Source organism: Monodelphis domestica, chromosome 8, assembly GCF_027887165.1.
Source record: "Monodelphis domestica isolate mMonDom1 chromosome 8, mMonDom1.pri, whole genome shotgun sequence".
Lineage (NCBI taxonomy): Eukaryota > Metazoa > Chordata > Mammalia > Didelphimorphia > Didelphidae > Monodelphis > Monodelphis domestica.
In genome coordinates, this window is record NC_077234.1 from 49,406,236 (window position 1) to 49,478,324 (window position 72,089).

Here is a 72,089-nt window from a genome sequence, read left to right on the forward strand (position 1 = left end):
ACTGCATTGCCACTAATGGAGAAGTCTATTTCATTCGATTGTATGTGGTACTCCCTTTGAGGCTATCACTCCAATTCTCTTTCATAGGTTAGGTGAGAAGTGGGGGCACAAAAATCACAGGTTCAAATGTACTCTGTGGACTCATAATCCTAAAACTCCCACCATTATATTTACTTAATTAAAAAAATTAAATCCTTACCTTTCAGTTTAGAATCAATATTTTTATATTGATTATATATTGATATATATATAATGGAAAAATTAAAATATTGTTCTAAGGCAGAAGAGCAGTAAGGGCTAGGCAATGGGGGTGAAGGGACTTGCCCTAGTTGGGTTACTCAACTAGGAAGTATCTGAGGTCATATTTGAACACAGGACCTCCTTTTCAATCTACTGAGCCACCTAGCTGCTTCTTGTACTTACTTTTATAGCCAATAGCTGGAATGACTTTAAAGTGGGGAAAAGGAAGAGAATGACTATTTTTTAACTACCTTCCTTGTGTGAGTCATTTTACAACTATCCCTTTTTATCCTTACAACAAAACTGTGAATTATGTACTATTATTTTCTCTATTTCACATATGAGGACACTGAGGCAGGCATAAATTAGACAACTTGCCTAGGATCCTACAGCTAGTACTTGAGGCAGAATTTGAACTCATTTCTAGCTGACTCCAGGCTTTGCTTGCCATCCATTGCACCATCTATCTGCTTCTAAAAACCAAAACCAATATGTTCTCTCTACAAACCTGGGTCACACTTTGCCACAATGATATCTAGCATCAGTGGGAAAAGTGGGCACACTCTCAGGACAGTTGTGAGGCCAAAGTAGTTCATACCTTTTCCTTCTCACGTTGTTCTCATGCAATTCCCTTTGGGCAGATTATGACCTCCTTAGACCCATTTCTCTCCACAGCTTATCTATAGCTAGCCAGGGAGAGCCCTTTTCTGGGCTCATTGAGGTTACAGTCCTCAGTGCTATCTCCAGCTTCAACTCCCAGACTTGTTCTGTGCTATATGTGCAAAGTCTCTTGCTGGGGGAAAAGCTCTACTGCAAGACAATATGATCAATGGAAGAGGAAGAGAAACTAATATTCCCCATCCCCCAGGCAAAAAAATTGATTCTCCTTCAAGAGCTGAATTTCTTCCTCTGGGTGCCTTTCTTTGCTCCTGGATAGCACAATCCTCAGTGCTCTTGCCTCAATTTACTCCCTAGAAAAAGTGTCTTCCTTCTTAATGGCCCTGGAAATATGGCTGATTCTTGGTCAACCAACTGCCTAAGGCTCTCTATTTATATCAGTTTTGCTAGGAGAATTTCTTCACGTCTGGTAAAGTATTGACACAATTTGGTATTCCATTTAAGACTAGAGTATCTCATTGTGTATGTTATCTGCCCTTCATCTTCTGTGAGCTCATCATCCAGACTGAGAGGAGATCAACTGATCAGGGATGCCCCCTCAAACTACCGCCCTCTCCATTACATTTCGGTGGTTCTATAGTATTTTGGAGTTTAAAGCAATCCGCACAAAATTTTACAGAAATAGGAGTTTCTGTATGATTTTGCCACATAAAGGAAATTCCTCTTTTATTTGGTCTCTATAGGATATTTTCTATGATGGGGACCAATAGCTTTGGAGAACAACTAGCTCCTTGACTTAAAAAAATAAAAACAAAACAAAAACTTTTTTTTTTTTTGCTATTGTAAGTCAGAGGATCAATTAGTACAACTCTTTTGGAAAGCAATTAGGAATTATGCAAAAATACTTTGATTCAGACACTCCATTATTGGATTGATGCCCTATGGCAGCCATGGACAAGAAGAAAACTTCCACATGCATCATATCTACCCATCTAATACAGCTATATATCTATAGATCTACAGCAGCACTTTCTACAAGAGCAAAGAATTGGAAACCAAGTAGATGTCAATCTATGGGGGAATAATTAAAATGTGGTGCATGAATGTCATGGAATGTTACTGTGTTGGAAGAAATCACGTGTAGAATAAATACAGAGAAGAATGGGAAGATGGACATGAACTGATGCAGAGTGAAATGAGTAGAACCAAGAAAATCCCAAATGCACCGTGTCTCCAACAATGTAAATGGAAAGAACAATCACAAACCACACATACACACACACACACATCAAAAGTAAATATGGTGAAAGTATTAAAAAACAAATGAAGTTTGAAAGAAGAGATGGGAGAAGACACAGTTCACCCCCTTGCAGAGGTCCACAGTTATTATACGTGGAACATATTTTCAGTCTTTTTTGATGAATTGGTTATGCTGATTTTTTTCCTTTTCCTTTTTTATTTTTATAAAAATACAATGTTTTGTATTTTGTATGTAAAAATACAATAAAATATAATTTTATAAAAATACAATAAAATTATATGCAATGACTCTCTGGGAGAGAGGGGGAGAACCAAAGATTAATAAAACTTATTTATAAAGAAGTCAGAAGATTGTTGAGCTAAGTTATCTCTTTCAAGGAATCTCAGATGTCCTTAAAATGTGCTCAAGAGACATTTTGTTGGAGGAGAGGTTATGAAGGTATATTTTGTTTTACTGAATTAAATACTTATAAAAACATTGACCTCTATTCAACTTATATAATTTTGAACATACATATTGGCATATATCTGTGTGATGCTTCTTGGGGATTCAGAGTTATAGGTAATATTTATGTTTAAAAAGTTTATTGATGCTTCACTTGATTTATTTAGTGTTTTTTAATACCACAGAAATTACCTGACATCCACCCTTCCTCCTTTGTAGAGCCCTCCTCTGTAATAAAGTAGAGAAAAACAACTCACAAAATGAACATGACTGACAGCACGTACAAAATTTAATTTGCAGAAGAAGAGAAATATTTCACAGTTTGTTCTTTTGGGCTCTGCTCTTGACTCCTGGGACTTCTTTTCCATTCTCAGGAAGCTCAGGAAGATTCCTCAGTCCTGTGCCTTCCTCTATCCTCTGCTACATTTTCCTGGAATCTCCCTTTTGAAGAAATGCCCAACCCCATCTCACGCTTACTCTATTTCTTTTCCAGTTCAGCCTCTGATTCTCTGGATTTCTTCATTCCATCTCTCCTCCCCAGTTGTCTTCTTTTTCTGTGTTGTCTTCCCCTATTATTTTGTAAACTCCTTGAGGGCAGGGACTGGCTTTTTTGGGTGCTTATATCTGCATTCACTGGGCTTAGCTCAGAACTTGTAATAGAGCAAGAACTTAATAAATGTATGCTTGACTTGGAAACAGGCTTCGTTATTGTAATTAATCAGTCAGGAAAGCTTTTAGTGCTGTTTCTGTTTCTGTTATTTAGTCGTGGTGTATATAGTTCTCCTTGGATTGCTTAAAAATATTGTTAATGTAACAATGATCAACACAAATATTTCCATTTGTAAAGAATAATAAAAGGATTTATATAAAGCTATAATTTGTCTTAGTTTTCTTTTGAAAGGGCATGTCTTCAATTCAGGATGATTACCACAAAATTGCTGTTTCCCTTTCTGCACTTTTAGTTTTTATTTTTAATCTTTTATTAAGTCTCTTCCCTCCCTTCGTCCTTCCCTTCCTTTATTCTGTCCCTTCCTCCCAACACTCCTTCCCTTATTTTCCAATCATATTCCTTCCTTTCTACCTCCATATCACCCTTCTTTCTCTCCTTCTTTTCTTCCTTCCATTGCTACCTCCTAACTCACACCTACCCCAAATAAAAGCCTTCCTCAGTAAAAAATGTGTGGTCAGATGACAAAAAAAAGCACATTGACCTCTTTTAAAAATGGGAGCCTCATTCTCTATCTCTGGTCCACTGACTCTGCCAAGAGGTGCTTCCATTGTCAGTTTTCTGAAGCCATGATTGGTGACTTCAATGATTAACAGTCTGAAGACTTTCAAAATTGTTTTTCTATGGTTCTATGGGAACCAGAAGGATGTAAATCAAAGCATGCTATCATTCACATCAGTGTATTTACAGTATTATTTTCCGGGTTTGGGTTTTGTAAGAGCGTGCTCTTACAACAATGACCAATATGGAAGAGTATTTTGCACAATAATAAAAACAAAATGAAAAAAAGTTGTTTTCCTTTATATTATTCTAGATGAAAAATGTTTTTCTGGTTACATACATTATGCTGCATAAATGTCTACCTCCATTTTTCTGAATTTTCCACATTCTCTATTTTTGGCATATTAATATTCCCTTGCATTCATATATGGCAGTGTTTCAAGTATCAACCAGTGCCCTGGACAAAAATAAAATGTAAACACAAACAGTGAACTTTGTTAGAGACATGACTTTCTTCTCAGAGACCTTGTAAAAGAAGTTAGACTCTTTAGGCCATCAAAAATATTTAGTAAGAATACTTTTTTTCAATCTTTGTATTCCCAGGGCCTACCTAGCACATTTCCTAGCACACAGTGGCCATTTTTGGGGTCATTCCAGGCAAAATATCTAATTTCTCTGCTCTTTAGTTTCTTCTCAGCTATTGAGGATCCTTCTAGGTCTAAATCCATAATACTTTAGCTATTTTAATGAACAACTAATAAGTAATAAATTTCCCTCTTTCTTTCTGATGATGGAAAATCTCCATGATTTATTGATTTCACTCTAGGTGATAATGGCAAATGAAGACAACAATGGTTCAAGTCTCACACATAAGAATCTATCCCCACCACTGTGTCTTGCTTTGGCCAAATCCTATAAGTCAATGCTCTTCTTCCCCGTTCTACCTTGGAGAATCCCCAACTTCCTTCACAGTGCAGATTAAGCATTGCCTTCTATGTAACACCTTTTTCAACTCCCCATCTGCTGCTTGTGTCCTCTCTCCCCGACTTCCTGGTACATATTTAGCTCTATTTTATTTTGCATTCCCTTATATGTGAATGTGTTATATTTCTTAAGCTAGGAAGTTTCAAAAGCTGGATTTGAACCTATGTCCATCTAATTCCAAACCCAATACCTCCTGCCTCTGTGGTCTATTTTATGTTTATTTAAATATGCATAATATCTTATTGAATGATAGCGTACTCAATTCATCTCAAAGGAGATTTTACTTTTATTATCATTAACTAAATTTCTCCCCTCTTCTTTCTATATCTATTTGATACAAAGACTAGACTTGGGGGCACTTTACTGTATCCCACACTTCACAAGCAAATCTTTTGTTCACATTTCTCCTTATTTTCCAGGGAATATACACTGTATTATAGGCTATAATGATCCTCCCAGCGGGTAATGCTCTCTCTAGCTCTGTGAAATTACTTCATATTTACTTTGTATGTGTTTTGTATTTATTTATCTTTTGCCTTGTTGGATCCCTCCAGTGGAATGGGAATTCCTCAATGGCAAGGACAGTTCTTATTTTTTGTCTTTGTATTCACAGTGGCCAGCACAGTGCATTGTCCATAGTGGGATTTAAAAAATACTTCTTAAGGAAGGAATGAAAAAATGAACACACCAAAGTCTGGGTATTATTTTTTACCCAATAACATGTCAGACATTCCAAAGTCTTTAAATTCTCCACAGTAACTAACCAAAAAGTGAAAATAGGCTTAACTTATTTTCTCATTTGCCCATTTAAATTGCCAGAGAAATAGACAAACAATTGGCTTTTAAATTGGGATTAATTTTTATTTTTCATCCACATTAAGATTTGTTTGAATTAATTCTGTGGTTTAAAGTTAAGGTCAGAATTCCAAAAGCATTCAAGATATTTAAAAAAAAAAAGAGCTATGAGAATCAGCATTTAAGTAAGGTTTTCTTGGGTCTTATGAGCCTTCCAAATTAGTATAGATGCTCCAGGACATAATTGGAGAGATATTTGATGGCCAGCACAGTCTCTTCACAAGTTGCTCTAATCTGAGATTCAGGGAGTAAGAAGCCATATCTTCCTTTGTCCCGGAGTTCAAAGGTAAAAGAGTATTTGATGCCCTGGTCATAAGCCCAGTCATCAGAACCTCCTGCTGCAGGATCTGAAACAGGAAAACAAATAGATCCAGATTGATTAAATGAATCAATCAATAAGTATTTAAGTGTTTACTATGATCTTAGTAATGTGGTAGGTGCTGAGAATAAAGTTCAAAAAATTAAACCCTTAATCAGTTCTAAGTGTTAGTTTCAAGGCAGAAAAGATGTAAGGGCTAGGCAGTAGGGTTAAGTGACTTGCCCAGGGTCACACAGCCAGGAAGTGTCTGAAGCCATCTCCAGGTCCGGCTCTATAGTAGTTAAAATTATGTTTATGGAAAATTAAAGGTATTATTAAAAATAAATAGCACACATATACAAAACTAGGTGTATTCACATAAGCCCACCCAAGTAGTCTTATAATTAAAGAAAACTATAGTAAATCAAGCACTGAGAAATTCAGAATATAAATAGTAATTGAAAATATTATGTGCAGGTCATTTTTCTGTTTAGCCTCATTAAGATATCTAATCTCAACTGTGTTAATTTGTATCTGAGGATGGAGTAGGGAACATATCTAAGCCTAGCACATGTTTCTGTGGTTTGAAAGGGTTCCTCTACCCCCTGCCCACACCCACATTTTGAAACAGAAATCTGATTACAATTCTATGTTTTAGAGAAATAAAACCTCACAGTTGAGAGAAAGTCACATGGCAAACATTTGGGAAGTAAGGGTTAAGTGGTCAGGCAGAAAGGGCCCTGGCTATGCTTTATGTACTCTGACTAGCGTTGGCTGGTGGGCACAGGATTATACCAGACACTCACAGATGGTTGTAGCTCCTGGACCATAGGTGTATTCTGTCCCATGCAGTGTTGCCAGTTCTTTGATTGTTGCCTTGGCCAGGGTGTTCTGTGTGGAGAATCATGATCAAAGAAAATTCAGATCCTGAAATGGTTCCATTCATATTTCTGATCCTTATCTTACTTCTCTTATTCCGAGTTCTTTAGGTACTCAAGAACCCTCCACAACCACCCTCCCTCCTACTTCCCCCATATGATTACATCCTAGTGAAGTAGGTAGATGGAAATACTAACATCACCTTCATCTTAAAGATAGTGAAACCAAGGCTCAGAATTTTGGTGATTTGTTTACGTTCACTGTAAATTGATTTGGATGCTTGGTTATGATCCATATTTTATTATTCATTAAAGTATTCTTTCCCTTTGTAGATACCTGGATGAGACTTACTTATTTTGGCACTAGAAGTGTAGTTGTGTAGGTTGGAAACCAGTGTAGGTTGGAAAACATGGGGCTATGCAAATCATCTATCCCCAAATAATTTGCCTACTGATAATCAAAGGTCAATTTATTAGGAAAATATTTATATCCTTTGATTTAATTTGGCATACATTACTGGTCTGTAGAATTGGAGTCAGAGCCAGGAGTTTCTGCATGACTGTGAGAGGTTTCCACATTCAAGATTCTCCATTTGTCAGCTCTAGATATTTTTTTCTGGCCATTTCTGAACTCTAGAATTCTCTCTCTTTTCAACTTTATCTACTGACTACTTTAGCTTCCTTTAAGTCCCTACTAAAAGTCCTATCTTTTACAGAAATCCTTTCTGAACCTTTCTGAATTCTAATGCCATCCCTCTGTTAATTATTTCCCATTTATCCTATCCTATATCTTATATCCTATAATATATCCTACCCTATAGCCTATCCTATAACTTGTTTTGTTTGCATGCTCTCTTACCCTTTAGACTGAAGTTTCTTGTGGGAAGGAGATGCTCTCTTGGATTTTTGTTCTTTTTATCATCAGCCCCCAATACAGTGCCTGGCACGTAGTTAGGGCTTAAAAACACTTGTCAATTAATTGGATAGGAAGGAAAGAAGCTAAGGTTTAATAACAGTGGGTATATAAAACTTAGTGAGGTGGTATGAAAATTTTAAATAGGAAATGCTGGCTATAGACAAGGTCATCTTCAGTAACAGCAGAGAATACCAGATCAGAGCTGAAGTACTTCTTAGAGCTCGATGGGTCAAATCCTTCATTTTATAGATGAGGAAACAGAACTCCAGAGAAGGGAATTAACTTGCCCAATGTCACCCGGGCAGTGAATAGCAGAACTAAAACTGGCATCCAGGTATTTGGCTCCCAGGCTAATGCTCTTTTCATCAAACCATGTGGCCAATGGTATAGATTGTCTATGGACTTTAGGACATAGTTCAGAAAATCTCAAGTCTGGCAAATTAGAGACTACTATGCATTGTGTTTCCAAGTGCAGGGCATTTGAAGTCAGGAATAAAAATGTTATTAAGTATTGAACTGTATTCTGATGTTTTAGAAGCAGTACCATACTTTAATAAGACCCAGAACTCTTTGGTTCTCTAGTTCCACCCCAAAGATGATTTCCCCAAGAGACGTAAAACATTAAAATGTTCTCTTACTTCCACTGACATACTGCATATTTGAATGAATCATTTAAGCAGTAGAGCCTGAATAGATCTTCTGGGAAATACAAATTTGAAAAGCTGATTGTTTACTGCTAGGGAATTAACTACAATTCATTCTTCTTAGAAAGCCAGCAACATTTCTGAGTGTAGTAACATCATTATTCCTTATGTATGTGCTGGGAGAGGCAGGAGAAGTTGGAAATAGTAAAAAAATTAGAATAATTTCGTTTAGAAAAAAAAAGTTAATTGCTCTGATTTTGTGTTCGAAACTCAAAACTAGTTGAGTGAGATGAAGAGCTGTGCAAAGCCAGTCAACAGTTCTGGCACTCTGTTTCCAAAAGATTTAATGTTTTATCTAACAAGTTGTAAATTAGAGGACTTGAAAAGAATTGTGAAATCACACTCATGACTCTTTTACAAAGAGTCTTGAAATGACTCATCTCAAGTTCTAGAGTGAACTCACTGTTCACTTAAAACCTTTCAAGGTTCAGTTTCTCTAATTCCCAGCTGGAGAAGTATACTTTCTTTAACCTCTTAGGGTTAATAGAATCAACTGAGATTATTTTGTCCAACTTTGTGGGGTATATGAGGAGGCATAAGGGAATAAGTATTTTTATAGCATTTACTAAGTGCCAGGCACTATGCTAAGTACTTTTATAAATATCTCATTTGGCCATCGTAACAACTCTGGGATGTAAGTGCTATTATCCTAGCCATTTTATAGATAAGGAAACTGAGGCAGAGGTCAAGTGAATTGTCTAGGGTTACATAGCTATCAAGCTTCTGAAGCTGGATTTTAACTTGGGTCTTCCTGACTCCAAATCTAGCATCCCATCTATTGTGCCACCATTTTCCTCATGGAATATTAACTATGTAAGCATTATTTTGTGTTATTATTATTATTATTAGGATAAGGAATATTAGTAGTAGTAATAATAGGAGGAGGAAGAAGAAGAGCATAGTAGGAATAGAGGTAGTAGTAGGAAGAGGAGAGGAGGAGGAGGAAGAATAGCATTAACATTAATATAGTAGACAGATGATATGAAGTTAGGGACAGAACCTGTGACTTAGGATGAGGAAGGTCTATATTTGAGCCCCATCTCTGATACCTCTTGATTGTGTGGTTCTGGACCAGTCTTTTCATTTCTTCTGGCTTCAGATGCTTCCTAGATATGTGATCTTGGGCTAGTCACTTAATCCCTAATTGTCTGTCCCTGCTGCTTTTCTCTTTTAGAATTGATACCAAGATAGAAGGTAAGAGTTAAAAAAGATAGAACTCAAAGTCAGAGAGGACCTCGATTCAAATGCAACTTGAGGACTCTAGAGGCAGCTAGGTGGTACCATTTTGCATGGAATATTGGGTCAAGAGTCAGGAAGACCTAAGTTCAAAACCAACCTCAGGCATTTACTAGTTGTTTTGTCATGGGCAAGCAATTTAATTCTGTTTGCCTCAGTTTCCCCAAATGTAAAATGGGGATAACAATAGCACCTATCTTACATGGTTGTTGTTTGGATCAAAGGAAAGAATATTTGTAGTTTTTACCACAGTGCCTGGCATGGAGTAGATATTAGATAAGTGTTTAGTTCCTTTTTCACTCAGATCTGGGCCTCAGTTTCCTTATCTGTAAAATGAAGCGGGTTGGATTATATGGCTTCTGAGATCTCTTTCACCTCTGAATCTATAACCCTAAGTATGAAACATTGATGAGGCAGTAAGGATTTTGTGTTTGTGTGTGTGCAATTGGTGGTTTACTGGTCAATGATTCCCCTTACCTTTCACTCAAAAGGTCTCGGTTCCTTTTCTGTAAAGTTAAGCCTTAACTTCCAGTCCTTTCTTAGCCACTTTCCTGAGGCTTTTCTTCTGTTCTTTACTTTCCTCCAAACTCTTAAACCTTGAATTATATTTTCAGTTTTTTCCCAAGGATATAATTTTCTAAGATACTTAACTCCCCCACCCCTCCCAAATCTTTGAATCAATACTATGTATGGGTTCCAAGGCAGAAAAGTAGTAAGGATTAGGCATTTGGGGTTAAGTGACCTGCCCAGGGTCACACAACTATGGAGTGTCTGAGGCAGGATATGAACACAGGACCTTCTGTCTCTAGGCCTGGCTCTCAATCCACTGAGCCACCTAATTGCCCTTTTTTAAAGCTACTTCTGTAACTCCCCCCCCCCCCAAATTGTGAACATTTAATTGATCCATTGTACTCTTCTCTTGGTCATACATAGAAGGCTTAGTTGTATATGTAGACGTTTTTAATTTGATCTCATCCATAGATATTATACTTATCAGATATCACCTTACCAAAGAACCACTTGTGATCTTTTATCTCCATTTAAGTTATCATTTTCAGTCATCATATAAGCTTCAGTCTTAGGAAAAATCATCTATTTGCAGCTGGCCACTCCTCAAACTGGGTTTGAAGTTGCAAATGGTAACCAACTGTTTCCTGAGCATCTTTAGGTATATTTTTGAAAAAGTCAGCTTATTCTTTTGATGAAACCTTAACTAAGATGGACTGGCCATTATGTGTACCTGGAAGCTACATTGCTGGGACCTAGCATCAAGGCACTAGATTTATAAGCCCTCATGACTTTAGATTAGGCATCTCAACTTTAAATATTCTGCTCAACACTAGTTGCAATGACTATATTTAGAAGAAAACTCTTCAAGCTGGCCAAATTTAAGAATCAAAATATATGGGTAGAGTCAAATTAGAGAAGGAAATGGCAAAATGCTCCAATATGTTTGCCAAGAAAACTCCAAAACAGGCCACGAAGAGTGGGATGCGGATGAAAATGACTAACAACAAAAGGGTCAAATGGGTTTTAAACCCAGGACGTTTTGTTGCCTGAATGGAAATGGTGGCTAGCTTGGGCTTAAGGGTAGTGGATGAAATGGTGCAGAAGAAATGGTTACTTGGATGGCTGGTGGGAGGATAGAGTTTGGGGGTCTCTGGTGGGTAGTTTGATGCCACATTGATGCCACATTATGGCCCAGGATCATAGGATCATGTTGGAAAGAAAACTGGGGATGGAGTCAAAAGACCTATGTTTGATTCCTGCCTTCACTACTTACTACCTGTGTGATGTTGCTTGAATCACTTAACCTCTGAGTAACATATGTAATATACAACCTCTGAATAATTTATATATGTTATATATAAGTGGTACTTCTGAATAATTGAATATAACCTCTGAATAACATATATGTCATATATGATATATGACTTCTGAATAACTAAATATAACCTCTGAATAACATATATGTAATATATAACCTCTGAATAATTTATATATATTACATATAAATGGTACTTCTGAATAACTGAATATAACCTCTGAATAACTTATATATGTTATATATAATATATAACTTCTGAATAACTAAATATAACCTCCAAATAACTTAAGGCTCAGTATTCTAATTTGTAAAAATAATAGTATTGGATTATATTATCATTAAAGTCCTTTCCAGCTCTAAATCTATGCTCCAAAGATGTCATGATTTAGAGCTGTTATGGCCCTTAAGAATATCTAGTCCATCTGATACTCTCATTTTACAGATGAAGAAACTGAGCCCTAAAGAGCAAGGGGCCAGGATCTGAACTTAAGACCTTTGACTACAAGTCCAAAGCTCCTTCCACATCATCGTCTTCCTTCCATGTTGGCTTCTATTCTGTGGGTCACCATCTGCCAAACTCTCCTACTTCTAGCTCCATCCCATGGATCCTTAGGAGGAAATCAAAGTGTTTCATCAATAGAGACATGGTGTCCAAGGGGTACACACTCAATATAGGGCAGAACTTCTTACCCTTAATTAAAATGGCAAGAGCTGCCTTGTGAGGGGCGAGTTCTCCATCACCAGCGGTGTTCGGAAGGAGCCGGTTATTGCCCACTAGGAATGTAGTAGCTGTCATTTCTGAGAGTCTCTAATTCCATGAGGGTGGCTAAAATAAGTTGTAGGAAGACCTTACAGAGCTACTGAAGGTTTAGGGAGTCTATGATGCCTTTTTGGCAGTTTCTAGCTCTACATTCCCATCTCCCCTCACAATCCTACAATGCTTCTTGTGAAACATTTTCTATTCTTGGCTCAACAGAAGATTTTTCTGGAGCAAGTTTCATCCTGTAGAGAAGGATAAAATAAAATAAAATATAAATCAGGTCAGAAGCAAGCCAGGGACACTATGGATGTCTCTCCAAGGCATACTATACTTATTCTTTCCTCTGAATTCTGGCTCATACTGTGCCACCTTCCTGGCTTATCTTCCTTAGTAAGTGGCTCTTGAGTTTCTATGTTTTTCCATTCAAACCCACTTTTTTCTTTCATTATATTTTGTTTTTTTAAAAGATACATTAAGTCCTAAATGTCCTATCCTTCTTCACAGCTCATCATTTTATGCATGCTGCCCTCTACTGAGAGTTATTAAGCACCTTCGATGAGCTGGACACGTTATTAGCTGATGGATGTCCATCGTCAGACAGAGAGAGGACAATTGATTGTCTCTTCCCTCTCTGCCTCACAATGCCTAGTTGGTTGTCGAAGTATCGATAGGATTATAGATTGAGACATGGAAGGAGCCTCAGTAACTGAGCAGAAACTGAAGACTAGAGAAGTTAGATTACTTGCCAAGGATGTCACAAAAAAATGGCACATCCTCTTACTCCCAGCCGATTCATCTTTCCATTGTGGGGTGCTTCTGCTATCTATGGCTTACAGGTTGTCATTCCCCTCAATTCCACCGCTTATGATTTATGGTGATGGAATCCTTTATTTGCATGTGTGTCTGAGGCTGCAACTTCATGCTCCCCGATCAGTCACCGTGACAGCAACTGGCTCTTAAAAAATTCTCCAAATGCACAGAGGAGTTTATTATAGGTCAGAAAAGGAAAATCCCCTGAAACCAGCAGCACATGGCTAAAATGAACCAAAACTAGCCAACGTGAGACCTTTGATGCCATTGGGACTTGATAGAGTTCATTTAGGAAGATGCTCATCTTGGATGAGTTCATTTATTTGATTTTCTTTTTAATCAATCAGTTTACATTTATGAAGTACCTACTAACATTTGCCCAGGCACTATGCTAAGCACCAAGATGGCAAGGAAATTTGTCAGCTGGTGAGTATAGATTACCCCCTTTTGTCCAGTGCCCTGGACAAAAATAAAACGTAAACACAAACAGTGAACTTTGTTAGAGACATGACTCTCTTCTCAGAGAACTTGTAAAAGAAGTTAGACTCTTTGGACCATCAAAAATATTTAGTAAGAATACTTTTTTTTTTCAATCTTTGTATTCCCAGGGCCTACCTAGCACATTTCCTAGCACACACTGGCCATTTTTGGGGTCATTCCAGGCAAAATATCTAATTTCTCTGCTCTTTAGTTTCTTCTCAGCTATTGAGGTTCCTTCCAGGTCTAAATCCATAATACTTTAGCTATTTCAACAAACAACTAATAAGTAATAAATTTCCCTCTTTCTTTCTGATGATGGAAAATCTCCATGATTTATTGATTTCACTCTAAGTGATAATGGCAAATGAAGACAACAATGGTTCAAGTCTCGTGGAGTTGGGGCTGGTGCTGTGATATCAGGACACTTGGAAAGTCCTGCCAGCCCCAGAATAATTCATCGACTGGCCTGCCATTGTGCCTGAAATTCCATCATTGGAGCAAGAGTATGCCCGAGTTAGAACCAGTCCTAGATATCACTCCCTAAGTCCAGTAGTTTCAGAATCACCAGATCATAGATTTAGAATCTGAAGGACTTCAAGACCATCCAGTCTAACCTCATTTTACAGATTAGGAAACTAGACCCTTACACTGGAGTGCTTAATCTTTTTTTGGAACATGAAGCCTTTTGGCATTATGCTGGAGCAGATGGACTCCCTATTGGAATGATGTTCTTAAATGTAAAAAATAAAATACATAAAGCTAAATACAAGGTAAACAAATAAACAAAAATAAAACAATCCAACTTAGATTTCAGAATAAAATGCTAAATGGTTAGCCATATACAGTACAAAAAGAAAGATTAGCTTTAACAGCAACTTCCTCTCTCTCTCTCTCTCTCTCTCTCTTCCTCTCTCTCTCTCTCTCTTTCTCTCTGTCTCTCTCTGTCTCTCTCTGTCTGTCTTTCTCTTCTCTTTCTCTCTCTCTTGTCTGTCTGTCTGTATCTCTTCTCTTTATCTCTTTCTCTTGCCTGTCTGTCTCTGTCTCTCTGTCTCTCTCTGTCTCTCTTTCTGTCTCTCTCTCTCTGTCTCTCTCTCTCTTTCTGTCTCTGTCTGTCTGTCTGTCTCTTCTTTCTCTCTCTCTTGTCTGTCTGTCTGTATCTCTTCTCTTTATCTCTTTCTCTTGCCTGCCTGCCTGCCTGCCTGTCTGTCGTCTCTCTCTCTCTCTCTCTCTCTCTCTCTCTCTCTCTCTTGTCTGTCTGTCTGTATCTCTTCTCTTTATTTCTTTCTCTTGCCTGTCTGTCTGTCTGTCTGTCTGTCTGTCTGTCTGTCTGTCTGTCTGTCGTCTCTCTCTCTCTCTCTCTCTCTCTCTCTCTCTCTCTCTCCTCCTCTCTCTCTCTCTCTCTCTCTCTCTCTCTCTCTCTCTCTCTCTCTCTCTCTCTCTCTCTCTCTCTCTCTCTCTCTCTCTTTCTCTCTCTCTCTCCAGGAAGTTTCTTCATTTGATAAAAGATGAGTAATTAAGAGAGAAAATTGAGAAGACTTGACTTGCCATTCTGGTTGGAAAAAGAGAAGCCCCTAAGACCTTGTGTTCACAAGCCAAGGTCTGAGCATGAGAGACTCGAGAAAACAAACATGTTTCTGAGAAAAGGGCAGTCAAAGGGCACTGGCTTTTATTAGGAGGCCAGAGAGTACACGAAGGAAAAGAATGAGGGGAGAGCTTGGCTCTAGAGAGCAGGGACTGTCAGTCTTTAAAGGCCTTGTGGGATGTGTGAGAATGCTTCCCCTGATTTAAAACAACTTTTCCTTCTTGGCTGATGGATGGACATTTTTTGGTCGCTATGTAAAACCCAGGGGGGGAAGAAGAAGGGTGAGTCAGCTTGAGCTACGAGGTCCCACAGCAAGCATTTACTCTGGTAAACAGCCAGGCTCCTTCCAAATAAACATTTAAAATAACTGTGTAATCGAGATGAGCTAGCCCTCCTGTACTTGAGGCTTATAGAATGTCTTCAGTTATTTATTAAAAAAATACTTAGGGGGGGGGCAGCTGGGTAGCTCAGTGGATTAAGAGCCAGGCCTAGAGATGGAGGTCCTGGGTTCTAATCTGGTCTCAGACACTTCCCAGCTGTGTGACCCTGGGCAAGTCACTTGACCCCCATTGCCTATCCCTTACCACTCTTCTGCCTTGGAACCAATACACAGTATTAACTCCAAGATGGAAGGTAATGGTTTTAAAAATACTTAGGATTCTGTGAAAATCCCAGATACCTTTGGCCAGGATTATTTTGGAGTAGCCTTATCTGTATTTGAAGTATAACAGATGAAAAAACACAAGGATAATGTGTATCTTGTTTCAGGAAAAAATCAAATGAAAATGAATGGAAGACTACATTGGGTTTCATATTCCTTAGATAATGTTGACTCCTCCATATCTCTGGCCCATTAATCTTCTGAAACATCACTTTTGTTGTGTCTCTCCCCTACTTCAGAATTTGTAATAGCCTCAGAGCATACATTGAATGGTTTGGTCCACTTTTCCAATGGGATTTTATCTTTTATGACTTCCCATCATGAACACTCAAATCCAGCTGGTATTGTTGGTGCCCGCATCATCCTTTCTCACTCTTAGCTTCCTTTTAAATGGACATTGTCCAAAATATTCATCACAGACTTTTTTTTTTTAACACATATTCTGTCTTAGAATGAATACTATGTTGCTCGGAGGGTCACACAAGTAGGAAGTGTCTGAGATCAGATTTGAATCCAGAATCTCCTGTATCTAGACTTGGCTCTCAATCCACTGAGCCACTTCGTTTCTCCTCAGACTTATTCTTCATTATAGGGGGAAACTTTCTCATTCTAAGACCACCTTCCATTATCTCCTCTGCATTTACCTTATTTATTTATATAACTATATATGTATATATATATATATTACTATATATTGTCTCTCACATTGAAGTGCAAGCTCTTTAAAAGGGGTATCCATTTTTCTCTTCCTTTTTTATCTTTTAAGCTCAGCACAGTGCTTGGTACTATTCTAAATACATTCTAAAGTAATAAATATATAATAAATCAATTCCAAGTTCTAAATAAATGCCTGTTCAAGAATGGATTCTTCCCTCTGCATACTTATCCATGCTGTTCTCTCAGTCTGAAATACCCTCCCCATGCTTTATTTTTTTTCTGTTGGTCCAACAACTCTCCATTCTCTTGGTCCATTTTTTTTTCTAGCAAGTCTTCTCCAATTATTTTAATCCATCTTACCCATTGCTTTTCTAAAATGATAACTCATAGTATGAATCTGCTTACCTGTTGTTTTCCCCCTGGAGAATGGAAATTCTTAGAATAGGGCAGCGTCTATTGTTAATTTTAATATCATATCTTTAGTCTCTTATACATAGTTGGCACTTCATGAATGTTTGTTGGAGTGGATTGATTTATGATGGATTTATAAAAATACTTTCCTCTCTTTCATCCTCCAAAATCAATCAGTTGCCAACTCTTATCTCCTCTACCTCCACAAGATTTCTGGCATCGTATTTCTGAAGCTCCCTTAGGGCTCTAGAATAAAACACAAACTCATCTTTTTGGCATTTAAAGCCCTTCACAAATTTGCTCTGACCTAAATAAGTCTCCAGACCTATTTCACATTAATCTCCCTGATGTAGTCCACGTTCCAGACAAAGTGGTTTGTTTGTTAATCGCCACACGTGACAGTCCATCTGACCTCAGTACCTTTGAATGATCTCTCTCTCTCTCTCTCTCTCTCTCTCTCTCTCTCTCTCTCTCTCTCTCTCTCTCTCTCTCTCTTCTCTCTCTCTGTCTCTCTCTGTCTCTCTCTGTCTCTCTGTCTCCATCTCCGTCTCCATCTCTGTCTCCCTCCCTCCCTCTCTCTCTCTCTCTCTCTCTCTCTCTCTCTCTCTCTCTCTCTCTCTCTCTCTCTCTCTCCCTCTCTCTCTCTCTCTTTCTCTCTCTCTCCCCCTCTCTCTCCATTTTCACTTTTTGGAATTCCTTCCTCTTTTTGATGTTCAGCATGAGCACCTGCTTTCCTATACAAGATCTTTCTTGATCCCCCCTCCTTTAATTAATTCCTGCTTCCCAAAATAATTTTGTATTTTCTTTGTTTATATTTTGTGCTTCCTTATATAGTCTTCTTATTTTATTTAAGGCCCACTTATCTACTTTATACTGTATGTATAGAATGTAAATAACAAACAAAATGTAAAAATATACATTAGATGTTTAGAATGTAAATTGCTTGAGGGTAAGGTCTGAGTTCTATGTATGTATCTGTAGGTATGTTTTTTTGTAGCCTCCAAGACCTAGTATCATGCTTGATACATAATTCTTTGAAAATACTTGCTGAAAGTGGAGCCAGGATGGCAGAATAGAAGTGGTGATCCCAGCTGAAATCTCCCAAAATTCCCCTTCAAACTACTTTAAAATAATGCTTCAAATAAAATTGTGAAGCCAACCAAAGGTCAGAGGGAAATAGTATTACAGCCTAAGACAATTTAGAAGGATGTTAAGAGAGGTCTGTGATACCAGGGTGGGAAGTGGCACAAGTGCAGGAAAGTAGGGGAACTGGCCACAATTTAGGACAAAAAGGAATACCAGTGCTTGTGGCTATAGGGTACCAAGGGCTCTTTCTGGATAAAGACCAGAGCACAGACCAAGAGAGTAATGATCACATCTTCCCTTGAATCATACCACTTTGGAAGCACTGAGGAAAATTTGAAGACACCCTCAAGCTACTTCTGAAATAAAAGCCTGCAAAAGCTTGAAGCTTGGGAAAGTTTCTTTCTAACCCTACAGGAGCAGAGACCAACTTTAAGATAATGGTCAAAGTCAAGAAATATGATGGGAAAATGAGCAAATGATAAAAAAAGAATTTGATCATAAATGGCTACTATAGTGGCAGAGAAGACTAAGACCTAAAATCAGAAGATGACAACAATGTTAAAATAGCTACAAGGAAAGCTTCAAAGAAAAATGCTGATTGGACAAAAGCCCAACAAGAATTCCTGGAAGAGCTAAAGAAAGAGATAAGAGTAGTGGAGAAAAAGAATAGGTAAATAAATGAGGGTGATGCAAGAAAATTATGAAAAAAAAACGAACAGTTTGGAAAAAGAGGTACAAAAAATACAAAAGAAAACATATCTTAAAAAACAGAATTGGCTTAATGGTAAGAGGGCACAAATATTTCCTCAAGAAAAAAGTACTCCTTAACAATTAGAAATAGCCAAATGAAAAAGAGGTACATAGATCAAAAAAGAAAAGAGTTTCCTAAAAATTAGAATTGGGCAAGTTATAACTCAGTAAACAAAGGCAAAATAATGAAAAAAAAATAGAAGAAAACACTAAATATCTCATTGGAAATATAACTGACCTGGAAAATAGGTCAAGGAGAGATAATTTAAGAATTATTAGTGGTAGTAGATAGTGTGTCAGGCCTTTAAATGGAAGATTCTGGATTCAAATCTTCTCTTAGACTCTTCCTAGCTATGTGTCCTTGCACAAGTCACTTAATCCCTATCACCTAAATTGTACCACTTTTCTGCATTGGAACTAATACTTAATACTGATTCTAAGACAAAAAGTAAGAATTAAAAATAATTTACAGCAATGTTCTCTGATATAGACTTCATTTCCCAAATATATCGGGAGCTGAATCAAATTTATAAAAATAAGAATCTTTTTCCCCAATTGATGAATGGTCATTGAGTATGAATAGTTTTCAGAAGGAGAAATCAAAGCTAGTTTTAGTCATATGAAAAAAATTCTTTAAATCATTATTGATTAGAGAAATGTAAATTAAACAACTTTGAAATACCACTTCATATCTGTCAGAAATAACAAATGCTAGAGGGGATGAGGAAAAATAGGAATACTAATTTGTTGTTGTGAACTGGTCCAACCATTTTGGAGGACAATTTGGAACTATGCCCAAAGCTGCACATACCATATATATCCTGTGACCCAGCTAAATTGTTACTCCATCTATTCTCCCCAGGAGATCAAAGAAAAAAGAAACAGGATCCATATGTACAACAAATATTTTTAGTAGCTCTTTTTATGATGGGAAAAAAATAGGACTTTGAGGAGGTACACATCAATTTGGGAATGACTGAACAAGTTGTGACATACAACTAGGATGGAGTAGTATTGTGCTATAAGAAATGATGAGGGGGAGTCATTTGAGAAAAAAATGTGACAAGACCTGCTATAAAGTGAAGAAGAACTGGGGAATCACTGTGTGTAGTAACAGTAATGTTGTAATAATTACTAATTAATAGCAATCCAGTGTGATGAAGAGTATAATGGATTCCTAGATTCTAACCCCAAGTGTGCCACTAATTAGCATTTTGGCCTTGGTAAGAGTCATTTAGCTCTTTGTGTTGAACAAAAAATGTAAATGGAAAACAAGGGAGTTGATTTAGGCACTTTCTAAGTTATTTCCCAACTCTATGATCCTAATACAAAGATAATGAAAAAAAGTCTAGTATGTCTTAGGGTAAGCCAGTAAAGCCAAACTCAAATAGAAACTGGGATCACTAAATCATATATAAAGATCCCTTTGGGCTATAAGTTGACTTAGAAAACCACATATTAACATTATCTTTGGTCTATTATATTTTAATATATTTTGTTAAATATTTCTCAATTACATTTTAATCTTGTTTGGCAGCTCTCAAGAGCCTTTACCCTCTGGGCTGCCTTGTTGATACCTCTGGTGTCAGATAGAGACTTTGGCTATCCTTTCACAAAAAACCCAGATACTTACAACTTTGCTTTTTCAGGGTATTCCATAAACATTTCTTTGATTTATTGTTTTTAATAGGAATCCCCTGAGTCAGACAGAATTCTTATCTTCTGCTTAGACTAGTTTTGTTTTTCTCCCCTTCTATGTTTCCATCTGTTACCCTGGCAATTTCATCAGCTCCGTTTCTACTTTGGCTGGTCTCAAGATAACGGAATTGGACCCTAAATTAGCTCTGAACTTAGTGGTCAGTTCTTTTACCATCAGAGTCCAGACTGATTAAAAAAACAGGTAGAAATGGTATGATGCAACAAAAATTACAAATACTCTTAGAGTACTAGGTTTACAGTCATAGTTCAGTCCTGGCTTTGGGACCAGTGATTGACTGATTAGTTTTTCATTTGCTGGTAAGTTCTCTTCTGTCTCTTCTACAACACCATCATGGCCAGCTGTACCTGGCAGAAGAATGTCTTTGCCTAACTTGTGCATAGAGGTAATGTGCTAATGGAAACCTGGCTTCACATCTAGAAAGGGATGAATTCAGAACTGGGATTGGGGCCAGCAATCATATGACTGAGTTTTCTTCTGGGCGTTCCTTAGATTCCCCTACTTTGGCTTCCCTTTTACTATTTAAACGGTACAGGACAACTATTTGCAACAGCTGCAGGAGTCCTGACTCTTGGGAGAAAGAAGGAATATATTTACTTCTTGTCACTCAAGAAGGACAGGCTCTGCTTGAACCTTCCAGGTTGGAAAGAGACATTTCTCATTCTTTACTTAGTCCATTTGCCTTAAAATCTTCCCATTATTCTCCTTCATTCTTCCATCCCCTCTATCTAAATTAGATTCTCCACCTCTATCTGCAGCTACCTTTGAATGAAGTAACTAGTCCAGCTGGGGTAGCATTACTGCTCACTTTGATGTATATCTCAATCAGTAGCCCAGTAATTTTTTTGGGGGGGCTCATAAGATTGGCTGAAAGATACGTTAGAAAGAACAGAGGTTTTTTAAACTGGTTTCTCCCCCCTCCACTTCTGTGAGTTCCTTGAGAGCAAGGACTTTTTTTTGCCTTTTCTTGTATTTTTAGTGTTTGGATTAATTCCTGCAACATAGGTGATGCTTAATAAATGCTGGCCCTCTTTGGCAAGTTGGTACAGCCTGAAGACAGTTAAGTATTTAGGGAATTTTATTGTTTATATTCTTTACTTCTGTAAAGTTCTGTTTTTTATACCATAGTTTTTTTCCTTCCTTCCTTCCTTCCTTCCTTCCTTCCTTCCTTCCTTCCTTCCTTCCTTCCTTCCTTCCTTCCTTCCTTCCTTCCTTCCTTCCTTCCTTCCTTCCTTCCTTCCTTCCTTCCTTCCTTCCTTCCTTCCTTCCTTCCTTCCTTCCTTCCTTCCTTCCTTCCTTCCTTCCTTCCTTCCTTCCTTCCTTCCTTCCTTCCTTCCTTCCTTCCCTTCCCTTCCTCCTTGACAGAGGAATAAGATACATTTGGGCAGGGGTAGAGGGAAGGAGAATGAATATCCTTAGTGACAGATCACAGGTTTAAAACTGAGTGGCTTGAAATCATTCCTCCAGTAAAGGAGCTAAATAAAAGGAGCTCTCGCAGAACAAAGGATTTAGAATTACTGGATTGGAATGGGACTTAGTTGACATTTAGAATTTGGATAAGATGAATACCTCTACCTTCAGATTTTGCTATTTGGTTCACCTGAGTATCACTTGACAAGAAAAATCTGGAACAGAGTTAATTACTTAGAAAAATGAAATAAACCTGATGGAATTGACTTAAACAGTAGGAACAGAAGAAGGTCTTGAGCCACCTGTCATCACTCTGGGAAGGAGATAAGAGTGACAAGCACTTCATTTCTCCCCTGATTTATTAGTTATGTCTGGATAAAAATAAACCTCAGGGATAAAATAACACTTTCATAGCTTGGGTTTTTGGCCTTTGGAAGGAGGGGGAGGTTGATGGCCATTTTACTTGGGGCTTCTGTTGTTAATTATGATCAGAAATAGTCATTGAGGACAGTATTATTTATATGGTGTTTAGGAGCCCTGCCTTTTCCTACATTAGTCTGATTTTCTTGATTTTTAAGTGAAGAAGCCATCTCTAGTAGAAAGTATTTATGGTCCACGTGTTTCCATTAATTTATTCTTGTTATATAAAAAGATTTGATTAAAAGCTTCTGACACCTAAATCTTGAATATTTTCTTGAACTAAATTCCTACAGAAAATAGGGAATATTGTGCATGGGATTCAGAAGATAGGATTTATTTACTGGGTTATTATTATTTTTTGAGAACAACTTTGAGACTTTAGAGTAGTCCAGAATACTAAGTGGTCAGTGTCCAGGGCCATTTGGATGATAACCTCAATTCTAGAGGGACTTAAACAGATGCTGCCAGAAAAAATAAAACTCATCCGAATCTTCACAAGGCAATGTAATATTGGCAGGAAGAAATGGAAGAAATCTCAGGGGAATGTTTTGAGATAAGGCTTTCTTCATTAGTATTTATATTAATTTGTAGAAATAGTAAGTTGTCTTGGAACAAACTAGATATGTTGGTTAATTTTGAAAAGTAATCATTTAAAATGTTCAATTTGGTATTTTACTCATTAACACCTTTAGGTATATAATTAGCTTTAATTTTACAATTTTCTTTGGCCTTGTTTTCTTATAAAATATCTCCAGCTCTTTGCTATTTCATGGTTTAAATGGATTTACATTTAAAAAAGCCAGATCACCCCAGTCCTTTTCCCTTTTCTCCTGTAGTAGGGAATCCAACTCAATCCTATCTCAGCCAAACCAGAAAAAGCCAAGTTCAAGCCAAGTCAATGAGCATGTTTAAGTACCCACTCTGTGTAGGAACTGGGGTTAGAAAAACAAAACAAAAAACTATCCCTACTTTCAAAAAGCTTGCATTCCTCTGGGGAGGTGTATACAACATGGAGACAGATAAATAGTGGGAAAGTGGGTCCCCTCAATAAGGGATGCAGCAGAATTTGAAATTATTCACTTGGTAACACAATAGTTCTAAAATAATTAAAAAGTGGAAATATTGATGGATTCCTGAGCATATTGTGCTGAGAATCAGGATAACTAGATTTTAATCTACTTGTTATTATTGTCAATCTTGGTGATTTGTTTTAGTTGTGTCTAATTTCTTGATCCCCTTTGGAATTTTCTTGGCAGAGAAGATAGAGTGGTTTGCCATTTCCTTCTCCAGCTCATTTTACAGATGAGGAAAGTGAGGCAAACAATGTTAAATGACTTGCCTAGAGTCACCCAGTTAGGAAGTGTCTGAGGCTAGTTTTGAACTCAGGAAGACTCAGGCCCAGGATTGTATCCATTGGGCTACTTATCTGCCTCTTGACATATTCCTAACTCTAATGTGACCTTGGAAAAAATCATTTTTTCCCTCCTGGTCTCATTTTTGTTACATAACAAGATGACCAGTCCCTGAAGTCTCTTTCAGCTATAATATTTATTTATGATCTATGTGGTTCTGTATGGGATTCAGTCAGAAAATCCAAGGATCACAGAATTTAAATAAGAAAGGAGCATCAATAATTATTTGGCCCAGTATTCTCATTTTATAGTTCAGGGAACTGAGGCAAGGCTCAGAAAGTTGTTGTGACCTTCCCAGAATGATATGGTGAGTCTCAATGCCAGGATTCTGACACTGAGTCATTGATTCCACATCTACATTTTTTTCCCCTATTACATGGCTTCTCTTTGATGAGAAGCTTAAAAATACATTAAAAGAATATCCACATCAATCTCAGTTTATGTATAAAAATGATTGTCCAGAGAGGAATTAGGCTTTGAATCAGTGGGCATAACTTGGAACAATGAGTAACAGATGAAAGAGGAAAATTGAGTTTGGATGAGAACTTTCTAACAATTAAAGTTAGTTAAAGACGATATGGTCTGCTTTGGATGCTACTGGTTTTCCCATCACTGGGTGTCTTGAGGCAAAGTCTGGATCACTACTAGTGTTGGGGTTGTTATAGAAAGGATGCTTGGTCAGTTATGGGGTTGGACTGGCAAGTCTATCAAATTGGAGATCCTGGGATCCTGTATTTTCTAGCTACCACTATTCTAGAAGAGTTGTGTATCTGTTATTTTTTCTTTTCAAGAAATATTTATGGTGTTTCACAATTCTTTAGTAAAAACATAAAACAAATTGCTCTAATGTAAAACAAAATAGTCTACCTTTTAAGGTTGTTGGATTTAAATACTGGCTGTTTCTAAGCATTAGTCTTATGAGTAAGCTATAATATATGACATCCTTTAAATGATATAATGTTTTGGCTTAGATAAATGAATAAAACCTTACATTATTTCTCTGTGGAACAACAGTGCCTACTCCTGAAAGTCAGATGTTTCCTTAATGTCTAGTTTTTCAATTTTGGTTCTTCCTGAATTGGAAATGGCCATTTTTATCTTCATATGTTATTTGTGTCTTGACTTGGGAGAGGTCTTATATTATTTATCTCTTGTAAGGATAGGTACCTGTGATTTCATTGGTATGGAGAACTCCCATATGAGGAAATTCCCTTGACTAATGTAAATTGGCACTCTTTTCTCAGTAATTTCTTAGAGAATTGCCTAGAACACCAATAAATTAAGTGACTTTGTTATTGTTTACTCATTTCAGCCATGTCTGACTTTTTATGTTCCTATTTTGGGGTTTTCCTAGCAAAGATACTAAAGTGGTTTTCCATTTCCTTCTCCATCTCATTTGACAGATGAGGAAACTGAGACAAACAAGGTTAAATGACTTACCCAAAGTCACACAAATAGTGTCTAAGGCCAGATTTGAATCTAAGTTCTCTTGACTCCAGACCTAGTGCTCTATCCACTATGTCATCTGGCTGCCTCTAACCTCATCTTTCTTGATTTTTGTTGACTTTGACAATATCCCTCTTCTCCTTGATACTCTTTGATCTCTATACTTCCATGACATTGGTCTCTGGCTCTCTTTTTATTTGTCTTATGGCTCTTTCTCTGGATTCTTTATTGAGTCTTTGTCCCTATTGACCCACTAACCATGAGAATCCTCCACCAAGGCTCTGTCTTGAGCTCTCATTTATTCTCCATTTATATTGCTTCTTTTGTTGATCTCATCAACTTCCCTGGTTTCAAATATCCTCTCTACGTAGATCTATTTGTCAGTCCTAGCCTTCTTCCTGATGTCCAGTCGCCTTTCTCCAACTGCTTGTTGGACTTCTCAATATGGCTGTCCTCTAAACATTCTAAACTCAATAGGACTAAAACTATACTCATGATCTTTCCCCCAAACCCTCCCCCTTTTCTAGCTTAGTAAACACTTGATAAATATTTATTCATTTAGTATAAGTATCTTGATAGTAGAATCTGTTTTAAGTTTTACCTCTGTACCCTTAACACCAAAAACAATTTTCTGGCACCTAATCTTATTGAATTGAACTAAATGGATTGATTGATTATATTCATTCTTTGAGATTTAGGAATTTTAACTAAAGACACAGTGAAAGCTAAAGCCTCATTCACCCACTCATTTATTCAACAAATATTTATTAATGACTACTATGTGGATAGAGTAGATAGAGTGTTGGACTTGGAAATAGGAAGACCTCAGTTTTAGTCTTTCCTCAAGCCATTTATTAGTTATGTGACCCTGGATAAGTTATATAATTTCTCTAAGGCTCTATTTCCTCTGCTGTAAAATGTGGATGTTATGCATCTACTTCCCAGGATTGCAATGAGAATCTGATGAGGTAACATGGATGGATTGCTCAGAAAATTGTAAATCATTAGAAAAATGCTAGATTTGATGATGCTGGTGATGATGATGATGAACCTTGGACAATGTTAGGTTTTTAGAATACAATGAATAAAGGAAATAGCTTTGGTTATCAAAGAGTTTACATTCTAGGAGAAAACAACATATACATGGATAATAATACAATGTACTTAAAGAAATTGGTAGCATGGGGGTAAGTAAGTAACTTGTGAAATCCAGAAAAAATCTCATTTAGGAGGTAGCACTTGTAGATTTTTGAAAGAAAAATGGAGATTTTATGAGCTTTGAATGGAGAGGACATTCTATGTGTATGTGGGGTACAAAGAAGTGCAAAGAAGGAGGTAGGAGATAGAATGAGATGAAATATCACATAAGAAGAATCACATATAGACCAGTTTGACTCAGTTGTAGAATTCATAGATGGGATATAATGGGTAGAAATGTAGGAAAGGTAAATTGGAGCTATATTACGAATGGATTTTAATTGCAAGTAGAAGAATTTATATTTAATTCTTTGAAATTTTAATGCCGTATTCAAGGTCATTTTAAAAACATGAGTTTTTAAATCTTTTAAATCTAAAAAAAAATAAATTAAAAAAATTAAAAGTTTAAAATCTGAGTTGAGCTCTACTAAATTCTATCTCTGTTCAATCTAGTTCTTTTGAAAAGTTAGATTCCTTGACATAATTAATTCATAATATTCATAACTCACAAAGTCATTACAATCTATAAATTCACAAGTAGCTTCATTGATTATCCCAAATAGCCTCTATAATTGAGTTACATGAATCAATCCTTCATTGCAACCAAAGGTACTACTATATAGCCACCATCATTTTGGAATTCAACTGACACACAACCTATGGTGTTTTGACCCATCCAACAAATTCACTTCTCTTTTTGCCAATTTGTTTTAGGTCACCCAAGATTCTTTGAAAACATATATCAACTGTTGGAAATCATTCCTTTAGATTTCTTCCTCCAAGCATTACAAAAAGACCCCATAAAGAAATGACAGATTTGGTGGTCATGATATTTTTCTTCTCTCTGGCCAAAATGAGAAATTATTGCCTACTTACCAATTCAACGTGGTTCTTTGTGAGAGCATAACTTTTCGAGTAAGGGAACAGCAGCATTTGGGAATAGGAGTGAACTGTCACATAGGCCTTGATAGAGTCAAGGTGTTGGCGAATGAAGTTGACCAGGGCTTGGGTTTCTTTTTCAGACTCGGCACTAGGTCCACAGTAAGTTTCTGAACAAGGGTTGTCAGAGGCCCCAATTTCTGTAAGAGCATACATTATCATTAATGGTTTATAGCTCATGATTGAGGTGCCCCCAGGAGCATATTAAGTCTTCAAGCTGGAAAGCCAAAAGCTCGAGTTAAAAAGGAGCATTAAAAATCATTTTCAAGCATGTGTGGTGTGGCAATCTTGGAGCTTTGAAGAACTATATCCAAGTCTTGCTCTTGGCTCATATTGACTTTATGACCATAGGTGAGTCACTTAATCCCTTGGTGCCATAGTTAACTCCCTAAAATGATAAAGTTGAGAATGTGTGTCAATCTGCAATGGTCGAGGGGGTTTCCACACTGGGAGTTCCCCATTGATGAAATTATAGGTCTTGTTCTCTCTCTTTCCTCCAAACAAAAAAAAAAAAACAAACAAACTGTAAGGCAGTGGTGTCAAATTCAAATAGCAAATGTACATAAATATTCTGAAGGGTCACCACACTTAGAAAACCATGTGTTAACACTAATTACTTTAATGTATTCTAACTTATTTTGGTAAGTGATTTCTAACTATATTTTAATGTGATTCAGCAGCTTTAAAGAATGTTGTGGATTGCACATGGAGCATGGGCTATGTGTTTAATACCTCGGTGTAAGGGATGTATAAAAGCCTATAGGATCTTTTACTATGAGATTGATTGGAGGATTATTATATTTTTCCTGTTAATATGAAAGTGCCTAAAATCATAATTCTTCACTCTTATCCCCTCCCTCTTATTATGGGTAAGGCATGCATAAAGCCTATAGGGTCTTTTACTCTAAGTTATAGGGTGACATATTTTCAGGTTAATATGAAAATCCATATACAATTAGATCTAATGTTCTTTTTTTCCATTAATACTCTTCACTGCAAAATTATTACCTAGTAATAAAAATGTTGGTAATAAGCCTTTTTAAACTTAGCTGGATTGATCCTTGGATGACAAACAAACAGTACATGGCCATGTTGCAGGTTTTGGAATGTCAAGTGGGCTGTATAGGTTACTATACCATTGAACAATAGAAAACCCCCATTTCATTGCTTGCTATTTAATGCATTACATTATTAATTCTTATTCCACATCCTAATGCAACAGAGGGGTATGTTTTGATATTCCCTCATAAATTACTAAAATTACATCAATTAGCTCTGAGCCCCCACCTCCTTTGTTAAGTATTACTTATGAAGTAAATCAGAAAAAATTCTTTTCCCATAGGCTTCTGCTCATCTATCAGTCTAACCATGACATTTAAAACAGACTCCATAATAATAGTGAAATTTCCAGTTGCTTCATAGTCTTCACAGATGACAGTTAAACTATAACTCTGCAAAATTCCATTTCCTCTTAAAGATAGAGTAACATTATTCAAAGTCCCTGAGGGAGAGGCAATTAAAGCTGGTGTTATACTACTTGAAGCCTTTTGACCTCAGTAGAATCTGTCAGAATAGAGTTCTTGAAAAGCCAGAGTAACTTCCACATAGTGGTAAAGTAGCAGAGTAGGACTTTGAAAAGAATATAAAAAATTTATATACATGCAACAAATGAATAGCCATCAAGAGATCCTGCTAACATCATTATTATGATTTTCTTTTGGAGAAATACAAACTATTGGTTATCATCAATATTTTCCCCAAATTAGAAAGCTCAAAGCTAAATATTTATAATTTCCTCTGATAATATGTAAAAATAATTTTTCTTTAGGGATGACTTAAGCCATTTTGCATAATGTGCCTTTGGGTAGAAAACTATCATGTTGTCAGAAAGATACTTACCACACCATGCAGCATTAAAATTTCTGTTGGGGTCAGTACCAATGCAACTACTGCCTGAAATAGTGGACCGAGTCTTTCTCCACATTCGGTTCTGAAAGAAGGTACACAGTTATGCCAATGGAAAAGGAAGAGCTATTACTTTCAGTTTCATAAAATGAATCCCTAGACAAGAGAGAGTAGGGATACCTTTTTCCATGTGTAGACGTAGCCATCAATGTTGAAAACAGGTAGGATATAAAAGTCCAATCTGTCAAGAAGATCAGTCATCTTGATCTCAGATCCATAGGTACGAACAGCCTGAAGAATAATTGCAGTGCATCACTTTGATGGAAATTGATGTGCATAAACAGATTTGGTATGTTATATAAAATCTTTGCCATTGGTGAATCCAAAGGCATTACAGTACTGACATTTAAGAGACTTAAAAATTATCTAATCATCATTAGAAATGATAATTTCTATAGCTTCAGAGTTATTCCTACTTATCTCATATAGAAACTTCATAATTGTTTATTTTAGTCTTTTTTTTTTCCTTAGAGGAAGGGATTAGACTTGTACTACTTGGTCATGGAGGGCAAAACTGAGAGTAATGGATGAAAGTAGAAGAGAAGTAGATTTTGTCTTGTCCTAATGGAAAACTTCCAAATTATTCAAGCTCTCTCAAAGTGAATTTTGTCAGGCTTAGGAGACAGAGGATTCCTTTTAATTAGTGGCCTTTAATGATGGATAATCATTGAGCTTGTCATAAGAGAACATTCCTGTTCAGCTCTAGGTTAGACTTCATGATGCCTGATGTTGCTTCTATCCTGAAACTTTTTGTTTCTATTTTGAAGGTGAATCAAAATCTAACAAAATATGAGATTTAAAAATAAATTATGTAGTCACCCTCACCACTTAAGTTCTCTGCTAGCATAAAGCATAATCAAAGAAAATATTGTTAGAGTAATGAATGCTTTATTGTGGGGTGCTAACTGTTCTTTACTATATATTTGATAACCTTATTTAGCTTCTGTGAAAAACAGACCTATAGAATGGATACCTAGGTTGGAATAGGGATGGCTATTCCCCATCACTCCATCATAATCTCTCCCTGTTGGTAGTGAAGAGGCTTTTTTTTTTGTCATCATAAAATCTGTATTTGAATCTCGACCATTATCACCAACTTAGATATAGAAAGAGCCTCAGACCAACCTTCTTCATACCATTTTACACACGAGGAAATTGAAAACCAAAAACATCAAATAATATGTCCCATTTGAAGCAGTTTCATGGCATAATGAAGAGAGCACTGGGATCATGGGATTGGGGAAATAATTTTGAACCTATAGTTAGATGACCTGAGTTTAAATCTCAACTCAATAAATCAATCAGCATATATTAAGTGTTACCATGTGGCAAATACTATGCTGCATTCTAAGATTAAAAAGGACAATTATATAGTCGCTGCCCTTGAGGAGCTTACATGCTAAAGGGGGAAGAAAAAAAATAGTTGAATTGGTCTATACAAAATAACTTAAGAAGAAAAGGGGCTTCTTCCTTCTAAAAGATGTCCTATAGTCAATGGCCCTTGAATTGAACCTTGAAGGAAATCAGACATTCTAGGAGGCAAGAGCAAAAAGGAAGAACTTTCTAGGCATGGAGACAGTCCAAAGGTATCAAGACAGACTATGTGAGGAATAGGAGGAGGACCTACTTTTGAAAGGGGGTAACATGCAAGAAGATTGGAAAGGTAGAAAAAAGTCCAATAGTGAGGAGACTTAAGTATCAAATGGAGGAATTTATATCTGGTCATAGACACAAAAGAGAACCAATAGAGTAAGGGATGGGGAGAGCAGACTTGCATATTAGGAAAAATCATTTTGGCAGTGGTGTATTGAACATTCTGAAATTGGAAGAGATTTAAGGTAGAAAGACAAATTCTGAGTCTATTATAATAGTTCTGAGGACCTTTAGATTATTAGAAAATTAGGATGGTAGCAGTGTGAGAGGATAGCAGGGGATGAATCTGGGAGATGTGTGGAGAAAGGAGCTACAAGATTTGGGAACTCTTAAGTTGAATGGAGATGAGACAGGATTCAACTATGACCTTGAGGTTATGAAACTAGGTGAGTGGAAGGATGGGGTGCCCTTGGCAGGAACAGGGACATTTAGAAGAGAAGTTGGTTTAGAGAGAAAGTCAAGTTCTGTTCTGGTTATAATGAATTTGAGATAACTACAAGACATCCAATTCTAAAGTTTCATTAGCTAGTTGTGGGACTGGAGCTCAGAGGAAAGATAAGGGATAGAAAGATAGATCTGGAGTGATCTATGTTCCTTGGGGGCTGACAAGACCCAACTCACAAGTTATCCAGCTCATAAGAGCTGAAGAAATAACTAAGTGAGAGAACACACACACACACACACACACACACACATATACATACATGAATAAAATGGCTAAGAAGAGAATCTTTGGGAAACCCAGTTAGTGAACATAATTCAGATGAAGAACCATCAAAAGAGACTGCAAAAGAGTTAACAAACAGGAAGGAAGAGAACAGAATGAAAACCAAGAAGAGGGAAGAGTTGTGTGACCTTGGACAAGTTATTTTTACCTCTCAGAGCCTTAGTTTCCTCATCTGTAAAAAAAAAAAGATTGGACCAGATGACTTCTAACATCCCTTCCAGTTTTAGATCTATGATCCAATGATCCTAAGAATTCATGAGTGGCATGGGGGAGATTTTCTTAACTTCAAATTATTGTCATAGTGAAGACCTCTTTGTCTATTATCTTCCTTCTACTATTAAAAATAACCATATGCCCTGAGACCATATTAAGAGATTAATTTGGCAACCAGTGCTATTCCCTTGTAAAGTGGTCATGTGGTGAAGGCTAACAGGATTCATGTTTTTTGAACGCATTTCATTCTCTAAAGCACTATGGGACTTGTGATAACATTGAACTACTCAATGGTTAGCCATTTTTAGACTTCTTTATATGGATATTAAAGTGTTTGACCCATAATTAATAAACTATTTTTTAATCATTGTTTTTCTGGGGGCCCAAAGCATATGAAAGTCTGAAACCCTAAATTCGTGCCAGAGTCCATGAGAATATCAACATAAGTATTTTCATTATGAGCTATTATAATACATAATGCTTTCTGTGTCTTTGGGACTAGCCATTCAAGTCCCTTTAATGGTCTACAACTTAAAGCAACCCAAGAGGATGCAAAAGACCCTCTCTAGGGCATAAAGGATTGTCAGCTTTGCATTGGTGCAGCTAACTTTCCTAAGTGGTTCAGATTCTGCATCTAATGAGAGCAGTGCGACTGCTTGTGTGACTTTGGGAAAATCATCTAACCTTTTTTATCTACAAAAATGGATCAATTGGATCAGATGACCCTTAAGGTCACTCTTTTGGTGTGTGATCTTTACCTTGTGAAGGTCTGATGGGGGCAGGGTTAAAACACTTATTACAATGAGGTGTTGGGATCATTTAAGTGATCATTCTTTTTCATTGCCAAGAGATAATCAAGAATTGGACTAATGGGGTGGGGGGAAGCTGGGTAGCTCAGTGGATTGAGAACCAGGACTAGAGATGGGAGGTCCTAGGTTCAAATCCGGCCTCAGACACTTCCCAACTGTGTGACCCTGGGCAAATCACTTAACCTCCATTGGCCAGCCCTTACCACTCTTCTGCCTTGGAACCAATTCCCAGTATTGATTCCAAGATGGAAGGTAAGGGTTTTTGTTTTTTTTTAAAGAATTGGACTAATCACATAAGAGATTTTTAAAAATTCTTCCAAATCAATAGTTAACTTTACTGACTGACCTCTCTCACAAACCATTGGCAAAATGCAGGGGAAATCCACTCTCTAGCATGGAAACCGCAGTCCATAAAGATGGCAGGCTTGTTTGAACCTTCTTTTCCAACCTATTGCAAACAGAAGAAAAAGGAAACAATAACTCATCTGCCATACAGTGGCAAACATTCCATCACCAGACTGGGCTTGGGTACTCAACAGGTGAAACTTGACAGCAGCAAGAGATATATTCCATGATTAAATTAAAACATGATACGGGAACAGAATGTTCTTGCCTCTAGACAATCTCAATGCTGAAACTGAAGGCTTACATGGCTGTTTATTATTTTTATTAAGGCTGATGAGCTTATATTTGCAGAGGACATTTGATTATGCCTCCTTCGTTCATTTGGTGGCTATTTTCAGATATTATTAAATGATATGACTAAGATACGTATAAAAATAATTATGATTGCTGTGGCCTTTGCCACAAAGGAATTTTCCTGCCTCTTATGCGCCTTGATCCTAATAATTTTGTTTGTCAGATTTAAATGATGAAAATGGCTTTTGAAGAAGACACAAACAAATTGTTAGTACATTTTGTGGTGTCGTCTGATAGAGTGAAGTTTATGGATCTCTTTAGCAAATGGGGTTTGCAAACAACAGATGGGAGAGAACAATTTCATCAAGGTAGATGATCATTTACATTGCTTACAGGAATGTGGTTAAATTTATAGGTCAGAATTTCCCCTGTTTTATTGCATTTTTCCTTTTCAGTAAATCAAAATAATGATTTAAGAAAATCCACATATGATAAAAGTAGCCAAGGAATCTGTTTGATTCCCCAGGGGGTAGTAAAGAAGGAGGGTGTAGAAGGTGGGAACAGAAAGAGTTATGACATAATTCTTGGGATAAGCGAGGCGATGAACCAGATGTTAATAGATTAGAATTCACTGTTTCCCAACACTTCAAGAAGCCTGGGTCATTGTTAAAAATTATTACCTTGAGAAGGTACATAGGACGCCCTTCAAATGTGGTTCCAATAGTGCTTCGAGAGACAAGTCCGGGATTCTCTTGAGCAACTTGCTCAGTCCAAGCCTCGATCTGAAAAGCAGGACCATGGAGGACAATGACGTGGTTGATGGGACTTCCAGAATCATTTGCAAATTTGGTGTGAATGGCTATTACAATTCATACCTTTTCCCAGCTGTTATACTTTTCATAACTGTGTCCAGTGGTGCGAACGAGGCTATCAAACTGAGATGCAACCAGTTCGTTCAGGTCATAAATCAAAACCCTGTAACAAAGAAGTATGGAACCCCAAATGTAAGAAGGCATATTCCTCCTCAATGAAGAGTTATGGCTCACCAGTAAGGTAAATATCATTGCTACCTCCTTTTAAGACTCTACTAGTCTATGTCCTTGAGTCACTGTTGGTTTGTCATTTATTCATTCTGGTTCCTTTCTTTTTGGCATGGCCCATGAGTAAGTTCTTTACATAAAGAAAGTACATAACATGGGCTCAGCTTGGCCTTGTGGACCCTGGTCTCCTACTATTAAGTATTCAGGAATTGGTTTTTTAATCAAGATTAATTGGGCTTTTGATTCTTTTTCAGTTGAGCTTCCTTCCATAACCTATGCCCCATGGACTATAAGAATGCCATCAACTACTTGGTTGACACACAACACATCGGTCAAACATTTATGTTCTGAGTGAGATGTCTTAAAATATTAAAAATAGGGACATTTACATGTGAAATCCAAAATCCCTATTTCATGGCTTATTTTAAAAAGATTATGACAAACTCAAGGCAGTAGTTTCAAATCAACCCTGCTTATTTTTGTCTCCTGAAATTCCTGTTTTTTTTCTGTACATTAAAAAATGTTTCATTGATGCCCTTTTTTTTGGCTTTCCTTTTTTCTATCTTTTTCCAGCTTTACTATCACTAGATTCTTTCTCTTCGTCCTAATTCTTTCCCCCATACATAAAAAATCTTTCTTTATAAACAAAAAGAATAACTAGACAAAATAAATACATACTGAACATTCAAGACCTGTGATTTCTTAATGTCCCAATTCCTAATTTATTCAACATATGTCCATACAATTAGCATTTATTGAATGCCTATTATATTACAGGCACTAAATTAGCCTCTGGAAACAAAAGACGAAAATAAAACAGTCCTAGCTCTCAAGAAACTTACATTTTATTTTACATTTTTTTACTATTGCCTAATTTAATTTACCTTCATTCAGACAATGACGGGACTATAAAAATATGTTTAAAAAAAAAGAAAAGTAGCAATTTGGGTTTGGCCTATAGATCTTAGTTTGATATGGTACCTTTAAAAGAAGGCAGCTATGTCAATATCAATACCATCAAACTCAATTCCTCTGAGATTTCGTGGTGGTTGTTCTACATATCTGATTCTTTGTGACCCCATTTGGGAGTTTCTTGACAGATGTAATATTTATTGGGGAAGAGAAGAAGGGGGGATTGGAAAAATAGAGAATAACAGAAGGTTGATAAGGGAGGGTTTGTAGCAGGGTTTCCTTTCCACACAGAGATGGAGTGGTTTGCCATTTCCTCTTGCATCTTATTCCCTTCCAAAATAAGTCTACTTCCTATTCCCATATTCTGTCTCAATACCTTTCAACGGACTATCTTCATGCCTAGAAAACTCTCCCTTTTTACTTTTGCCTCTTAGGATCCAGGACTTCCCTCAAGATTCTATTCAAGGGCCATTTTACCAATGTAGATGGACTGCTCTTTTGCCCATCTCCAAGAAAGTTGCCTAAAGGCATTGAGAGAATTAGCGACTTGCCTGGGTCACAAGGGGCAGAATATGCCAGAGATGATGCGTTGATGCTTGAAACTGGCCCCTTCTACCTCAGAGGCACAACCTAACCTCTTCTAATCTTTGTCCTCTACAATCTGGCTACACTGAGCCAACAAGACATTCCATCTGAAGATCCCATGCCTTTCCCATGGCCTGGCGTCATGCCTGGAGGGTTCTCCCTCTTCACTTCTGCCTTCAGGCTTTCCTGGTTTCCTTTAACACTCACCTTCTTCTTCCAGAGGCTTTTCTCAGTTATCCTCTATGCCTTCCTCTGAGATGACTACTCCTTTACACTGCATTTATGCTGTAAACATGTGCTTATTTGCTCGTTGCTTGTACTATTAGACTGTGAGCTGCTTGAGAGCAAAAACTATATTTTTGCCTTTTTTTAGTATTCTCAAAATGTAGCTCCTGCTCAGAGTAAGCACATAATTGTCGACTGACTGATGAATGGACTAAACCACATATTAGGTGTTCAATAAAGGTGCTCTTCTTCCCGTCCATCCCTATTTTGTAAGACTTAACCAGTGTTTGCTGATGGATTGCTTGATAATAATAGCAGAAGTCTCAGAATCATAGGGTTTAGCGTTAGAAGGGACCAGAGGCATGACCGATTCCCTGTAGACTCATCATGTGCTAAAGAATCATTTGGGTGAATTTTCCAGTCTACAGACACCCGACTGGAAGAGTAACTTCATTTCCACTAGCTACTTGTATGGGAAATGATTTCCCAAAGGGACAGGCCCATGTGAGGTCTTCGTCCTTGGTCAGCATGATGGGCAGACTACAGAGAGCGGGGGCCACTTTGAGGGGCATCCACAGGGCACATCCTTAACCCTGGAAATGGTTTCATTAGACACATCAGAGAATCATGGCAGCACTTCAAAGACCAGTATCTGGCCTGGATATCCCAAGGACATACTGACGAAGTATGTCAGGGACGTCCTCTGAACCTCAAGGCCCCCACTTTCCCTCTGTGAACTTTTGATGGGAACTTATGGGCATTTATGGAAACTTCAGGAAATAGGCCACCAACATGGCAGCTCCTCCCTGGCCCCAAGCCAATCTGTGCTAGGAATAGAGCAGGATCTAAAGAATTTAAAAAAAAAAATGATTTCTTCTTTCTCAAGTGAGATCTAAGAAGCTGTTGCTCTGACTCCTGCCCTGTAGAAGGGAACATCATTATCCCAGATAGCATTTCTCTGATGTCTTACTGTTTACCAAGGGCTTTGTTTGCACGTGATCTCACGCGATCCTGGAGGCTTCCACTGGCAGCCAATAGATTTTATGTACAAGCCACATGGTAAGAGATGATTTTGAGTTTTCCGTGGGGCAGTTATTCAGTTCCACTCAAAATCGGCTGGATCTAGAATCAGAGGATTTGGGTTCAAAGCCTGACCCCCTCTTAGCTGAAGCAAATCACTCATGCCTCTGGACCTCAGTTTTCTCATCTGTAAAATGAGAGCGTTAGACTTCATGACCTCTAAGGTCCCTTTCAATTCCAAAGCGATGAATCTGTGATTGATTCAAATGAATACAATTCAGTAAACATTTGTTAAGTGTCAAGAACTGTGCTAAGAAAGGCTAAGAGAAGCCCCTCTCCTTCCTTCCATCCCATTGGATGGGAGAGAGTGAGATAATTAAGTGCAGCTTCTTCCTTGAAAGCTGTGCAGTCTCCCCAAATGGTAAACTGAGGAAGATCAGAATCCTGAGAGGGGATGGTGAGGAAGGATGATATGAATTTTGGGAGGCAGGAGAGGGAAAATACTGGTTGGAAAACGGAGTAGTAGAATGTTCAGAGCAGAAGCTACACATAGAACACCAGAACTATAATTAATGCTCCATTTCAAGGAACACACAGATTGGCATGGTTGGACGTTAAGTTGGGTCGAGGGAAGAACTGGGAGAGAATAAAGAACAGGGAATGAGGTGAGATGGATTCTTTATTCAATTCTGTCATTGATTGTCCATCAGCTGACTTCCCTAGTCCTCAGTTTCCTCACCTGGGATTTACTTTTTCATAGTGGGAAGAGGGGAGAGACTATGGATCTAGTAGAAAACTTATGGCAGTCAAAAGAATGAAAATTTCTTCTGGATGATGAGACAGAGGACATGATAATTAGGTTTAGGGAGTTGCTCCATTAAAAGAGATTCACTAAACCTTCTAAAAAGGTTATTGAAATGTATTTTAAATGTTAAGAACATTTTTGCTTCCCTCCATTGGAAATAACCTTCCCTGCCCTGCAGAGGACATTATTTCATGCCTTTTCTAGGGCTCTTGAGCTATATTAATTATTTGGCTTTGGAGTGATTCTTGCCATTTCTCTTATTGGACTGTAAGCTCTTTGAGGGTGTCTAAATGCTGTATAAACCCCTAGTACTGAGCACAGTGCTCTGTTTATAGTAATCATAGAACTGACATTGCCAGAAGACCAAGGACTGACTTCAGAAGAGCTTTCCTAGCCCAATAATTATTTGCTTCTTACTATAAAGCATTACTTTTGCACCATTACAAAATTTTTACTAAGTAAGGAGTCTAGCTGGGTAGATGAAAATAGTGTCTCTTAGAGTAAGAATCGTATTCCAATTCCTAAGTAAAATGGTGGGTGCTTTATTGTCTTCTTTTTATAAAGATTTTTATAATTGCCACCAAGATTTTGGGGTGTGTGTGTGTGTGTGTGTGTGTGTGTGTGTGTGTGTGTGTGTGTGTTTGAAAGGGAAACAAATCATTCATAGCTGCGCTCTTTGTGGTGGCCCAAAACTGGAAAGCGAGGGGATGCCCATCAATTGGGGAATGGCTGAACAAACTGTGGTATATGTTGGTGATGGAGTACTATTGTGCTCAAAGGAATAATAAAGTGGAGGAATTCCATGGAGACTGGAACAACCTCCAGGAAGTGATGCAGAGTGAGAGGAGCAGAACCAGGAGAACATTGTACACAGAGACAAACACACTGTGGTATCATCGAACGTAATGGACTTCTCCATTAGTGGCGGTGTAATGTCCCTGAACAACTTGCAGGGATCCAGGAGAAAAAAAACACCATTCATAAGCAAAGGATAAACTATGGGAGTGGAAACACCGAGAAAAAGCAACTGCCTGAATACAGAGGTTGAGGGGACATGACAGAGGAGAGACTCTAAATGAACACTCTAATGCAAATACTATCAACAAAGCAATGGGTTCGAATCAAGAAAACATCTAATGCCCAGTGGACTTACGCGTCGGCTATGGGGGGTGGGGGGGGGAGGAAAAGAAAATGATCTATGTCTTTAACGAATAATGCTTGGAAATGATCAAATAAAATATATTTAAAAAAATAAAAAAAAAGAAAGGGAAACAAATCAGAATACTGGGAAGCCCAATGAGCTGGGGGATGTAGCCTTGTGGATCAAGAAGTAAACATCTACCACTCCTTTTTCCAGGTTCTTTGGCCATGTTCAAGGATCAGTTTGTATACAAGAAATCTTACAGCCTATTCGCTCCCATTTATATGGTGCTTTAAACAGGGATTCTTAAGCTAGGGGTCTATGAACTTATTTTTAAATAGTATTTTGAAAATTATATTTCAATGTGTTGGTAGCCTGTATAATTATATATCTTTTATTTTCTGAATTTAACAATATTATTCTGAAGAGTCTCTAGGCTTCATCAAACTGCCCAAGGGTCTTTTTGTCTTTTATACTAGGTAATTATTTGACCACAGCCAAGTCACTTGGCTAATCCAAACCTCCATTTCCTCATCTGTAATAAGAATAGCTAGTATTCACATAGTACTTTGAGGCGTATAAAACACTTTCAAATAGTATCTTCCTGGGAGTTACACACACAAAAAGTTCAAGAATGCCTTTTTTAAGGTTTTCAAATGCTTACGTTATCTCCATTTGATCCTCACAAAAATCCTGGGATTATTCCCATTTTACTGATGGCAAAACTGAGCCTGACCTGTGTAGGGTCATACAGCAAAGAAATTATTTTTTTCAGGATTTGAATCTAAGTCTTTCTACCTCCTAATTCAGGTCTTGATCCACCATGTTGCCCCTCAGAACATCGAGACTCTAATATATTCTTGTGTGACTTTAAGAACTATAAAGTGAGAGACCATCATTAAAAGAGTTTGCTCCTTCCAGGGGATGTGCCTAATGGGTAAGAGGGGCTGCCATTCATGTATATGATATGGGGGAATGGTGTTATTCCACTGGAAAAAAACCAAACCGCTTCCTTACTCTACTGCAAGTGGATATGAATTTTCCTGCTTCATGCAGAACTGAATAGGGTTAGCATGACTTGGCTTTTATCCTTAGTGTGGGTTCAGAGAGAGAGAGAGAGAGAGAGAGAGAGAGAGAGAGAGAGAGAGAGAGAGAGAGAGAGAGAGAGAGAGAGAGAGAGAGAGTGACAGAGGTAGAGAGAGGGAGGCAGAGGGAGAGAGAGGGAGAGAGAGGGAGAGAGAGGGAGAGAGAGAGAGAGAGAGAGAGAGAGAGAGAGAGAGAGGGAGAGAGAGAGAGAGAGAGAGAGAGAGGAGAGAGAGAGAGAGAGAGAGTGACAGAGGTAGAGAGAGGGAGGCAGAGGGAGGCAGAGGGAGAGAGAGGGAGAGAGAGGGAGAGAGAGGGAGAGAGAGGGAGAGAGAGAGAGAGAGAGAGAGAGAGAGAGAGAGAGAGAGAGAGAGAGAGAGAGAGAGAGAGAGAGTGACAGAGGTAGAGAGAGGGAGGCAGAGGGAGGCAGAGGGAGGAGAGAGAGGGAGAGAGAGGGAGAGAGAGGGGAGAGAGAGAGAGAGGGGAGAGAGAGAGAGAGAGAGAGAGAGAGAGAGAGAGAGAGAGAGAGTGACAGAGGTAGAGAGAGGGAGAGAGAGGGAGAGAGAGGGAGAGAGAGAGAGAGAGAGGGAGAGAGAGAGAGAGAGAGAGAGAGAGAGAGAGAGAGAGAGAGAGAGAGAGAGAGAGAGTGACAGAGGTAGAGAGAGGGAGGGAGAGGGAGAGAGAGGGAGAGGGAGAGAGACAGAGAGACAGAGAGACAGAGTGACAGAGAGAGACAGAGATAGAGAGAGGGAGAGAGACAGAGAGACACAGAGAGAGAGACAGAGAGAAAGAGAAAGAGGGAGTGAGTGAGAGACAGAGACAGAGAGACAGAGACAGAGACAGAGACAGAGTGACAGAAAGAGAAAGAGAGAGTGAGTGAGAGAGAGACAGAGAGACAGAGAGAGAGAGACAGAGACAGAGACAGAGACAGAGATAGAGAGAGACAGAGACAGAGAGAGAGAGAGGGAGAGAGAGAGGAAGAGAGAGAGGGAGAGACAGAGATAGAGAGAGGGAGAGACAGAGAGAGACAGAGACAGAGAGACACACAGAGAGAGAGAGAGAGAAAGAGAGAGAGAGTGAGAGACAGAGAAAGATGGAGGGAGGGAGAGAATGAGAGAGACACCCACATCCACACATACCTCCAGAGACAGAGACAGACACACACAGAATGTGTGTGTGTGTGTGTGTGTGTGTGTGTGTGTGTGTGTGTGAGAGAGAGAGAGAGAGAGAGAGAGAGAGAGAGAGACAGACAGACAGACAGAGAGACAGAGACAGAGACAGAGACAGACAGACAGAGACAGACAGAGACAGAGAAAAGAGAGAGAGACAGAGACAGAGAGACAGGGAGAGAGAGAGACAGAGTGTAAGAAAGTGTAAGAGAGAGACAGAGAGAGGGATAGAGAGAGGGAGGGAGGGAGGGAGAGAGAAGGAGATGGAGAGAAAGAGAGAGAGATAGAAACAGACAGAGACAGAGAGAGGGAGAGAGAGGCAGAGACAGACAGAGGGAGAGGGACAGATAGAGAGAGGGAGAAAGGGAGAGAGAGAGAGGCACAGGAAAAGAGACAGACACACACACAGATAGACAGACAGACGGAGAGAGGGAGAGAGGTAAAGTGACTTGTCCAAGGTCCCACAGCTAATAAATATAGGAGATTGGATTTGAACTTGGTCTTCCTGACTCCAGGGCCAGCACTCTATCCCCTGTACCAGCTAATTGTCTGAGTGAAAGAAGCATGATAACTGGTACCTACTTCACCGGGTTATTGTGGGGCTTGAGTAAAATATTGCTTATAAAGGCACTTTGCAAGCCTTACCATCTGCTATAAAATGGTCAGTTGTTATTATTTGCACGCGTTGGCTCCTAGTCTGCAGGCACACAAACATAAATTCTTGCAGACAAAAAATCGTCTAGGTGCTAATTTAGAATTGCCGTGTGGGGCTATCACGGAATGCACAGGGGCTCCTTACAATACTTGCAGACATATTGCAGGCCTGCTTCTTGGGGATTTCCAAGGGACTTAATTATTATTTAATACTTAGGCTGCCATGTACAGCAAATCCACAAAGCATAAGCACATAGAAATTGAACTTAACAAGGTCTTAGCCCTTGGGGATGGCACTGAGTTCTAGCTGAGAGAACGCCCTGACAGCCTCCCATGAAAGGCTGCCACTAAAAGATGGTGAAGCGCCCGGCTCATAAAGGGAGATTGATGTGAGAATAGAGCCACTTGGTCCTCTTACTCTGTGAGTCATAAAAATAGAACTAGGCCACGAGCCAGACTGCTGAAATTATTCCGTGGTCATTAATTTTCTTCTGTTTTTCTTAAACAATTATAATTTAGCAACTAGACGGCTCGCTTTTTAAATGATGGCATCAAGGCCCAGAAGTTTAGTTTTATGGCCTACAATGTAGATCTGGAATTCTTGATCTAGGCCCAAGGGATCCATGGAAAAATATTAGGGGGCCCATGAACGTGGATGGGGAAAGAAAGAACTACATTGTTATTTCCCCTAACCTCTAACTGAAATTCAGCATTTCCTTCAATTATTTAAAAACTACATTCAGAGAAGGGGCCCAGGGGCTTCACCAGATGGCCAGAAGATGGCTGTGGGTTAAGGCTGAGGTTAAGGTTAAGAACCCTTAATACAGATGGTCATCATTAGATTATACAACATTTTCAGCATAGTCATATTTTTGGTTTGAAAAAGCCTTAAAATATCCTATTAAATACTTCCCTCAGGCATATCCAGAAATCTAAGCTGTGTGGGGTATAATGCTAGCGTTAAATGATTGCAGTCACCATTGTAATCTTTCAAAAAATGTGTTCAGAATAATGATTCTATAACTAAATATATCAGCAGAATACTTTATTAGAGTTATAATATCATTAAACGGATTGGATAAGAGAAGAGCAGAAATATTATTAGACTTCATTTCCTTTGGCCATATCCAGGTAAGGGTGTGTTGTTAAATGTTTAACATCTAGCTCTCCAAAAAAAAAAAGTATGCCTGACACACTTTTAAGTGGAAACTGTCTTATTAATATTCTCCACTTTAAGTCTAGAAATCAACAACACAATAAATTCAACTGAAATTGGCAGGGCTTGCTGATTTCCAAGGTATAAATTGCTCAGGCTGAAAATTGAATAACTGACTCTTGTGAGGGGTTAGGAGCTGCCTCCAGCATAACCGGGTTTCCAGGGGAAAAACTCTCCGGGAAATGGGACCCGGCAATGGCTTGGGTAGCTGTTGTACCATTGTTCTCAACTTCCCAGCTACTAAAAGATCCAGAAAAGAAAGTTCTTAGCATGAAAGTCCTTGGCATTGCCAAAGAGTAGATATGATTTTATGCCTTGAAATGACTCTAAAGAAGATACATTACCATCTGGTTTGTTTTTGCACCCTTAAACTCAGTGGTTTTTAGGGTACTTGCAGTGGAAACTTCCCATATGTATTGCCTTTCCCCCATTAAAATGTATATTCTGGGAGATATGGGACAGCCTTTGACTTTCTCTTTGTATCCCAAATGCAACCAAGACTGACACATTAATGAATACTTTTCAATGGAGAAAATATAATCTCTCATTTATGTCTGACTTCATTATTCCCTCATTCAATACCCTTCCATGGCTCCCTGCTCCTTTTTAATGGGATGCCATTCCTCAGGTTGGTCTTATCTCTTCAGGATATAGTTTCAAGCTTCCTTTCCAGCCATATTTCACATTCCTCTCTACCTTCTAGACAAATCGGACAGCCAACCCTTCTTGGGTCTTATCCTTTGTTGCCTCCCTTCCTCTCTCCCCAATATTCAAATATTTGAGAATTCCTTGAGGACAAGAGACTAGGACATTTTCCATATTTGCATTCCCAGAGCTGATATATAACAGGTATTTAAATAAATGCTATTATTATTATTATTATTATTATTGACTGTCTTTCAAAAATATTTAAATGCTGTTAAGAACAACCAAATAGAAAATAGAGGTTGTGTGGTCAAATGGGCTAGAAGATCTGGGTTCAATTCCAACTTCTGTCACTGATTTTCTGTATGACTGTGGGCAAGTCAATTAAAACCCCCAGGCCTCAGTTTCTTCACTTGCAAAATGAGGAGGGTTAGGTGGGGAAGGTACTACTAATGGGAGAAGGGTGAGGAGAGGCAAATCCCCTGCTCTCAGGTAGTTGATAGTCTAATAATGAGACTGTATCTGTGCACATATTTCAAAAAATATATGTAAAAGACTTTAAAATATAATTTAAAAAATTTTGGTAAATGAGCTTACTCATAAGTTAGTCCATTGACTTCCAGGAAACGTTCAACTTTGGCAACTTGGTCAGCTGTAACGCGAAAGTCAGTTGTGCTTTCTGGTCTGATTTGTTCAGCTGAGTCTGGTTTCCAGAAATCTACCTGAAAAAAGGGTCAAAAGATGGAAAATGGACTGAACATTCATAATGTGTATCTGGAGCTGGTATAATCTGCGTTGATTATTGCCATAGTGGTTGACATAGTAAATGTTGGTGAACAGTAGTCTATGGCCACCAAAATAAAGATAATGCAATTGCAATCCATTTCTAAAATAAGTGAGCCAAGTCTTCCATCCCTGTTCTCTGGATCTAGAGGACTATTGTTGAGGTCTGAGTACCACAGGATTTTCTATCTGACTTGCAGCTAAAACCTTCCATATCTTTTGTTGCCCCCATTAAAATGTGGCTTTTTGAGAGTAAAGACTGTCTTATTTTTCTATTGGTATGTTTAGTGCTTAGCACATCCAGCATAGTACTTGATAAATATTTCATTCATTCATTCATTCGGTATTTTTAAAGGGATGTTGACAAATTGGAATACCTCTAGGAGAATAGACAGAAGAAGGAAAGTTTTGGAAATGGTGTTACGAGGAATTTAAGGAACAGCTGATGCACCTCCAGCTGTCTATTAGACATCTTTAACTGGTTGTCTTGAAGATATCTTAAATGCAATATGTCCAAAATGGAACTCATTTCTCTCCCAAGTCCCCCCTTCCCAATTTTCTTATTACCGGTAAGGTATTGCCATCTTCTTGGTCCCTTAGGTTGGTAAACCAAATGTCTTGCTTGATTTCTTTCTATTGCTCACCCCATAATCCTTTGCCAAAGTCTTTTGACTTCACCTTTGCTGCATCTTCTGAATATGCCTCCTCTCTCCTTTGATACTCCCACTGCCCTGGTATAAGCCTTTACCTTTTCATTATTGGACTCTTTCACTTGCCTGCTGGTGGGTCTCACTTCTTTCAGTTTTTTCCCACCCCGCTTCATCCATTCAGCTGCCAGTGTGATTTTTCCTAAAATTCAGGTCTAATGTCATTCCTCCATCCCTCCATCTCTCCATCCAGTGAACACCAGTGGCTTCCTTTTATGTCCCGGATTGAATACAAAATCCTCTATTTGTCCATTCATAACCTAGTTCTCTTCACCCTCAACCTGTTCAGTCTTCTTACATCTTACACCCCATTCTGTACACTTTGCTTCAGTAAGGCTGGTTTTCCTTGCCAGTTGCTTGAATGAGTAAAATAACTTCTTCAGGATGAAACCTAGCTCAAAATGTTTTGAAGGGCTATTACATGGAAGGAAAATTCAACTTATTCTGTGCCATTGGGCAGGACAAAACTAAGACTAATGGATGGGAAGAAAAGGATACAAATTGTAATTTTTGTAAGGAAAGAATCCCCTACAATTAGAGATTTTCAAAATATATATATTCGATTCCGTGGAATACCAAGTTCCTCATTTTTGAAAATATGCAAGCAGAGGCTGGATGATCATTGGTCAGGGATCTTAAAGAGACAATGCAAGTTTTAAATGGGAGGTTAAGTGAATTAAGGTGTACTAAGATCCCTTCCAAATCTAGGTTTCAATCATTCTCACATTCCCATTTGTTGGTAATTCATTTTCAGTTGTGTTAGCCTCTTTGTGACCCAACATGGGATTTTCTTGGTCAAGATACTGGAGAAGTTTACCATTTCCTTATCCAGCTCATTTTACAGATGAGGAAACTGAGGCAAACAGGGTGAAGTCACTTGCTCAGGACTACATAGCAAGTAAGTGTCTGAGGCCAAATTTGAACTCAAGAAGCTCAGTCTTTCTGATTCTAGACATGGTCCACTGCTCTACCAAGCTGCCCATTATTCCCATTATTTTTGTTCTAACTCATACTGAGTATGATTAATCAACCAAATGAATCAATAAATTATATTTATTAGGCATCTATTAGGTGCTTGGCATTATGATATGAAAAGAAATTATTATTGCCTGTGAGGAGTTTGTAGTCCGGGGAGCTTAATTCTATAAGCTAACATAAGATGATAAAAGTGTTACTGTGTAAAAAAAAAGCTCTGTAACTGGTGTCAGGAAAACTTGAATTCAAATCCTGCTTCATATACTAGCTGTATGATCTTGGGAAAGTCATTTAACCTCATTCGACCTTAGTTTCCTGATTTGTAGAATGTAGACAATGGTAGAATCTATCTCAAGGGATTATTGTAGGCATGAAACAAGATAATATTTGTAAAGTTGTTTAAATACCTTAAAACCCTATCTAAATTTTAGCTATCACTCTTAAAATTCTATAGTTTAACCCCCATGCCCCAGGCATGATAGGCACACATTGGGCACAAAGTTCTAGAAGTAATTTATTTTAAAGACATAAAAGAAGCAATTTTTGCTCTTCAGCTACATTGAAGAACTGCTGGAAATATTTTGATCTGGGTATTAATGAGAAAGAGTTACAGTGACAGCCCTTTGGGGGCTTGTACTGTGCCACCTTATGTTCAGTTCTAGCCCCATGACACTATCAATATAATTAAAAATGTCAGTTCCCATTCCATGAAAGATGCTTTAAAAAAACAACTAGCACAGGAATTTGGGCAAGTGCAAAGCCAAAGGAAAGGACTGAAAACATCTTCCCTGCCATTTTTATTTTGCCTCCTTTCATTTCTTTCATAGTGGGTCCAAGTCAAAGCCACAGAATTCCATACAATTTGCTTTGGGATGAAAGAAACTCAGAGACAAGGGATGACTCATGACACTTGAAGCTCAAATTCAAGCTGGCCCAAAGCCCAGGTTGCTCTCCAGGTTATTTCTAAGCAGATCCTTTTCCTCCTTTGAGGGAGAAGGTAAATTATTTTACATTCAGCATCTCCCATGGTTGTCACCAATTCTAAAGCAGGTTGACAGCCTGTCGACTATTTTAACATTGCCTGGAAATTTGTTTTATGATGGCATCTAGTGAGAGGCAGCCTAGCTCAGGAGAGAGGGGGCTGGGCTTTGGAGTCAAGAAATGGAGCATGGTCAAGATTTAAGTGCTGCCTCTGACCATTTCTGTTGTTTAGTCATTTTTTCAGTTGGATCTAACTCTTCATGACACCATTTGAACTTTTCTTGGCAAAGACCCTGGAGTGGCTTATTTCCCCTTTCCTTTTCCTGCTAATTTTACAGATGAGGAAACAGAGGTAAACCATGTTAGGTGACTTTTCCCAGAGTCCTATACCTAGTGTTTGAAGTCAGATTTTAACTCAAGTCCTCCTGGATTCAAGTCTGCCATTTTAACCACTGTGCCACTTGCCTGTCTCTAGGAAAATTATACAACCTCTCAGTATCCCAGGCAGCATCCTGAGACTCAGTTAAAGACAGTTCTTGATCTGTGTCAGGAGCAGGGAATGTTCATTTGAAGGATGAATTCACAGGGCAGGACCAACCCCTTCAAAGTAGAACAGTGTCAGCAGATAAAACACTGAGGGCTGGCCACTGGGGAAATCCCTCAAGTCTTGTAAACAATTAGTCTGAAATCAGGCTACTTTCAAAGCCTTCCTTGCCTGTGCCACAGCCTATGACTCTTCATGCTTCATTTTCATTTTGTTTTGCTTGATAGGAATCATCCCAGAGTAAGTTTAACATTTGAAAGCAGGAGCCACACAAACCCAACTGTCACCACCTCCTGTCCATTTACCTGCACTTGGTGGGCCAGAAGATGCATCAGATGGACCTGCTTCTCATCCTGGACGCTCACTCGGAACACCTTCTCCCTGGGAGATGTGGCGGAGAAGGAAACACAGGAAAAAGAGAAAAGAGAGAATTTCAGATGGGAAAGTCCCCTGATTTGGGCAGAGCCAGGAAGAAGGAGACTTTCCAGGCTTACCCCTCAAAGTGTTCACCACCATGGTGAGCAGAGGCCAGGCCCACGCTAACGAGAATCAATAGGGTCAACATGGTGCTCCAACCAACATTGATGGATGGGTTCCACCTGCTTTTATAGCCAACGTCTTCCTTCCCTTCTTCCCTTGGCAGGAGATTGGCACTCTGAAATCATGATTAATGGCCTTGCTGGCCTTGCTGCGGCAGTGAACTGCGCGGTCTGGGCAGATGTCTATCTCAACACCTGTGTTAACAGAGCAAATAGTTTCAGGTTCAACCCAGATATTATATCAGGGGGCTAAGATCTGAGCGTATTAGAGTTCAAAGCCAATGAGTTTTAAATGTGGGAGGATTCTTTCCAAATGATGATATTTTTCATTTTTAAAAATACATTTTTCAGTCTGGACAGTATATTTAGACCTTATTTGAAGTCCAAAATAAATTGAGGTCCTGGTGACCAGTAGGGAATTTTGCAAATCCTACCATTTAATGTTTGTTTTCCTGAGGATAGTCGTGTCCCATATGGAACTAAATGAATTGTAATGGGATGAGACGTGTTTGTCAGAAATGAGCTAATAAGGTTTTCTTATAATCTCCACGGACAAGATCCATGAAATGATGTTAAGTGCATTTTTCAGTTTGATTAGATGAATATGTATATTTATTTCTATAATTAGGAATTCCTCACTGATATCCTCATTGAATATTTCACCATGTTAAGGAGGTGGCCCAAAGTTTTCTATGGCCTCACCAGTGGGATGGCTTCTGGAATAAAGCCCGGAAAAGTCTCATTTTTTGAGCTCTCGACAGACCAGGTGTCTGTAGACCAAGGTCCATCCTGGCTAAGAATGGAGAAACTCCTCAGGTGTTGACTGCAGGTGAACAGATTTTTCTTTTTTAGCCAAAGCAACTCAAAGACAAGCTATTCCATTTCATCTGATGGAGATTTGCAACATTGGATGGTGCAAACGACTGATGAATTATAGATTCTTGAAGTACTCAAATGAAATATCATCAAGGATGACAACTTATAGGATTGAACTTGAACTGGAGAGATGGGAAGATCCCATATTAGCTCGAATATAATACCTCCTCGAATATAATGTGATCTCAAGTATTTTGATGGGTTACTCAGGAAGAGGAAACAGCCATTTTATTTCCTCCTTTTAAATGACAACTTTCTCTTAACTCGTGAATAATGCAAGCGCTTTATATTCCAGGTTTTTTCAAGATCCTGAAAATAAGTTAAAGAAATTATAATGCCAACACCCTTATTAAATATGTGTTACTTTTATAGATACTTGTGAGAAACTACCTTCCAATATTTACTCATGTTCTTCTTCCTCTTCTATTTCATTTCCTGAAATGTAAACATCATTAGAGTCATCACCATCACCGTCTTCTTCCCCCAAAACACCATATTTGCTACCATCCATACTATTTGGTATACAATATTTTTTAAATCCAAACACAATGGACTTGGTGGAGATTTTGTCCTAAGCAATTTTGATCCAGTTCCCTAATACAGTGACTGATGGTTTTTTTATTTTTCCTGATGGAATTTCTGGCCATCATCCACTCATTATATTCTTTCCTCAAATGATCTTTGAATGGTTTATTAATTAGTACATCTAACACTTGTAATTGTGACATCATTCCTCCTAGAATAACACCTAGGTTGGTGGGTATTTCAGCAATTCTCTTCTTCACATTTTCACTCAGATCACCCTTGAATAGGTCATGCCCGAGCATCCCTCTCTGACCCAGTAACAAACCAGGATGCCTACCCTAGACCACATTCAACCAATCTAGCACAAGTTCTTCATTCATCTTTCCCTTTTCCTGCACATGAAAGATCACTCCTAATGGTCACTTTTCCTTAGGTAATGTTTTATGCCTTAAATTTCATAAGGAGTCAGTTTTTGCCCATCAGATATGACTATAAGCATCACAGTCATTCTAGTTTTCTCATTTCCAGTAGTTTTAATCAACACTGATTTGGCACTTTTAGGATTAACGGTGACATTTGATGGAATAGCAAAACAAACTGGCATTTGGTCAGCATTTCCCATCTGCCCCAGGAGATAGTCATGCTTTTTACATATGCTAAGGTGCACAATACACAACTTATGGTTTCAAATCTGGGAAGCGCTCAAATATAGTGTGAATGCAGCTTTCAAAGGTATATTATTGGGGGGGAGCCCCACTATATTGCAGTTAATATGCTACTGAGTTGCCAGAGAAAGCATTTTATGAACATATTTTTCTGAAATTCGCAATACATAAAGTGAAAAGAAAGTGACGGTTCTCCCCCTTGTGCCTAGAAAGACAATAACTATATATCATTTTTTAAATGGAAATCTGCCCAACTTCTCCTTCACCATCTCTGGAATCTCTTGTTGAGTCTTCCCTAAGGAAGAATACTTCTCTATTTCAGTGACCACCCTCCCTCCTCCAAGCTAATCCCTATCACTTAGTTGCTGATTTAGAAGTTTTCTAGTCTAATGGATAATGGATAAAGTGGATAAACCCAGTAGATCGGTGGCCAAAGAGCTATCCTCCCTATCCCCTTACTTAGTAATCATTCTTGAATTTCATTGTAGTTCTATCTTGATTCCTGCTGAGGCAGAATGATGGGGTTACAGAATTAGGCAAACTTGCTCTCTTTAAAGCAGTTGAAGACTGTTAAAACTTGGAGAGATGGCAAGAGTTTATCAGGACAAAATGCAACTATTGTGATATATAATTTATTTCAGTAATCTTTGATTTCTGGATATTAAAAAATCACTGGATACTTGACAAATTATGGTAGAAGAACTAGTTAGTAGAATTGGTGCTAAGCATTTGCTTGAGTTTAAAAGCATTTTTATTGAAGACCTTCAATAAGTCTACCTTTTATCTTTTCTTTCCAGTCCATGTAAGTTGAGATGAAAGAACTAACTGTCAGGAAAGACTGCATCATTTTGTTAATGAGGTCCAGATCAAGGATTTAATCTTTCTGTAGACCAACTTTGGACAGTTATTTTAAAAAAAATTTTGGTTGTTCAGAGGAGAACCAGCCAGTAGAAAGTATGATAATAACTACCATAACTATCATTAATGAGCTACTTTAAGGTTTACAAAGAGCCTTACCTATTATTTCATCTCTCCCCTCCTCCCCTACAACAACTCTATGAAGTAAGTGGTAATATTATCTCTATTTTTTGGATAAGAAAGCTGAGGCAAGTCAAGGTAAAGTGACTTGCTCAAGGTCCCACAGTTAATTCCTGAGGCATGATTTGATCTCATTTTACCAACTCTGGCCATCTTGCCATTGCTCTAACTGTTCCATACATTCATTCCTTCCTCCTTTTCACTTTTTGACCAGGGCACAGTCAGTGAACCAATAGTCCAATTGTTTCTGGAAGGGGCATACTGTTTGATATGAATCAACTCATCATCCCTATGCTTCCCTAGACCAAATTCCCCTTGACCAACCATTACTCCCATGTATGTGTTGTCTCTCTTTATTAGAGTGTAAGCTACTTCAAGACTACCTAATTTTTATATTTGGATACCTAGTTGCTAGTATGATGTTTCATGTATATAGTAAAGAGCTTAAGTAAAGAGCTTTTTTCATCCATCCATCCATCCATCCATCCATCCATCCATCCATCCATCCATCCATCCATCCATCCACCCATCCATCTATCCATCCATCCATCTATCCATTCATTCAGCCTTTGATCATCTTAAGGTATATATCCACTGGTGAGGTTGCTAGGTCAAAGGAGGTGAATTGTTTGGTGGCTTTTCCTGCACAATTTCAAATAGTTTTTCATAGTGGTCAAATCATTTCACAACTTCACTAACAGTATTCCTCTCTTTCTATAGCTCCTCTGATATAAACTATTTCCTAACTTTTAGTATTATTAAGGGAGAATATTATGGTTGAGGCTGAAAAAATCTAAATTTAAATGGTCGCCAAGGGAAGTTCCAAATAATAAAATACCCAAGTCAGCTGACAAATTTTTATGGTGATTTAATTACAACAGGAGGAAGAAAATATTAGAGGGAGAGAGAGAGAGAGAGGGAGAGAAGGAAAGAGGGAGAGAAGGAAAGGAGTTTAACTCAAAACCACTCTGACTCAGACTGAGCCAAAGTGGGCGTTAAGGCCTTAGAGAGCCAAGGCAGAGAAAGGGGTAAGTCCTTATCACTTACATGACTGGTCTGAAGGAAAGCTGTCTGCGGGGCTTCTCCAAGCTCAAGCTCCAGGATCTAACTGAACTCTAGCCCTCTCCACAGCAAGTCACGAGAACTCCAGAGGCTATTCTCTGCCTCACTTCCTGCATCTCAGATGTGCCAATGGTGGCTCATCCTGACTTAGGACTGCCCAGAGGTCTGTCCTTTTTTTTTTTTTTTGCACATGTCTTTTGAAGGTCATCTCCTCATATAATTAAATCTTGAGTTTAATGCAGACCTTTCAAAATCTTGTTACACTGAGTAGGGTGGAGAATGTGGGTTTCCAAGACCTGATTCTATTATTCAAAGTATCTCTGTTGTTATTGATCAGGAAATAGCTAAATCAGATCTTCTAAAGAATGGTATGATTAGGGTGGAATAGTTTTAAAGTTCACCATACCCCCTGAGGCCTGAGGAGGAAGACTAGTCTCTCAGATGGGTCTTGTAAACATACCAGCTATGAAATTACCATAGTTATAGATAAGGGGAAGATAGGAGAGACAGACAGAGAGACAACAAAACCAATGTTTTGCTGGGCGCATTGACAAAAGCCAATTGGGGGCAGTCCCCTTTTGGCATAAGATTATACATTCAAAATAAATGTTCAATAATCCTTCTGTTCAATCAACCACACCCCAAGGTTCATTTTTGATCTTGATGTAATGTAGGTTTTCTGGTATCTTTCTGTAACAGTTCATTCTCTGGATTTAGGAGTTAGCAAGTTTCTTCCTTGAAGATCTTTCTCGAACACAAAAACTTTTCAAAATCTTGGATTTTTATTAAAATACAATCCCCCCTGAAGTGGGTGTTAAAAACAAAACAAAACAAAAACATCCAGTTCAGTTCAGTTCAGGATACACTGTTGAGTTATGGGGGAATATGAGTCAGTTATTAAAAAATTCAAAAACAATAAAAACAAAACAAAACAAATCAAAAATATATAAAGAGAGAAAATATGGAAGAAAGTTAAACTTTTGGGAGAAAGGGAAGAAAAAAATTCAAAATCAGAATCAAAATACCAAAATCTATGTATATAAAATATTGAGTAAACAAGAATAAATTCATAATGGGTCCTTGTACAGGTCCAATTTAAAGTAATTTCTATCCCACAAGTCTGTAGGACAGAATGCAGCAATATTTCACTTACCCATTTGCAGCCAAGATTATAGGAAACTGCCATACTATAAGAAGGAAAGGAAGTAGAATTCTATTTTGATAGGGAAGCATCATTCCTTGGTCTGATTTTGTCATTCTCAGGGATATATGGAGCCAGGATGATAGTCAAATTTTGGTACTTGTATGAGTACTTCACAAAGAGTGTAGATACAAGGAAGTCCTACAACTTAACGTATGTCAAACGTTGCGACCTTGAGTCCACATTAGTATTTCCTGTGTGCTCTTTTGGCACTATTCAGGTTAAGTCTGTGTTCCTTGTTTTTATTCCATTTCCTGGAATCAGACACAAACTTTAAACATAGTCCCATAACATTTTATCAATAAATGGCAGGTTCCCACAGTTTAAAACTTTGGGAGTATGTATTGATATTATAGTAAGTATATATGTGTGTGTATGTATATATATATATATATATATATATATATATATATATATACATACACACACACACACACACACACATATATATATATATATATATATATATATATAAAACTTATATTACTGCAGAGAGAGAGAGAGAAAAAAATTTAATTGTATGTACCTTTAGTACAAGAAATGAGGAAAAGGGGAAAAATTAAATATTCTAATAGAAAGAAAAGCAATAATAAAAAATAAAGGAAAAAGAAGAAAAAACTCAGGAATTCAATGTGTTCTTGAAAAACAGCATCCACTTGTCAATGGATTATTATCTTCAATGCATGTGATAGGATACAGTCAATCAGTCTCAACAGAAGATGCTGTCTTTGCATGTGAGCAATGAATCCAAGAGTCCTTCTCTCCAACCTTTATAGATGTTGGAGTAGTTAACAATATTTGGAATGATCCCTCCCAGGAAGAGTTGCTCCAGTATGCTGGAAATTCTTTCAAAATCTTGTTACACTGAGTAGGGTGGAGAATGTGGGTTTCCAAGACCTGATTCTATTATTCAAAGTATCTCTGTTGTTATTGATCAGGAAATAGCTAAATCAGATCTTCTAAAGAATGGTCTGATTAGGGTGGAATAGTTTTAAAATTCACAGTATCTTTACTGAGTGAATGTATAAGAAATGAAATATCAGGATGTGCATTCTTTTTTATTATTAGTGATTTGGAGCATTTTTTTTCATATTGTTATTGATAGTTTTAATTTCTTCCCTTAAAAAACTAGTTTCCCATAACTTATATTTTATTCATTAGAAAATGCCTTGGCCATATTTTTGTTGTATCTTAAAGTTCTCATGTATCACCTTTTTGCTTTCCTTTTTAGGGTAAAAACAAACCATTTAGCACAGTTTGAAGAGTTTCTAATTAGTGAGCCATTTCTCAAAGGAATTTGACTTTGACCATGTTTATACCATGACACCTAAATTGGGCAATCTGATCTATTTAGAGCTACAAGGGATCTTAGGTATCCAGCTGAAACCTCCAGTTTTATTTTACTTTACTGAACCAATTTCCTGACTGAGCCAGGATAGACTAGATACTTTTGAATGACTGCCCAACACTGACATTCCAGTAAAACAAGCCTGGTAAATTTCATCATGATGCACCTACATTATATTAATGGTGAATACATTAAATAGACTTGGATACTCTCTTCTTTTTATGGGCACAAGAAGGGAGGCTATGAAACATATCCTTGGTTGGCAACTCCCTTTCACATTTAAGGGTTCCAGTATGCTTTTTAACATCTTCATCATCATTAGTGGTGATAGCCTACATATCTCTGGGAATGGTGGGAATGCTGTTTGTTACTGGACCGAGAGGTGTTATTTCTGCAAACCAGGAGATAAACATGACTACTCTTTTTCATAAATCTTAACTTCTGACTCAACAATTTGAAGTTCCTTATTGAAAGCAGGAAAGTATCTTTAATCACACAAATATTTGGAATCTGCAAGCGTATATCTACTTGGAACTTGCAAGATAATTAAAACAGACAAGCTATGATTGATTAACTTTGGAAGGATGGGTTACTTAAAAGGCAATTGGTTCTTTTTTTGGCCTTGTAGCAACAGTTCCCTCAGCAGGCATGAAGGAAACAACATCAGGGCAGGCATGAAGGAAACAACATCAGGGCAAAAAGGATGAAGTCAATGTTGGAATCATGCCAAGTGGATCTAAATGCACATTCTAAGTTTATAACAGTTCTTTTTTATAGGCTTTAAAAAAATTCATTACTTTATGTATGTTCCTTCCTTCCTTCCTTCCTTCCTTCCTTCCTTCCTTCCTTCCTTCCTTCCTTCCTTCCTTCCTTCCTTCCTTCCTTCCTTCCTTCCTTCCTTCCTTCCTTCCTTCCTTCCTTCCTTCCTTCCTTCCTTCCTTCCTTCCTTCCTTCCTTCCTTCCTTCCTTCCTTCCTTCCTTCCTTCTTTCCTTCCTTCCTTCCTTCCTTCCTTCCTTCCTTCCTTCCTTCCTTCCTTCCTTCCTTCCTTCCTTCCTTCCTTCCTTTTTTGATCTTTATTTTTATATCACATAAATTTCTCATTCTATCTCACCAACTTCAGTTACCACATATAACAAATTATATATTTAAAAATTTTTAATAAATTTCCACATAAATTTTCCAAAGTTACATGATCCATGTTGTCTCCCTCCCTTCTTTCTTCTCCCCTCCCAGAGTTGACAAGCAATTCAATCTGGTTTATACATGTATTATCATGCAAAACATATTTCCATATTATTCAAACAAATGATATTTTTAAAAGAAAAGAATGGAAAAGAAGCATAGCCAATCAAAAATCTGAAGACATCCACAACTAAAGTAGAAGGAACTGGGAGAACTCTCCTCTCATATCTCTCCCTTCCCCTGGCCCTTCCTCGTTCCTTGTATCCAATTTTCCTAATCTATGGGGCCAAAATTGTGTGTTTTCATGGAAGAGTTTCAATAAATGTTTTTAAATGTCTTTTTAAATGAGGCACAGTAGGGATTGTGGGTAGAGTGCTGAGTTCAGAAGCCAGAAGATGAGGGCCCAATTACCTGCCTTTGCTGTTTATTTGTGTAACTGAGGGAAAGTCTCTTTGCTTCACTGTACCTCAGGCAATTTCCAATGACTTAGCTGCCAAGTCAAAGATGGGTCACTGCTGGTAGAAAGAGTTCCCACACTAGGAATTCCCTACAAGATGAAATCCTTCAATGTATTTTGAAAAATTTTTGGAAGTGGTTTTATTTTTATTCCAAAATTTACAAAATCAAAGGAAACAAACATTTCCATATTCAAAGACAAAGATAGTTCACACATGAAATCACAATCTCCTATTTGTTTGGGATACTTTTCTTCATAGCTACATACTAAATCTCATCCATTAGTGTCTCAGCCCCTTCCTGTCTTCCTTGCATCACAACAAAGGATATCCTCAAGGGAACCAACCTATACTTATAAACTAAATCTTTCATATTTCACCTTTCTGTTTACTTTTTGAAAGTAACATTCACAGCTTATTCTTCCAGCATTAATTTTGTGGTGGTGTATGATATTCTCCTGATTCTACTTATTTCCCTGTTCATTATCTTGTGTAGTTCTAAGTTTAAAAAAAATCAGTCTAGCTGGGTTTTGTTACAAGGGAATCACTTTAAAAGACTGATATATATTAATTTAAGGTCGCCAAGGAATTCAGCTATGTAATTCCTAAATGAAAAACTCAAGTCAGCCGTCAGCCTTTTTTGGAGTTTAATTACAATAGGAGTAAGAAAGGAATTAGAGATAGAGAGAGAGAAAAAGGGAGAGAAGGGAATAGGGCTTAAATACCCCTTCTGTTTAGGCTGGGCCAAAAGGCCCAAGCCCTTAGATAGCTGGGGCAAAGAAAGAGAGATCAGTCCCTATTACTCACGTGTCCAAAATGGAGAAACAGTCTCAGAGGCCCCCACCTTCAGCTTCCTTCAGAGCAAGCCTTCTCAGAGCCCACACGAACCACACCGACCAACTCTCAACCTCCCCTGGAGTCTTCAGACCCCCTATCTTTAAGGAACCCATCCAAGTTCCTCCCCTCAGTTCTCCCATCTACCAATCACTGTTCATCAATTTCCCTGTGCCAATGGAGGCTCTAGCTTAACCCAGGACCGCCCAGAGGTTTCTGGCTTTTGCACATGTCTGTTGAAGGTCATATTTTCAAATGATTAAATCTTTACTCCTTTGCTACAGCCCTTTCTAAATCCTGTTAACCTGAGTAGGGTAGAGATTGGAATAATTAAATTTTGATCTAGGCTGCAGCCCTTACTCAATCCTATTAGGACTGAATAGGGTGGAGATTTATTCCAAGTATCTCCATTGTATCAATTCTAAAATCAATCAAGACTCAAAGAAATTCCTGTTCTATGCTTAAGCATAGGTCAAAGTCCTTTCCATTGTTCAGCAAAGGGTTTCTGTCCTAAAGTAATCTTAAGAAGGGAAGAGAAGGAACCTCCCATGCCAATGGGGTTCCCAGTTTGTACCCCAAAGAGATAATAAGGAAAAAGACTTGTACAAAAATATTCATAGCTGCACTCTTTGTGATGGGAAAAATTGGAAAACGAGGGGATGCCCTTCAATTGGGGAATGGCTGAACAAATTGTGGTATATGTTGGTGATGGAATACTACTGTGCTCAAAGGAATAATAAAGTGGAGGAAGTCCATGGAGACTGGAACAACGTCCCGGAAGTGATGCAGAGCGAAAGGAGCAGAACCAGGAGAACATTGTACACAGAGACTAATACACTGTGGTACAATCGAATGTAATGGACTTCTCCATTAGAGGCAATGCAGTGATCCTGAACAACTCGGAGGAACCTACGAGAAAAACCACTATCCACATCCAGAGGAAACACTGTGGGAATAAAAACACCAAAGAAAAACAACTGCTTCAATACATGGGTTGAAGGCATATTGTTGGGGATGTAGACTCTAAATGAACATCCTAGTGTAAACAACAACATGGAAATGGGTTCTGATCAAGGACACAGGTAATACCCAATGAAATTGCATGTTGGCTGCAGGAAGAGTGGGTGGACGGGAGGGAGGGAAATAATATGATTTTTGTAACCAAGGAATAATGTTCTAAAATCAGTCTTTTCATTATTTTTAATAGTATTGTAATATTCCTCCACAATCCTAGATCACAATTTGTTCAGTTATTCCCCAGTTGGCCAGCATCCCCTCAGTTTCCAATTCTTTGCCACCACAAAGACAGTTGCTACAAATGTTTTGGAATACATGAGTTCTTTTCCTCTTTCCTTGATCTCCTTAGGAAACAGACCCAGCAATGCTGGATCTAAGGATATGCATGGTTTTGGAATGTATTGTGAAAGGTTAAACAAATAAATAAGTACTATAAAATTTACATACTAATTATTATATTTGTAGAAAACATCTAGGCCATAAGGAGACGTCAAAGTCTCAACCAGAAGTATGTGCGTGTTTGGGGATGAGTGGGTTGCAGCAATGCCACAGTTCCCTGTTATTGGGCTAACTCAGCTTTGATCAGAAGGGAGCTGGTAGTTGAGGTGGACACCATCTGATGCAGATCACCTCCTATCTCTCACGGTGTCTTGCTACTTTGGCTTGAGACCAAGAATCCAATAAGGGGACTAGTGCCTCCTAAAATCATAGTGAGTTCTCACTCCAGGTGAGAAGTGAGGAGGGTTTGAACCAGGGTGATGTGATAACCATGTAGATGTGAGAGATATGGTGGTAGAAGACAAGATTTACTGACTACATATTTCAGTTGTAGGAAGATGAGGAATTCAGGACAATGTCGAGGTTGTAAAGTTGGGAGGATGGAAGAACACCAGAGATCTCAGAAGCTCCCTAGCCTTTTGACTCTGAATGAAAAGTGGTTAGCTAGCTTTTGCTGGAGGGTTTTTGGGAAGGGGTACCCCACTACCCCCTGAGGCAGCTCATTCAACTTCCAGATAAGTTTCATTTTCAGGAAGTTTTCCATTTCAAGTAAACTAAAGTCACCTTTTGGTAAGTTTCACTAATTTTTCTCCTTTTTATCTCTGAGGCCAAGCAGAAAGCATGGAATCTCTATTCTACATGAACAATCTTTTAGGTACTTGAAGATAGCCACCCTATTTCCCCCAAGTCTTTGCTTCTCCAAGCTATCTCCAACACCTTTAATAAATTCTTGTATAGCATGGATGCTTTCACTGGTTGCCCTCATCTGGATGCTTCCCAGCTTATCAATGGATCTGTACGCAGAACCAAAACCAGAACTCAAGACAACAATGTGATCATCTCCTTCTTTCTGGACTTTATCCCTAAAACGACATTCACCCTATGGGCTGCCATGACACATTGTTAGTTTCTTCTGATCTTGTTGTCTACCACCACCTCCAGAAGAACTGTTATCTTAGCCACATTCTAAATTATGAATCTGAATTTTGGAACCCAAGTGGAAGATTTTATATTCATCCCTAATAAATTCCATGTTTTAGCTGGGCAAGTTCTTTGTGTAGCCCAGTTCTGTCACTTGGTGTCCTAGCTGTCCTTGCCAGCTTTGAGTCCTTGGCCAAGTTGATCAAGATTCCATCTCCATACCTAGGTTGCAGCCAGTTGATTATTAAGAGGTACCTTGGAAGGCCAGTTATTACAGACATCATACTTCTTAATCATTAGCTCATTGCAGATTATGCCTCTGGGAACTAGATGCCTAACTCCATAGCAAAGGATGAAATCTAACATGGTATAATGAAAAGAACACTGCCATTTGGAGTCAGGAAAACTGGGCTTGGACCTCAGCTTGGTTACTTGTGTGACTTCTGGGAAATAATTTCTGGGCCTAGATTTCCTCATCTGCAAAATGAAACCATTGGATTAGATGATCTCCAAGGTCCCTTCTACTCTAAATCCCAGAATCCTCAACCCTACTGAGTCAGATTGCAAAGTTCTCAAATGCTTATTCCCCATTTACCTCAGTGTTTTGTTTTTCCCCAGTGCAAGGAGGTTTGAACTTCTCTTGCAATTAATGACCTAATTTAGCAGCGCTGCGTGTTGCTACCCCACACTAATCTGGCTTGGAGGCAAGTCGGCTATGCAGGGTGACAGCAGGAATTATTCCGACAGCTGCCAGGAACACGAATGCAGGACTTCAGAAGTTTCCGTGTTCCAAGTATAAGATCTAGAGTACTGGCCCGTTACATGGACCAATGCACCAGTAAAGATATTAGCATGGGATGATGGAGCTCAGACCCCACGATGAATAAATCATCATAAGAAATAATTAAACAAAAGACAGATGTCATAATTTTTCCATGAAATATTGGAAAGCAAGTCAGGAAGAGAGAATGCTGGTTTTGAACCCTGAGAGCTCTTTAAAGAAATTTTTTGTGCTTTAAAACACCTTGAAAAATATCTCCTCTGTGTCCTTCCACAAGCCTCACTCATGCCCCCCTCAACCTTGACCCTCATAGACCTAATGTTATTAAATCGTTAGTCCTCAATTTCATGAGATGCCAGTACCAGGGCATGATGGGCTCGGCCACTGATGGCTCCGATTCTACTGAAAACAAGCGCCTGCCGTGAGATCTGGGGACAGGCTTCATTTTGCATGGGAGGATTGATGGCCAGGTGTCAAATGTACTGATGAAGTGCTCCAAGCCTGGTTTTGTGTTTTCAAACAGCAGTACACAAACATTCAATATCTGCATTACAAAGTGGCAACACAAGGATAAATCAAATAGCAAATTAAATTTAGGTGGGCCATCTGCTGCCTTGATTTTATGAATATCAGCCCAGAGGACATGGACTGGGCATGAATGCACAAACCATTGCCTTTTATTGTGGCTCTCCACTACTAGAGCTGGACAAATGACTCATCCATTCTGCCTGTCTTCTTGGAAAGGGTAGAATAGAGCAAAGGAGAATTTGTGGTTGTTGTTGTTAGTTTTTAAAAAAAAATAAAATGCAACAGAAGAAAAACCAGCATGTACTTATTTCTCCAACTGCAGCAGCTCAGCATGGTTTAGGAACTCATCAACAAGGGGTAAATTGTTTAATGCATAATTGTAAGTAGAACTGTAAAAAGCCATATAGACCTCCCCAATTTTATTCTCTTCTTCTGGCAAAAGATCATTACCTCTCCCAGGGCCTCTAATGGTGAAGCCTGTTACAGCTTTACCATTTGTGAGAAAGTGCTTGGCTTCCTTCGGCAGACTCCTGTACAGAATCTTATCTCCAACATCGTGCCTTTAAGGAATCCTGCTCTGACCATCGTTTCAGATCCTATTTGGCCTTGAAGACACAAAAACAGCCTCTTGGGGATCTCACAAGCTCACCAAAAGGAACCTATATTTTGGCGCTCCCATTCCAAGAGCTCTCCCCCTTCTCTTCTCTTACAGCTGAAGAGTTAACCTCTTCCCCGAGTAGCTCTTGCTGAACTTCGGTGGTTGCCAAGGTCATCGAGAGCTGCTTTTTACTGTCTCGCGCTTTTGAGCGAACACCATAAAACGAGATCCCTATTTCTGAGGATAATAAAAGTCTGAATGTTATGTGCAGCCAACAGATGGGACATGGGGCCATTTTGGCAGTGGGCAGTTGAAATCTGCCCTTCGGTTGTTTGCAGAAGGCACCCGCAAAAGTCAACAAAAGTCATTTTCACACACAATTTAGTTCAGAGAGAAATGTGAGGAGAATGGTCTAAGTCCAGTGTGTGTAAGTCGAACAGTTGAAAAGTTCTGTTGGATGGCAATTTGCGAGAGAGAGTCGGGTTAATAAATAAAAGTCTGGGACTTGGGGATGGTTCAATGAGAGGGAATGGCTTGGGCTCAGAGGCAAGATGAAGTGGCTAGCTGAGACAGGGCCTATACTGAATTCTAGCAAAAAAAAAGATTTTTTTTTAAAAGACAAAAAGTGTTATTGTGACCAGAATTTTCCTGGAAGTAAATCAGTAATTCTTCAGCTTTTTAGCTTGCTTTGCTTGTATAGATTACACCGCTGGCTCATGGCTAGACTTGTCCTGTTGGACCATCATGGCAAGGATTAGCCATTTGGAGCCCTAGAATATTCTTGATTTTCTATGGGACTAATATAGTTAGCAATGCCCAGGGACTTTGATTTTCAGTGATAATTGGAAAACACAAACCATATGGGAAGAGCTTTAGCTTTGTACTTTCAATGAGTATCACTTAACAATTGTATGAATATGGGCAAGGGGTTTCTCTCCTTTTGGACCCAGATTCCTCAGGGGTAAAGTGTGGGGCAGATTCCTAGAGCTATGCTCCTGTGGAGACAGTCGTGGTGGACAGCATCTCCACCTTTTGCCTGTAGCAGGGCCAGGGTGGGGAAGCAGTTATCTTTGTGCTGGATCTCCTCCAGGAATTATAAATCCCCCAAGCTCAAGAACTCTTTTATTGTTGGGTTTCCATCTCCAGGGCTTGAACCCTATTGGTGCTTAATAAGTATTTTGGGGATCAGACTTTAGATTCTGAAATAACAATGGCTTACATTGATATATTTATTATATTTATATAATAGATTCATATTATTTTATATAGATATATATACAATATACAATATATACAATACAATATACAATATAGATTGTATTTTATTCTCATATAATATTACTATAGCTAATATAGTAATATTTATATATTCTAATTATATTATATTCTAATATTCTAATTAATATAATTCTAATATAGTAATATTATATAACAGAATATATTTTATTCTATTATATATTAATATATTCCAATATTTTAACATTATATAACATTCTAATTATTTTATATTCTAATATTCTAATAATATTATATTCTAATATAGTACTATTACAGAACAGAATATATTTTATTCTATTCTATATTAATATTCCAATATTTTAATATTATATATCATTCCAATTATATTATATTCTAATATTCTAATTATATTATATTCTAATATAGTAATATTACAGAACAGAATATATTTTATTCTATTATATATTAATATTCCAATATTTTAATATTATATAACATTCCAATTATATTATATTCTAATATTAATATAATAGTTTAATTATATTATATTCTAATATAGTAATATTACATAACAGAATTTATTTTATTCTATTATATATTAATATATTCCAATATGTTAATATTATATAACAATCTAATTATATTATATTCAAATATATTAAAATTATATAACAGAATGTATTTTACTCTATTAAGTATCAATATATTAATATTATATAATATTTTAATATACTGATATCTGATATTCTAATTATGTTATACTTTTATATAATGTTTTAATATATTAATATTATAATATATTATAACATAATTTATATATTATATTTATATATCAGTTTAAGGTTTGCCAGGCATTGGATCCATAGAATCAATTCTGTCTATGACAACAGCCCTGTAAGGTAGTTATTCCTGTTGCTGTGGTTGTTATTAGAGGGAGCTAGGTAACAATGGATAGAAAACTGGGTCCAGAGACAGGAAGACCTGAGTTCAAATTTTGACTCAGACAATACTAATTGTTTGACCCCAGGTAAGGCACTTATTCTTTGCCTCAGTTTACCCATTTGTAAAATGGAGATAATAATAACACCTGCCTCCAGGATTGTTGTAAGGATCTAATGATCTAATAATCTGTAAGGCATAGTGCCTGCCATGTAATAGCCATTATATAAATGCTTATTTTCTTTTCCCTTCCATTCCCCTTGTTGTTTGTCTGGACTTCTAAGGGAGGAATATTTCCTCGTTTGCTGCAAACCAGTAATTCCTCTGCTCTGGCTCTCCGCAGTGCTGGAGCTGCCTAAGGCACTGGGCAATGCCTGGCTTTCCCAGTAATCCCACAGGATCCCATGTGGCAGAGGTGGGCTTGCCAATTCTGAGGTCAGCTTCCCATCCAACATATCACACTAGGATGAGCGACAGCATCTGCCCGGTGGAAAGAGTCCGGAACCCCAGCCTAGGGAGTAGCCCTATGACCGTGGGCACATGCTTTGTTTTCTCCAGGCAGCAGGTTCCTTGAAGGTGCATCAGGGATGGTTTTATCTGGCCTGTCCAAGTTTGGTGAGTTGTTGAAAGTGAGGCTTGTGTGAATAATGGGTCTGCCATGAAGGGCTTCCATCTCAAACGTCCTCTGAACACTGTCAGATTTTACTCTGAATATCCTGAAACATTGGGCGAAGGACACCACTGGACATAGAAGGCATCTGAAGTGAGCCTCTCTTACAGACTCTGGGTCTGGCTCTCTATTCACTGAGCTGCCCAGCTGCCCCCTCGGGCTTCTTTTCTGATGAAGTCTGTGAGGGCGGATATTGTTGACCAGGGAAGTGAAGTGCCACAGGCAGATATGAACTTTAGGCAGATGATTTTGGCTGAGAGATGAGAGAAAAGAGAAATGGAAACAAGGAGACCCATCAGGAGGCTATTGGAATATTCCAGGTGAGAAGAGATGAGAGCCTGAAGTAGGCAGTAGTTGTGTGAGTGGAAAGAAGGAAGATTTGAGCTATATTGCACAGGAAAAATGACAGGATTTGGTAAATGACTATCCATGGAAGCATGTAGGAAAGGCATATCAAGGCCAGGGTTAACTATCTTCTTTACTACTTGAAAGGAAGGTGGTGGGGTTAGTAGACCTCGTTTCCTCACGAGTAGCACAGCTGGTCACTGAACTATAATTATTTGGCTTAAAAAAATTGTTCCCATTGTCCCAAATCTTCTGGCTAGACTTCTCAGGTCTTACAGTCTAAAGTATATTTATGAGACTATGGCTTCTGTACTCTTCTGATGAATCTTTTGCATGGTCTCCAGTCAACACAGAAACCAGTAATAAAATAACCAGGCTAACACAGTCTAGCTAGTCAATATTTTTGTGCAAATTAACACCTTTGAAGGTGTCTGTTTGAAATAACATGCCTTGGAATCTACTCAGTCTCTGCTAACCTAAGGCCTGATTCTTGCCATCTTCAATGAGATATGTAGGTATGTCCATCCCATTCATGACTTCTGACTTCTGACTATCCTTTTATCTCTTGAGTGACACAGGTGTTTCTTCAGATGGTGACTTAGTTTCCTTCTCTTTTTGTTCCAAAAAATATTCTAGAATAGTTTGGTGGCTCACTTGTTATGCTTAGATGACATCCAACTTTGGCTGTCTACATGACCTTTGTCTTTACTGCATACAAATTGTCAAACTCACCCTGGTTCCATCTTGAATTTTTTGCCCAATCCATTTCCTTGTTGTGCTCTTACCCTTGTCATGATTCTGGTCCAGAGTCACCAGGCACATATTCAATGACCTATATTATGACACAATCAGACCTCAAGAGGTGAAATTGAGATTTGAATATTAAAGGTCTGACTACTTCATTAAGGGATACAAGTCAATGATTCCTGCCCCCACTCTCAAACCCATTCGCCCAATCTGTTGACAAAAAGCTGATAGAAGATGTCCAAGGATCCTACTGGTAGAAAGCTTTGGTTGGCACACCAATCAGGAAGAAACTTTTAAGAATAGGATAGAGGGGGGCAGCTGGGTAGCTCAGTGGATTGAGAGCCAGGCCTAGAGATGGGAGGTCCTAGGTTCAAATATGGCCTCAGACACTTCCTAGCTGTGTGACCCTGGGCAAGTCACTTGACCCCCATTGCCTAGCCCTTACCACTCTTCTGCCTTGGAGCCAATACACAGTATTGACTCCAAGACAGAAGGTAAGGGTTTAAAATTAAAAAAAAAAAAAAAAGAATAGGATAGAGATTGTCTTTTTCCTTACTGGATATTTTAAGTAGAATCACTTGGGCTGGGGATGTCATGATACAAGACCACCATGTTCATTCTCTTGTGTCGTAATTCCTCCATTTCATCTATTTGCTTCATCAATTGTCATATTGGATGGGTATTCTTCTGTTAACTCTAGAGTTTCCTTTTCTTGTGTAGTAAGGTAGCAACCTAATTAATGATAAATTATTTAGACATTTATTTCCATGGGAGAGGTTAAGGGGTGAAGAGATTTGGACACTTCTAAAACTAAGAAAAATAGAGGCATGTGAAGAACCATGGGAACCTGGGGTAATTAGACCTTGCAGTCACAGAATCATAGAATCATAAAGTTTTGGAAGCTGAAAGCTAGAAATCTACCTAGCCCAATCTATACCTTGAGAAAGCATCCTCTTTACACAAACATGACAAGTGGGCTTCTATATTTTGCTTGGAGACCTTCAACAAGGACAAAACCCATTGCCTTCTGAGAAATCCTTTTCAGTCATTTTTAACTTTTTTGTGACTCCACTTGGGAATTTTTTTGCAAAGATACTGAAGTGGTTTTCCATTTCCTTCTCCAGTTCATTTTTTACAGATGGGGAAACTGAAGCAAACAGAGTAAAGGGACTTGTCCAGGGTTGCACAGCTTATAAGTGTCAGAGGCTAGATTTGAACCCTGGAATATGAATATTCCTGATTTTAGCCCTTAACACTATACATCTGGTGACATTTTGAGATTGTCCTTTAGAAGAATAGGATCAACTGAAAAACAAATGAAAAACTTGGCACCAAATTAACAAAAATAATTCATCAAAACAAAGGTCCTCCCTGCAAACTCAGAGAGAAGTAGGGACCGCTAAACTGTATGTTAGGATCCTTGGAGGCTATATGTTTACTTGGAAAACCATATATTTACAATAACTATATTAATTTAATTTTATTTATTTTGTTAAATACTTCCCAATTACATTTTAATTTGTTTCAGGTCACACTCAGGAATTTTGCTGGTGGCCTGTGACCAGTATATTTGATACCTTTGCTTTAAAAAACTCTTTAAGACTAATTATAAATTGCAGAGAAGGAGAAAGAATGTGTTGGTAGGTGGTATTTCCTCACCTGCAAATTTCTAATACTAGTCAAATCATAGGTCCAGTCCCTTTCTCAATCCCAAAATTATAGTTAAATATAGAATTTATGTGAATGCATGAAAAAGATTGGGAGTGGGGCTTATAGTTTCCTATATCAATATCAATCAAATCACAAACCTAGTTTTTATCTTAGACCCTAATTAAAGTAATAGATGAAGCAAAGGGAATAAGCACTTCACTGGTAAACATTATATGTGAGGCACTATGCTAGGCACTTGACAAATATTATTTCATGATGCTGCTGCTAGGTGGGAATTGTTTCTATCCTTATTTTATGATTCAGGAAACTGAGACAAACAGAGATCAAATGACTCAGTGGTAGTGATAGTGATGGTGAGGATTCTTAGTTATCTTTAAATGTTTGAATTTTGTTGAAGAAGGATTTTTAGACTTGACTTACTTAGCCCTAGAAGGCAAAATATAGTTAAGTGAGTAGAAGTGGTAGTTTGTTCAATTATTAGGAAAACCTCCCTAATACGTAGACCTATCTAAAAGTGGATGATCTATGTTAAGAGGCAATGAGATCTTATTCACTATAAGTTTTCAGGTAATCCAATAATTCTTAAAATGTTTTTTTCTGGATCCATTTCCCAGGTCAGTTATTTTTTTTTCAATAAGATATTTCATGTTTTCTTCTGTTTTTTTTTTTCATTCTTTTGGTTTTGTTTTATTGTTTCTTGATTTCTCATGAAATCATTAATTTCTAGTTGCTCAGTTCTAGTTTTTAAGGTTTGATTTTCCTCCATCAGCTTTTGCTTCTCCTTTTTCATTTCTTCTTGCATTGCTTTCATTTCTCTTCCCCACTTTTCCTCTGCCTTTCTTAATTGGTTTTTGAAATCTTTTTGAGCTCTTCCAGAATCTATGTACAATTCATATATACCTATATATATATTTTTTTCTTTTTTTAATTTTGCATATGTTTGCTTTGTTTTCACTGTCTTCTTCTGTGTCTATAACTTGCTCTTCGTCTCCATAAAAATTCTTTAGAGTTAGGTGTTTTTTTGTTGTTTGCTCATTTTTCTACCTTTTTATAGGTAGGCTATGTTTTCTGGGAGGTTAGGGTACCCTCTTAAACTTCTGTCCTTCCTTGATACTACCCTTAGATTTTTTTTATAGGTTTCTACTCCTAGGAAGGCCTCCACTGGAGGTTTTCAAATGAAAGATCAATGACCACTTTGTATTTTGTAGGTGAGATTCCTATCCAAGTCCCTACCAATTTTGAGATTCTCTGATGCTAAAATCTACAGGACTGTATAGATGTAAAATATTATCACATTAATGGTTGACATGGAAAGTCAAGATACCAAGAAACAAACCTAAAAACAAAAATTTCTTAATTGAAGCTATAACGTGAAATCAAAGGACAGGTTTTGTGATATGTAGGATCGTGGAATTTTGGAACTTGAAGAATTGATCAAGTTCAAACATTGTTACATTGTTTTTTTACAGATGAGAAATAAAGATATGCCTACATCATGTTAAATGACTTACCCAAGTAGATGGTACTTGGAGATGCTGGACAAGACAAGGCCAAGGATAGAGTCCAACATTAGAAACAGTTCTTAACAATGGCTTCATCCAATTAATCATCAGACTATGTGTATATTTGTTTAACTCCCCACAGACCTATATAACTCTGTTTTTATCCACTCCAAATTTCTCTACCTCATCCATAAAGATATCACAGATGATTTAGTTAAATTACTCACTGAAATCTAGATATGCTATTATTCCAAGTCATCCTCTCATCTGCCATTTATTAACCTTATCAAAGAAGGAAATGAAGTTTATTTACTCTGATATGGTGTTTTCCTGAACTCAAGCTTTCTGCAGGTTATCACTATTTCTCTCTTAAACAGTCACAAGGCATCTGTTGAATCCTCCATTATTGAATAATTATAAAGCTTTTCATATAGTGTTTGGTACACAAGTGATTATTTCCTTCCTTCCTTTCCTTCCTTCCTTCTTTCCTTCCTTCCTTCCCATCCTTCCTTCCTTCCTTCCTTCCTTTCTTCCTTCATATCAGAGTGGCTCTATGTTTACTTTAGTGGCCTAAGATCACCAGAATCTATCTCCTCCTCAATGGAGAATCAGTATCTGTTTCCTTTGCTAGATCCCCATTTCTTCTGTGACATTTTTTCCTCCTCTAGATCATAGAGCTTTGCAAAATTCAAGTGAAAATTTCTCCCCCACCCATCCCCATTCCTAGAATATAATCTATCTGGGAGAATCCAAAAATTGAGAGGGACCTCAGAGTCCAATCTAGTGGAACCCATATTTGGATAAGGTCTCTCTCTCTACAAAATACCTGGCAATTTGTCATCCAGACTGGGTTTGGAGGTTTCCAATAAAAGGGAACCCACTGCCTCCCACTTTGTATAACCCTGATTATTAGGGAATTTTTTTCTTATATCAAACCTATGTTTACCAATTTGGTAGTGATGGTGGTGGTGAGGAGCTGATCAGGACGCTTCTGACTAAATGATTTTCCCCTGCTTTGATGATGAAATTACAGATGATAAAGGGCAGGTAACATAAACAATGAGCTGTGAAGATTTTAAATGAAGTATAAAATTATTCTTTTACTATCCTCAAACCTCAGTTTGCTCATCTGTAAAATGAGAAGTTTGACTTTCAAAGCCCCTAAAGTCCCTTCCATTTCTAAATCCTTGATCTTATAATCCTGTGAGATATGAAAGAAATTCTCTGATCAAAGTGGATGGAATTAAAAGGCAGCTAACCATTGTCTTGAACTTTGGTGATACATCTGTTGGCTCTTTAAATATCAAAATATAATCTCTAACTTAGTGATCAATGCTGTTCTGGAATCAAAGAAGACAAAGGTCTAAAGAGTAAGAACCTAGCCCTTGAGAGAAGATCTGCCCAAGGGCAGTGCGTGTGAGTGTGTGTGTGTGTGTGTGTGTGTGTGTGTGTGTGTGTGTGTGTGTGTTTGTTCAGTAGAAAATATTTCACTTAGCAGAAAGTGATCCTGTGGAGTTGAAGACTGAACCAGGAGATAATCTTGAATAGTGGGTCCTTTGTGGGTTGAGAAGAGAGCCAGTCTTAGCCATCAAATTGATCTACAGAAAGGAATAGGACCAGGGAGCCTAGTCAAATGACTTGCTCAGCAGGAAGATAAGGGAAAGGACATTGAGACCTTCTTACATTGGAAGGAATGTGATTGACCTTGGTTACATGTATTCTCTAAGTATTTGCTTTTTTGCTAATATACTTCTTTTTCTTTTTCAAACTTTCTGTCTTAGAATTGATGCAAAATATCAGTTCCAAGGCAGAAGAACAACAAGGGATAGTCAATTGGAGTTAAATGACTTTCATATGGCTAGGAAATATCTGAGATCAAATTTGAAACCAGGTCCTCCCAACTCTAGACTTGTTGCTCTATCCTCTGTATGACCTAGCTGCCCCTCCACTAATATACTCTTAAGTGGGTGCCCACTTTTCCCATTGATGCTGTTTTTAGTTGTTGTAGAGTAATACCAGTGCCATCTTAATGAATTCTTTTGTTTGGAGCTCATTGTTTCTACTGGTTATTAAAGGTAAGCACATTTTGACCTGGTTTTGTAAGCTATATAATTTTAGAAATATCTTGAACCTGAGGGGAGTTATCCCTCCCCATCCACTATGATCCACAAGTATGAATTGGGGTTAGTTTCCATTGGCGATGCTCCACAACTTCTCATTTCTTCTTGTTTTCTCTTTTGGCACCAAGCAGAACAAGTCTTCTCAAGGAAATTTTCCAAATTCATGGAAATAGATAAGATGTATATATATATATATATATATATATATATATATATATAAGATTCCCCCCCAAATTTAACCAATTCTCATGTGATGAACCCAAGACTTTATCATTATGATTGCCCTCCTCTGGATAGGCTCCATTAAAAAAAGGAATCAATTTCCTTCCTAAAATGTAGTGTGGACAACTGAACACAATACTTAAGATGAAGTGTAGACCACAGCAGACTATTATCCAACACTCTCTTTCTTAGCAGAATTAGCCTAAGAGCATATTAACTTTGACCCATGTCAAGCTTGCAGTCAATGAAATCCCCAAGACTTTTTTTCCCTCCAGGCAAAATGCTTTCTAGTCACCCACATTCCCCATTGTGAAGATGTGACACTAATTTTTGGAATTTCCATTGATGCTGATTAACTGTAGAATTGATCAAATACCCTAGCATCTTTTAAATGACCCTTTTTATTCTGAAAAAAAAAAATACTTTCCTAGACTGAGAAAACAGAAGGAAAAGACAGCTGACTTCTCTGTATTCTAGAAAAAGGCAATGGGATCTAGTGAATAAAGAGTGGTAAAACCAGTTTAATTTCTTCTGTTGACTCACATTTGAATGATAACTCTGGATAAGTCACCTGATTTCTCAGTGCCCCAGGCAAAACTCTGAAACTATACATTATAGAATTGCCTGTCTGCTTTAGGAGGAGTTTCCTCATCAAAAGTCCCAAGACAATGAAACAATTAGTATAAAATAATCAATATTATTCCACCTGGACAGTTGTTCCAATGGAATCATGGCTTCTTTGTTCTTACACTGAATATAACTTTATAAATCCCTTTGTTAGGAACCTGGTGCTCCCTGAGCCAAGCCAGCATCTGCTAGCCTGCTTTCATGTGTAGTTGTCTCAGT

The 72,089-nt window shown here is 38.0% G+C and overlaps 1 protein-coding gene across 1 annotated transcript; it reads right to left on the reverse strand.

The window, feature by feature from the left end:
* Positions 1–5,610: 5,610 nt before the first annotated feature.
* Positions 5,611–48,440, reverse strand: CPB1 (carboxypeptidase B1). The gene is made up of 11 exons (XM_001364489.5): positions 48,214–48,440; positions 48,025–48,100; positions 44,327–44,451; positions 34,110–34,209; positions 33,915–34,016; positions 32,942–33,043; positions 29,314–29,424; positions 29,128–29,218; positions 27,166–27,368; positions 6,735–6,819; positions 5,611–5,977 (listed from the first exon to the last, which is right to left on the reverse strand). The coding sequence occupies exons 1-11, from the start codon at positions 48,282–48,284 to the stop codon at positions 5,790–5,792; spliced, it is 1,254 nt and encodes a 417-aa protein (XP_001364526.1). The 5' UTR covers positions 48,285–48,440; the 3' UTR covers positions 5,611–5,789.
* Positions 48,441–72,089: the final 23,649 nt, after the last annotated feature.

What these genes read in the sequence shown, in the direction of transcription:
- CPB1 (XM_001364489.5), bottom strand. Translation starts at nt 48,284, where the DNA reads ATGTTGACCCTATTGATTCTCGTTAGCGTGGGCCTGGCCTCTGCTCAC. An exon ending in GTCAATGGACTAACTTATGA is followed by an intron (nt 34,210 to 44,326) that starts GTAAGCTCATTT and finishes TCTTTGTTACAG; the next exon opens with GGTTTTGATTTATGACCTGA. An exon ending in CAAAGAACCACGTTGAATTG is followed by an intron (nt 6,820 to 27,165) that starts GTAAGTAGGCAA and finishes TTCTCCACACAG; the next exon opens with AACACCCTGGCCAAGGCAAC.